The sequence below is a fragment of the Lytechinus pictus genome, chromosome 7, assembly GCF_037042905.1.
Source record: "Lytechinus pictus isolate F3 Inbred chromosome 7, Lp3.0, whole genome shotgun sequence".
Classification (NCBI taxonomy): domain Eukaryota; kingdom Metazoa; phylum Echinodermata; class Echinoidea; order Temnopleuroida; family Toxopneustidae; genus Lytechinus; species Lytechinus pictus.
The window spans coordinates 19970398-20035315 of record NC_087251.1 but is presented as its reverse complement, the minus strand read 5'-3'; the positions used below and the strand labels follow the sequence as shown (position 1 = coordinate 20035315).

The window sequence follows — 64918 nt, the reverse complement described above, 5'->3', positions numbered from 1 at the left end:
GAATACATTAATGAATTTGCCAAGTTGACCTTTGTCATTGCGCTGATGTGCGTATTGTCTAATACACGTACAAAACCACAGTTGACGAGGGAGCATCGTACGAAATTAATATTAATGAGGGCTTATTTTAGCTTCTAATGGATTAAACAAAATGGCGGTAGCTTCGGGGGCTTGGCCTGGCCGGCCCTGGGCCTGGAGCCAGTGCCGTGGAGGCAGTGGCAGTGGTGAGTGGAGCTGGAACTTGAGGAAAAATAATTTGTTCTAGGGCCTACTTCTTCATTCTCAGCTAGCTAGCTCAACATCCTAAGCTCAATTGGTCGACACTGGCACAAAAAGTAGATCTAGTCTAATGTCGAACTGCTAATCAAATATGATTATGAAATGAGTGAAGTTAAGTTGGAGTTGTTGATTTTTGAAGTCCCGCCGGCTGCGCTGTCGATCGATTGAACAAGCACGATCGTGATCGATCATTTAACTGCGCGTCCATGGCCTATGGGGTTTCGAAAAGCACCGGTCCCTATATTTTCCATGTTCAAGTTGAAAGTGGGGGGGGGGGGGGAGGGGGGGCCACTGGCGTACCTAGGATTTTCCAGAAGGTGGGCACATTTTTAGGAGGATATTTGACAAGCAAAAAACCAGAAAAAAAAATTGACAAGCAAAAAAAAAAAAAAAAAAAAAAAAGTCTTCAGGTTCCCAAGAGGGGGTACACGTCTGTTTTTATTGCATTTGGCTTCTCAAAAGGGGGGGGGGGGCACGTCCCCTGTATCAGTTGTGACTCGTCAGGGGGCCGGGGCAGTCTGCCCCCCCTGCCCCCAACCTTAGGTACGCTATAGTGGGGGGGGGGGCACAGGGAAAAAAGTGCACATTTATTTTCGAAAAGGGAACTATCTTAAAACAAAGAAAAAAGACTTATCTACCCCATTCACATGACTCGTGAAACTAAAGGCACGTATAGGATTATTCTTGTAAACAAGTTTTTATCCTTCATAAGTAATAGTAATATATAAAAATGAGAATATTGTTTTCTTGTTTCTTACAAATGATGCTGTTTCTTTATGGGAATTTGCCAAAGTATTGCAAACGCTGGCTGTAATTTCCTGTCAACAAAATCTTTGGCAGTGGCTGTGTGGAATTCATCAATTTAAAATGTGTTTTTCCCCAAATCATAATAGGAACATTTTTTTGTTTTTGCAAAGGAAAAGGGACGCGATCAGAACATTAACAGACTTAACATTTTGAACAAACTAGAAAAGAAAAAGGGCATTTATCAAAAGTAAATAAGGGCATATTAAAATAGGGCATTTGATTAGAGGTTAAAATGGGTTAATTTCATTATCAAAAGAAAAAAAATAAGGAGCGATATAGGGACAAATCATTTTGAAAGGGATTAATGTGATTAAAGGATGCGCTTAAGGGCGCTTAGCCTAATTGCACAAGGAAGCAGAACGCTCTAAAGAAACCTGGCGCTCATCGGGCACGATTTAGTGGTTGTTAAGGACAACTTATCTGAGCCCATACGAGCCCTTCTCATATGAAAGCGGGGGGCACAGAACACGCCCGTGAAGGGCACTTTTCTTGGGTAAAAAGGGGCAGTGATACGATCGAGAAAGAAGGCAAAGGTGCTCTTGCTATCATAAAGCGGGCCCTTCTTATGTATGAGAGGGGCACAGAACACGTTCGTGAGGGGCACTTGATAAAGGTGCACTGATTTGAGAAAGAGCACTTACAAAAAGGCAAGGGGGACTTGTGACACATAAAATGGTGGAAGGGGCACATAACACGTTTGAGAGGGGGCAGTTTTTGGTAAACATTGACACTTGTACGAGAAAGGGCACTTAACGGGTGTCCTCCTCAGGTGAAAGAGGCACATGCAGTACACGTTCGTGAGGGGGCTTTTTGCGTAAAAAAGGCACTTTTCAGTGCTTCAAAAAGTGTGGGGGAAGCAATGTGCCCCAGGATCGCCGCCTCTGAAGTATAGGCGTGTGAAACCCTATACCCTTGACAAGTACTTGTATTGGAAACAAAACGGTACCCTTGACAATATTCCCTTAATTTGACCCATAAACAAGTTCAGCGATAGATTATCCTTTTTAATCTTTTTGTTATATACCCTTGCAAATTGGACCGTATAAACACGTAGCTTTCCTTGCGAATATATACCTTTTTTCAGTAATTTAGTGCCTTTGACACCATTATTACCAATAGCGTAACTTCGGGGTGCCCCCACCCCCCCATCGGCTGGCAAACAAAAAAACGGGGAAAAGAAGAAAAAAGAGGGAGAAAGAAAAAGAAACTTAGTGGGTGAAGAAGAAATTATTGTATACTAGTATTTCATTATCATATTAAATATGATTTTTTTTCAAAACTTTATGAAACATAATTTGCGTAGGCCATAGGGCCTATGTGTTCATCATTCCTGGTGCTCGTATTTTCAGTTAAATGAGATATATAATCCTGTTGTAGTAAAAACATCCCGTTTTCAAGTCAATATACACCAAATATATTTCCTCGCACTTCCAGTTGTTATTGCTTTATGTAGTGACATTATGCTTCTTTTTCACGACTAGGCCTACTTAAAGTGAATGCCCCCTTTTATAAAGTCTGAATATAAAACATGTCCAGTCCGTGCTTACGTTGGCATTAATGGATTGGTGAGATATGTGATGTCTGTTCTTCATGATTTCCTAAAAAACAGTCAGTGTCCCTTTTTCTGGTCTGACACTGTATCAAAAGTTTTCAGCTGGAGCTTCGCACTCGCATTATTTAGTTAGTGAAATACGCATGGTCTCGGTGAATTCCTGCAAACAAGCCTTGGAATGCCCCTCTTGAGGTCTGAATTTCAAAAATGTATCATGTTCATGATAAAAATGACTACAAAAAGTGCTTTATGTGTTTAGGTGTAATTCTATCAAAATCAGCAAGTGCTTGGCGCTCGCGTTGGATGACTATGGTGCTGTATGTGTGCTCTTCATGAATTCCGAAAAGAAAGTCCTTAAAATGTCCGTTTGAGGTCATATACAAAAAAATTCATCTCGTGCTTCGCGTTCGCATTGTTTGTTTATTGAGACAGGTACATTATCATGATTACAAGAAGTTGCTCACAATGTCCCTTTTTTAGGTCTGAATATAAAAAATGTTCAGCTCACAAGCTCACGCTTCGCGCTCGCGTTATTTGATCAGTGAGATACATATCCGTTACAGTCCTTAAAATCAGCGGCGTAACAGGGGTCGGTGGCCAGGGGGGGGGGGGGGCAAGAGCCAAACATTTCCCGGTCATATCATGGAACAGGCAATGGCGTCATATAGGCAAATATTTTGAGGGGGCGATATGGCGTATCGGGCAAATATATATATATATATATATATATATATAAGCGAGCGAAGCGAGCGAGCAAATTTTTTGACATTTTTATTGCAAAAATCCAATTTTGTGATAGATTTTGACATAATGTTAAAAAGATGATATCATATTTCACCCTCCTCTTTTTCCCTTTTCTCTCTTTTTTGTACGCCACGGTGAACAGGATTTTTGTTATGATTGTGAGCATCAGGGCGAAGCTCTATATGCTCGAGGGGGCCGAGTATGGCGCTTCAGACAAGAGGTAGCTTAATATAGGTCCCGAGCGAGCGAAGCGAGCGAGATAAAAAAAATCACCTTTTCATGAGAATCTAACATGAAGATAGATTTTAACGTGATATTCAGAGAAATATAATACACTTTCCTTTCTTTCCTCATTTTTTTTTGTTTGGTTGTAGAACTTTTGGGGGCCATGGTCCAAACTCATCCATATAACAGTGTTTTATGGGTGGGGTCCAGGGCAGAGCCCCGGAACCTCTTGATATCAAAGCCAGTTTAAACCTTACAGATGGCCACTTATTTTAATCAAATTGCGTGTATATTTATATAGCTTTAACACAACACATAAATTCAATGCAGTTGTGTATTGTAATCATCCAAATATTGTGAGGGGCACACCGTAGCAAGTGTGGGAAAATTTGTAAAAAGTCGCCAGCGAGCGAAGCGAGCCAGAAAAAAAAGGCCTGTTAAAATGAAATTCTAATTATGTGATAGATTTTTACATCATTATAGCAAATATCATGTCATATATTTTATTTCATTCATCTTATTTCGCTGCCTCCTTTATTTTCTTGTATTTCCCCTTGGCTGTGGAACCACCCCCCGGTACGCCAGTGCTTCAACGTAAAGCTTAATACAGGAAGGGTTCATATAGGGGCCCGTTATAGAACCCATTAAAGGTTACAGATGAAGAGCCCCCACTGCACGGGGTCTTGACTCTTGGACAGAGCCTTTGGAGATTTAGCAAGTTTATGATAGACTTTCATACGACATTATGCTATATATACCATCCATTTTTCTTCCCGCTCGTTATCTCAATCCTCGGCAGCCCGGTAGTGTACGTTATCTTGTCCCTATTCTTTATTTTCCAATTCAGATTTTGGCTAATTCCATTCTGCCTTTATTTCCCGCTTTTGTTTGCCTTTTTGTCATCTTTAATTTATTTTCCTGTCTTACTAATCATGCTAATGTATATGTATATCGGGGCGAATTGTTCTTTCTCACTTGTTCTTTTTACTTCCTTTTCCCGTTATCTTTCCGTTTTCCCTTTTTTATGTTTTTTCTTAGTTTTCTTTTCCCTTTCCTTTCCCTTTCCCCTTTTTTTCTTTCTTTTCCCTTTCCCTTTCTTCCCCCTTTTTTTCTTTTTCCCGTTTTTTTAATTTTCCCGGTGAGCTCCGCCAGGGGGGGGGGGGCAGCTTGCCCCCCCCCCCTGCCCCCCGCCTGTTACGCCACTGCTTAAAATGTCTCTATTGGGTCAGTATACCTGGCATTTATGCGCGCTTCGCGCGCCCACTAAGTGAAAATTTTGCTGGTGCCACCCCCCCAGGCCTCAGCTCACGGTACGCCACTTACGTTACGTACGTCCGTGCCCAATCTCGAAAAAGAGACACACGCGGATGATATCCACTCGTAAATGGGAGTGCCCCCCTATAGGTAAAATTACTGTCGGATGAAACAAAACTTGTCGGATAAAACGTCCGACAAGTAGGCCTACTTTCATGAAATAGTGCTCCCCTGGTGGGGGGAGGGTAGATGAGGGGGGGGGGGGGGCTGTCCTCCAGCTTTTTCGAAATGAAAATTGAACTGAAATTTAATGAATATCCTGAAATATTCAATTGGCTAAGAAATGTGAAGTTATTGTCCTGAATTATCGTTCACATTTTCAGACGCTGTTCTATAAGACTGATTTTTTTTAGGGGAAGAGGGAGGGGCTACTGGGGGCTTGAAACTGTGCGACACAGTCACTCCAATAGTAAGGAAAATGGTCTATGGTGGGCAATGCGGGGTCCGTTACATTAGCCTGCCCCCCCCCCCCCTCCGCCCAACCTTTGCTTGGTGATAAATTGCTTTTAATATAAGTGTAGCAACCGTGCGAATAAAAAAATAACTCGCCTATAAACGAATTCGTTTTAGAACTATGAATGCATTGAACACAGGGCCTGCAATTTCACTTTCATGGTAAAGGGGGGGGGGGGCAAGTATAAAGAAGGAGTTCCGGATTCTTTGTAGTTCTTTTTTGTGACTGTATGTGTTTTAATTAGGCCTGTAAAATAAGTGCTATTTGCATAGCGTTCGAGTAAGATTTCTTATCAAGAGTGAAACTTATATGAAGAACATTGAGCAATAAAATAATATAACGAGGTATAGGTCAATTGCAGGGAATTGAGAAGTCCCACCCCCTAAAGAAAATAAGTCATCGTTTTAATATGTACGAGAGAATGAGGTTTCCCGAGGAGAAAATTTTCATTTGTGAAATTTGCATAGATTAAAGGGTACCCTGTATCCTTTGAATGCAATGAGCGTATACTGATGAAACGGCAGCTCGATCTAAATCCGGGGTAATAATATTCGCGCTGTGTAGTCTGGAAAAAACGAGACTATACCAGCAATCATTTTTTTACCTCTAAACGAGGGATTTTATGCGGCATAATTAGCTTAATATCACAATATTTTCTCCAGTAATCTCTCATCTCGTAAGATATATTGTTTGAGCAAGATACTAATAATAATCATCATCATCATTATTATTATATTCATTATTGTGTTTATTATTTATATATATATATATTAGCATCATTTACCCAGGGAAGACAGGAGGAGGAGGAGGAGGGGAAGGAGGAGGAAGAGGAGGAGGGCCGGAGGAGGAAAAGGAGGAGGGGGAGGGGAGGAGGAGGAGGCATGGGCGGAAAACCCATGCAGGGGGGACAGGGGGGACGCGTCCCCCCTACCATTTTGGAAAGGGGGGACATACTATCAAATGTCCTCCCTACTATTTGTGGTCTTTCATTATGGGAAAAAAATACATAATTCAAAATTGAAATTATACACATGTATCCTCGAATTTCGAAATATATATAAACAGATAGTTTTTGTTAAGAACTTGGGTAGGAAAAGAAAAGGCATACCGGCCCGACTATTCTCGAACTCGCATCTAGCCCTATATGCCAGCCAAAGAGTGATGACATTGATGACATCGATGGCCATTGTCAATTTCATAACTAATAAAAATGACGAAAAAAAGATAATCGCCTCTGGATACTTATAAGTAAATTTAGTGCATAGATGGTAGACGACAATGTTCCATACCTCGTAAAAACATACCTTTGTTAAACCAATTCATTTTCCCTTTATTCCAAATTTACTTGGAATATAAGAATATTTTCATTGTTCGCGTACTCAGTAAAAATAATAGTTTTCATGAGTTATGATTAATCCTTCGCAGTGAATTTTAACTATGTTTAATCCCCCAAAATTTGTTTTAAATACTCTATTAACGAGACTTTTATATTCAATTTTTACACAAAATTCCTGCCGTGGGAGGGGTCATCATAGGTAGATCAAGGGGCGAAGCGGCGGCCCGCCCCCTATTGGGGCGGCGCAAAATAGGAAGGTGAGGAGAAAAATAAGAAGAAAGATAGGACGAGGAAGAAAATTAAATGGTGGAAGGGGAGGGGAATAATTGAAAAAAAAAAGCTTTCAGGTCATAGTATAAAGATTAAAAAATCGCTCGCGCTTTGCATTAATACACAGCCATCTCATTATTTCAAAACGTGCTTAAATTTTTTCACTTTTTAGATCGAAATATATAAAATCAAATCATTTATTTACTAGGAAGATATCCATCTTTTTCATAATTTGTAGGCTTAAATCTTTAAAAAAAAATAGCTCACACTTTGCGCTCGCATTGCTTATTGAGATAAGCTGCTTGTTCTTAATTTCAAAAGTGCTTGAAAGATCCAGTTTTCAGATCTGAATATTAAAAAAAATTTCGCGCTTCACGCTCGCATCAGTAATATTATGGTTGAGTCAGATACTATCCTGTTTATTGCTATAAGGTGAAAAGAAGATGACTTTTTGGTCGGAAAATTAAAAAAGATCAGGATACGCTTCGCGCTCACATTAATTAAAATTTAGTTAGATAGCTACCCTGTCCTTGATTTTAAAATATGCTAATGTACCAATTTTTAGGCCGGAAATGACATCTTCAGCACACACTTCGCGCTCGAATCTATATTTTTAGTAAAATTCATAACCTGTTCATGATTTGAAAATGTGTTATGATTGTCCAGTTTTTAGGTTGGAAAATACAAACTTTCAGCTCGCGCTACGCGCCTGCATTAATTATTTAGATTCCTATCCTGTTCATAATTGAAAAAAAGTACTAAGAATGTCCAGTATTTAGGTTGGAAAATCAAAAACTTTCACCTCTTGCTTCACGCTCGCATTAATTGTTTAGATACCTATCCTGTTCATTAATTTTTTTTTTAAGTACTAAGAATGTCTATAGTATTTAGGTTGGAAAATCAAAAACTTTCAGCTCGCGCTCGCGTTAATATTATTGATTAGATTCCTATCCTGTTCATATTCTTTTTAAGGTGCTATATGAATGTCCAGTTTTTAGGTTGGAAAAAAAACTTTCAGCTCGCGCTTCGCGCTCGCATTCATTGTTTAGATTCCTATTCCGTTCATTATTAAGTGCTAAGAATGTCAAGTTTTTATGTTGGAAAATAAAAAACGATTAGCTCGCGTTTAACGCTCGCATTAATTGTTTGCATTCATATCCTGTTCATATTCTTTTTAAAGTGCTATGAATGTCCAGTTTTTAGGTTGGAAAATCAAAAACTGTCAGCTCGCGCTTCACGCTCACATTAATTGTTTAGATTCCTATCCTGTTCATGATTTTTATAAAACTGTTAAGAATGTCCAGTTTTTAGGTTGGAAAATAAAAAACTTTCAGCTCGCGCTCGCATCTATTATTTAGTTGAATTCCTATTCTGTTAATGATTTGCAAAAGTGTTACGAATGTCTAGTTTTTAGGTTGGAAAATCAAAAACTTTCAGCTCGCGCTTCGCGCTCACATTAATGGTTTAGCTTCTAGGTTCTAGTTCATGATCACAAAAATGTTCAGAATGTTCAATTTCCAGGTCACAATTTATGAAATATCAACATATTTGGACTCGCGCTCGCATAATTTTATTGAGGCCTTTCATCTTTAGTTAGGAATACCTCCCCTCTTCGAAATATGTATAGTCACGTATTGTATTACCGGACACCATTGTGATTCCGGACGCGCATATAAATGCGTTCGAAAACAATTTCGTACCGTAAGACTTTCACAATTCATTTTCACAGATCAATATACATAGAACAAGATTGCAAAAACAAGGCGAAAAAATCAAACTTTTACCTTATTTATCTCTAAAATGACAGAAAATGCTTAAAATATCATATAACATAGTTTTACATTAACAATTTATATATTTTCTAACGGAAATATGGGCCTGATTCAGTGCCGAATGTCAATCTCGTCGGCTCCTTCGATCGAATGATGAGGTGAGGTGTATTGTGGGTGATCGTCGACGGCTAGTTCTCAAGGTACCGTGCGCGAGGTTTACCGTGAGTAGAGCCGTCGACGATCGGCAGCGCATCGATAGAACTTGATGAGCGTCACGATACGAACGAGCACTGGAAAGTGCCATGAAACATGCAGCTAACCAAAAAATAAAAAATAAATTAAGTTATCAAACACGAATTTATTACCAACATCTGCTCAGATTCGATATAAAAAAAGCAAACAAAAAGTTAGAATTTATTCATGATATGATATAAGAAGAAAAAAAAATCACAGAAATTTGTTCTTACATCATTATAATCAAGGATATCTTCACCCGTCTGGCGCGCGTCCGGAATCATGATGTAATTTGTCGCGCACGAAAATAATTGTTTTTCGTGGAGGGGTATGCGGCAAGTGTGATGCAAAGAAAATGGTTGGTAAATATCAAATAATTTTATCATATTAATAATTTTCATATAATATTTGGAATAGCAAGTGCGATTTTTTCTTGATTGTATTTCCTCTAGTTGTCATTTTTAAAGCACTGAAATAAAGGTGTCCGGCAATAGGATACACTGCCATATATATATATATATATATATATATATATATGTATATATATGTGTGTGTGTATGTGTGTGTGTGTGTTTGAGTTAGTAATTCTGTAGAACATAAAAACAGAAACTGAATTGTGTCTCCCCCCCCCCTACCTTCAAGGAGAGATTTCCGCCCATGGGAGGAGGAGGAGGAGAAGGAAGGCCGGAGAAGAATATACCGGTAAGACTGAGTCAGGTTTGAGTCTAGCGCCATCTCTTGCTCTAGATCTATATACCGCGGCGGTACGTAAAATAAAAAAAACCGAAGTTGGTGAGAAATATGGCGCTTGTTTGCAACATTTAGAATCGTTGAAGTGAACTTTGTTTAGGTTTTTCAGCTTTCCATCAGAAACACATAAACATCAGTATGTGGCACGAAGCAAGGAGGCAAGAACGGTTAATCCGTGGAATGATGGTAGATTACAAGAAAAGAGCAGAGAGGCGTCGAGAATACTACGAAAAAATCGTAAGTAGACTACGGTACCGTACCGGTACCGGTACGTAGATGTAGGACTCTAGGAGTGAGGACTAGCGCCGCGCCCCGACCCGTAAGGCCTTAAGTTAGAGTTAGACTTCACTCGGACTATTGGGAGAATCTCGGCCGGGGGCCGATTGCACGAAAGGGTCTTTCCAAATCCAAGGACCGTCTTTCGTGTCGCCCATCTTTTATGATGCGCTATAAGCGGGGTGTTTCTGAAATTTATGATAAACAAATAAAATTCGTAAGCTTGCTTTTAAATCAAATTTTATACAATTTCATGAGATATCACATCATTTTATAAACAAATATTTTGTTTATTTTAACGAACAAATAAAATATATTTGCAGATAATTTATTTGAAATGCGATTCACATGGCATATCATAAAAGATGGGCGACACGAAAGACGGTCCTTGGAAAGACCCTTTCGTGCAATCGGCCCCTGAGTTCCGGCGTCCAGCATGTCCAGCTAACCCAGGCCAGGGCAGGTTATAGCCTAACCCAGGGAGCGCCGGCCCGCGCGAAGCGGGCCGGCGCCCAGGAGCTCACCGTGTATTTACCCATACTCACGGGACAAGGGTAGGGCCTAGATTATGGTCAAAATATCTAGCAAGATAAATTGTGAAAACAGAAATTATGCACTTACCACAATTATAATATGGATGAAGGTCTATCGAGTGGTAGAATCCTGACATCGAGACACAGACTGGGCGAACCTCAAAAAACGAAAAGTTCTCTCCTACCCCAGTCTCGATCGGCCATTTTTGTTATGAATATGATTATGAATCATAACAAAATGGCCGATCCAGACTGGGGTAAAAGGAGAGAACTTTTCTTTTTTTGAGGTTCCAGTCTGTGCCTCGATGTCAGGATTCTACCACTCGATAGACCTTCATCCATATAATCGTGGTAAGTGCATAATTTCTGTTTTTACAATTTATCTTGTTAGATATTTTGACCATAATCTACCCTTGTCCCGTGAGTATGGGTAAATATACCTCATCGCTGATCGATCGCGATCGCATGCGATGTTTTGAAATAGGCTGTGAATAATATGTGTGAGGAAAAAGATACTGGCCCAAAATCACCAATTTTGAGGATAACCGTAGGATGGACACGGAGTAAAATACGGGTGCAGAGTAAGATATTAAGTCATTCATATCCCTCGTTATAATTTTTTTCTTTAATTTTTACGATACCCATAATTGCCATCCCACCTTTTATGACTCGGAATATCCGATCTAGTTCACTGTCCCGATGTTCGGGTAGGTGGAGGGTAGTGTAGCGGTAGTGAAGTGGAGTGGAGCCTGCACGAACATCGCCTGAGGTAGGGTAAATACACGGTGAGCTCCTGGGCGCCGGCCCGCTTCGTGGGCTGTCGCTCCCTGGGTTAGTTATAGCCTTGTCCTTGAGGACTCCATGATGATGTTTTTTAATATTTTGACATATACTTCTTCATCATGGAGCCTTGACACTCTTCCCATAGACGCAGAAGCGAGACCTGACACCCGGATGGATTTCCCTAGGTAGAAATCCATAGACCATGTAGGCTATTAGTATAAATTAGATTCCTCTACACAATAGAGGAAGTTCTGTAACTAGAACTTGGATTGCAGGTCATGCTGAAATTCATGGAAATGTAATTGCAGACAGACTGGCAAAGGAGGCTGCTTACCATGCACGCAATGCTCCACCTCCCTCTTCATCCACTTCATATGCAAGTATCACCAAGAACATCAAGAAGAACACTGTAAGACTCTGGCAAAGGCGATGGAATATAACCACCAAGGGTAGATGGACCTATCAGCTTCAGCCAAATGTTACTAGAAAGAAAGCCTCCAGTAAATATGAAAGGTCAACAAAGGTCAAGATCATGAGGATGCTAACTGGACAGACTAAGCTCAGAGACCATATGCACAGAGTACTCCCTCGTGTATGCCCTACACCCACATACAACTGTGAACATGACAGGCAGACAATTGAACATGTCCTTCTTCACTGCCCACTCCACAAGTCGCATAGAGAGGAGATGATGCAATCCATTGACGTTGGATATCAAAGGACAAGCACCCCCTCCTATCTTCGAGATATATCCCTCTTTTCCCTCCTTGGGACTAACCCCTAATTGTCACCCCAAATGCAATCTATAATAGCATCTTCTTTGGCTCGCTTCATCAAAAGCACCAATGCCAACTAGCACCAGTATCTAAGCAAATAGTACCTAGCAGCTCATCAACCTTGTGACAGACACACTGAGAGTATACCGAGGAGATCATTTGGGTGTGGAAACGACCCACAACAAACAACAACAACAACAACATAAATTAGACATAACGTTAGAGGGTGAAATCGTTTTGTACAGGGGAATTTTATTGATATTTGAACCTTCAAACTCCTAATGCATATGAAGGTTCCAAAATTTGGTTAATAAAAAAGAGAAACTTTTAAGGTTTATTACCAGACCGATCTCGTGTAGATCCCTCGATCCGTTTGTCAACAAAGCAAATACAATACTAGGTCTGACCCTTGAATCGCTTCGTTATGACGTGCACTCGTTTAGCGATGTTACAAAATGCCGTTTTGAAGAACAATTTATAGATACAAATTATTATTTAACAAATACTTAAATTTAATACGTGATTATAAACAATTTATAGATACAAATTATTATTTAACAAATACTAAAATTTAATACGTGATTATAAATTATTATTTATAATCACGTATCAAATTTTAGTATTTGATTAATAATAATTTGTATCTATAAATTGTTCTTCAAAACGGCATTTTGTAACATCGCTAATCGAATGTACGTCATAACAAAGCGGTTCAAGGGTCAGACCTACTGTATTTGCTTTGTTGACAAACGGATTGAGGGATCTACACGAGATCGGTCTGGTAAGAAACCTTAAAATTTTCACTTTTTTATTAATCAATTTTTGGAACCTTCTTACGCATTAGGCGTTTGAAGGTTCAAATATAAATAAAATTCACCCGTACCAACCGATTTCACCCTCTAACTAACGTTATGTCTAACTTTAATTAGTCTATGGATTTCCTAGGGAAATCCATCCGGGTGTCCAGGTCTCGATTCTGCGTCTATGGGAAGAGTGTCAAGGCTCCATGATGAAGAAGTATATGTCAAAATATTAAAAAAACATCATCATGGGAGTCCTCAAGGCTAGGCAGGTTAGGTGGTTGGCGCTAATGCACAGTGGCGTAACAGGCGGGGGGTGGGTAGATGGGGTAAGCTGCCCCCCTGGCGGATTTCACCTGGAAAATAAAAAAAAAGGGAGAAAGAGAGAAAGAAAGAAAAAGAGGAAAGGAAAAGGGAATGATGAAAAGTAAGGGAAAGAAAACATAATTTTTTTATAGGGAAAAAGGAAGTTAAGCAGGAAAAGGAAGGAAAGAAGAACATGTGAGGAAGTACAAAATATCCTGAAATAATAACATGAGCCACTCATTCAATGAACAAGGTCATGATATAACCTTGTTCTCTGTTACTACTCCCTGTGTGGTGAAATAAGGTTGGCAATGTTTGGCTCATTTTCTCTTTTTCTTTGGGACAAATGCCTGATTTTTTGACACTGTCAGTTTCCATTACAGCCATTCATCATATAACTTGGTTTTTAAGTAAATTTGATTCTTTGAATTATTTTTTCTTAATTAAAAATAGAGATTGAAAAAAATGACAATTGTCTTGCCATATTAGATCTACTTTCCACCAATAGAGGGTGTACACAATAATATGCCAAAAATTCAAGTTTTCGAGTGCTCTGGTGAATACAAAAGTTACCCCCAAGTTTCTAATGAAAAATAAATTGCAACTGTATGGAAATTAGTATTTTGGTCACAAAAGTGATATTTTAATGATGTCTTAAAGTGTGTGCTGTGTACAGCATTGGCATACCATAGTCCTACCTGTAGATTCCGGTATACCATAGATTCCCCACAGACAGGATGGTAATGAACCCTTGAGTGAACATGAGCATGATTAGCAAGAGAGGGATATATGACTCGAGGGCAACAATGGCGGGAAAATTTGAGAAAGAGGCAAAAAGAAACAGGAAGTGAAGGTAGAGCCAAAAGGTAGGCCTATAGAGTAAAGATCCAAAACATCAGACGGTTCCAAATATCAGACGAAAATGACTTCAACTCCCTCCCCATAACTACAGGGACCCGCACTGTCAGGGGCCTTGCATGCATAAGATACATGAACATACATGTACCTGCTATTGAACTGCATACACAGTAGATCCAAGTTGCTGCTAAAAAAAATCTTTCAGGGGGTAAATCCAGGGGTAAAATCCATGATTTTGACTTCCAGAGATTCATATGACCCTCGCTAATTATGGACTCCAAAAGATCGATGACCAAAAAAAATCTTGTAAGGGGAAGAGATTTCCGCCGGAAATATCGCTGCCGAGATTGCACTTGTTCGATCTATCGCAAAAAAAAATCTGCAATGGCCTCCGCGGGGGTTCCTTACGGCGGGAAATTCAACACGCTTCCAAATATGGCACGATCCCAAACATCGGACATATCGGCTGATTGAATTGGAAATGCATGCTGTTGACGCGCGCGCACGCTCGTTTTCAGAACGAAGTCGCGAGCAAATAAGCGAAGTCGTCCGATGTTCGGAGTCGAAAGAGGTCCGTTTGGTAAGTAAATTATCAATATTTTTATACCAAAATTATTGATAGTAATGATTAAAATCGGCATTTACGCAGCTAAAATAAAATATTTGATCAACAATTAAGTAAAAATTTTGGGGTCTAGAGCGCGATTTAAATCGCCGAAATTGATCGTGGCACACAACTCTACGCGTCCCATATTTGAAAACTGCATCCAATTTTTGGCAAAAAACAAGCTTCTGCTAGTAAGTAAATAATTTCCATTTACCATAATTTTTTCAATTCTGTTTTTATGACATTAATATTCAACATTTGTACTACAGAAATAAACATGATTTTTACTTGATTCAATGATTGTATTTTTGTTTTGGTCCAATTATGCTTAAGTGTCCAATATTTGGGCACTTATCTCTATTGGAAAATCAGAATATCGGAAGAAAAGGACAAGAAGAAAAGAGAAAAACTTAATAATACGACTGGGCTGCTGAGGATTGAAAAATATAAAGAACGGGAAGAAAGGTAGATGGCATCTATTAAGCTTGCTAAATTTTATGCAATAATGGTCGCAATCAGGACAAAAAAATCCTAGCCAAAGGCTAGTTATATCCCCATATCGACCCTATTACTAGTATGTCATAACCGATGTAAAGATTTACGCTGGCTAGATTTACTGTAAAAAGCCTCTTAATGTTTACTTCAAATGGCTAAATTTCCGAAGTTACTATCACATGTAAAGTAGAATTTAATTTCAAAATCATTTTACAAGGCCAAATTTTTCAGGCTTGCTTCGCTTGCTGGCGACTTTTACATATTTTTTTACATTTGCTATGTTGTGCTACCTCAAAATATTTTGTATATTATCCCCAGTTACTGAAGTTACAGTAGGCTAATATGTGTTGTGTATGTACCCGCGATTTGATAAAACAGTGGCCATCTGCAATGTTTAAAGATATCACAAGGTTGTGGGGGCTCCGCCCTAGACCAGTGGCTGCACCAAGGGGGAGGCACAGGGAGCATTTGCCCCCAGTGAGCTGCCCGCACCCCTGAAATTTTGAAAAATAAGGAAAATGTATAGTAAATGTCATAAGCATCCTGCTAAAGCTGCAAAGTGCTCCAAAATAGCTTTTTCGTTCTTCAAATTTTGAAAATTTTGTCATCCATTCACTGTTAACTCCTTACAATTTTTGTCACTAACATAAATCTTTGAGGTCATTATATAAAATTAAAAGTGTCGCTCGCGCTCGCAGTAACTGTTGACTGAGATAAGAGTAAACTATCTGTTCACATGGGGCTAAAAAATCCAATGTGCAAGTCAATAGGCCTATGCTTCTGGCGATTAAAGTTTTCATTATTTGTTTTAGCGAGATACAAATCCTGTGTAAATAAAAAATTTGCAGCTCGCGCTACGTGCTCGCATCAATTGTTTATACATGTAGATAGCCATCCAGTTCATGATTACAAAAAGTGCTTAGAATGTTCAGTTATCCTCAGGATATCAAAAATTCTTGGATCCAAGATCTTGCCATCAGCTCGTCTCTTCTAAAAGATGCAGACATGACGAGATCCAAGATCTTGTCATCTGATCTTCTATTCTAATAGATGTAGATCTAGACATGACGAGATCCAAGATCTTGCCATCTGATCATCTCTTCTAAAAGATGTAGACATGACGTTTTTGCAACCAAAATACGGCAGTACGTTTTTTGTTTTTTTTAAACTAAATCGTAATTTATTTAGAAAATAATCTCTATATGTCTCTATTTCATAAAACGTGCACAAATATGGTTATTAGATCAATGTAATTTCAGGTAACTTTTTTTTTTCAATCATTTTGTTCAAACCAGGGTGAAGATATACACATGTTTTAATGTTTTTTTTTTCATCTGCAAGAGCAGTGCGCATTTTAGCTTGCATGCAGCTTGAGCGCCGCGATGAGCGAGTGCGCCAAGCATTTTTTTATGAAATACACTTTTTTGGGGAAAAAATACAGTTTTTTTTATCACAGAATACAGTTTTTCATTCCCAGAGGTTGGCAGGTCTGGATGTAGACGTGACGAGATCTTGGATCTCGTCATCTTATCCTTTTCCCTAAGAGATGTAGACATGACGAGATGATTATATGAACATCTGGGTGGCACTTTTAAGCTTCTATAAGAAATGGCAATCTCAACGCACACAAAAATAAGGGTCTGCAATTTCCCTCTTAATCCTCATTTCTAATGATCCTATAAACTTGTCCTGAGCATCAGAAGTAGCTTCTGCATTTTCTCTTTCCATACGTTCTAAATATGAGTTGAAAATCAAATCAGATCACATTTTTTTTGCAGGCTGAATCTGCCCCCAAAATTGTGCTTTTTCCCCCCTAAATCAGCTTGCTTTATGCTGACCTTTTTCAGTGTGGCGATGCGTCTTGAACTCGCCCCACAAAAAGGTGGTTTTGTTACGTTTTTTTCAATTTTCATTTGGTTTACGATACAATATCTCAGTTGAACGAAGAGATATTGCCATGAAATTTGTATCATTTTAAAGCTGAATATATGGTCATGCATCTTGAACTTGCACCATTTGATTTGTGTTACGTCGCCCTAATAAGATAAGATGAGATATTTATTTGTCTTTCTTTCTGCACATACATTTTGTCTTACAAGTGTGATTTAACATTCTACAAATGCAAATCAATTAATCATAAACCATTGTTACAGTAGAAAAAAGAAACACAGCAAATAGCGAATAATATATTGAACGAAAGACCAGGAGAACCCCTGAAAAAGCAGGGCTTGTAAGGCTAGAGTCTCCTTTGTTTCAAGTACTTGACTAAATAGTATTCAGTGCATACATGTAATATCTTTAAAACTAAAAAAACAAAACAACTAAAAAGAAAAAAAAAACTGAAACTAATCAATGACAAAAAACACACACAAAATAATAGAATACATTGCTTGAATGTACAATTATCAAGTCTAATAAACTAACAACAATATAATTAAGTGATATATGATGGAAGAAGAATAAAACATGACAAAGGTAAAAGAAACACAAGAAAAGAATACAAAAGGAAAAAAGATGGGCTGACCCTCTGCAGAAGAAACCAGTTAGACAAGATACAAGAAAAATAGATATTGATATATCATAACATTCTCCAGTCTTCTATACACTTTTTTATCTAATGATAGTGAACCTATCAGTATAAATATGGTCATAACTTTGAAAATATTCAGCCTATCCATACAAAACTATATTTTTCTGAAAGGAAATTTCATGAGGATTCCATAAAATAGCATTAAGAAATGAGTTAGGTTGAACTGCTCACATTTTATAGATTATGTAAATGTTCAAATCTTAAGGACCCCAGTGTACTTTATTTTAGACATCCATATTTGTATTCTCTTTGTCCATATCATTAATTAGTATTGCTAAAGAAATTCCCTTTCAAAATATAACTAAAGGGGATTCAATAATTTCATTAAGGTAATTTTGATATGCAAATTTATGCTAATTTCAAATATCGAAAACCAACATTCTTAAACAGTTTTTACCTTAAATTTCTAATAAATCATAATAAATTAATAAATTGTATTTTGTGTACTATAGAGGTGTATTATCATACCTCTAATATTTAGCTGTAAAATTAGACCAAAGTCAAAGGTCCAGCCCCCTGGAAACCAAAGTTATGCATGTTTGATACTGGCAATTAATCCCATAGAGTTGCTTGTAATGTGTACCGCTTCCAACACCCCTCAATAACCCTTGTTTCATTTATTTTATTGAGCAAAATTACTCAAGTTGATATGCATAAAGCTTATACTATCACCCCTAATACAGCTTATATTCAGCTTTCATATGACACCAATTTCATACATACCTTGAAGCTCCAGACTTCCATGTTCATGAAGATAGATATTGGAGTGGCAGGGTTTGGGGGCTTTGTAGCCCATTAACTCTTTGTGCGCTGGGCCACGAACCCCTCTGTGCTGAATTCTTTTCAGGGAGGGAAACAATGCATTGTTTGCTTGAGCGTGAAATGCGAAGTTCGCACGGCACCAAGTGTGCATACGTGCGAAGTACGCATGGAAAGGGTTAATAACCCAAGTTTGATAGTCTCTGTTTAAAGGAGTGTGGACGATTTGATGGCTTCTTCAGGGAGTTTATTCCAGCTATCAATAACTCTTGCTAAAGAAATGTTTCCTGATTTCCAGTCTGGAATGAGTTTTTTTGAGCTTTTGAGAATGACCTCTGGTACTCTGATGCGTTGCTTTCTTGAACATGAAGTCTGGATTGATGTTATTGATCTGTGACATTATAGGCTTCAATATAAGATCACCCCTCTTCCGCCTATGTTCCAATGTTGTGAGGTTTACTCTTTTCAATCTTGATTCATAGGGTAGATCTCTTCAGTTGGGTATGAGTTTGGTACATGTAGCCCTAGCCTGCACCTTTTCAAGAACTTGAATATCTTTAGATAGATATGGACACCAAGCTTGCGTACAGTAGTCCAAATGTAGCTTGACAAGGGATTTGTAGTTTTAGAATCACATCTCTACTGTGAAGTTCCTTTTTATCATTCCCAAAACTATTAGCTTTCTTGGCAGCCGCGGCACATCGGGTTGAGACCTTGAGAGAATTATGTATCCATACACCAAGAACCTTTTCTTCAGTGGTTTCTCGAAGACTCATTTCCCCATACAATTTGTGGGCTATTCCACGGTTACTCACGTTACATTTGGAGACACCTTGACTCATACTTGGAGCTGTAACTCCATTATTATTGATAGGAACTAAACATCTCCTTATCACAACAAAGTACACAGTCTGACTATCCTTTGTATAAAAACAAAACTTGGGAAATTTTATTATGCTCCTGGCAAATCTTTGGAATGTGTCGGTTACTCACGTTACATGATTTGGACATGCATAAAATGAAAAGTCGACATAAGTGAAAAGTCTCCTCATACAAGGCTTTTATGAAAGTTGATTATATCCATTTCAAAGAAGTATATTAGGGAGACAAACTTTGTACATAATTAAAAAAATAAAGAACACATGGTTTTTACTTGGGGTGCAGATAATATGGTTACTCACGTTACGGTTACTCACGTTACATTTTGTCCATGTATAGTTAACAACACAAATGTCATTAAAAATTCAATGTGTGTAAAATTCATTGCTAGGAACATCAAAAAGAGAGATTTTATACAAAAAATTGGAACAATTGGAGCTTTATTAGGAAGTAAGAGGGAAAAGTATGATTCTGCTTACTTATTATGCATAAATTAGCATAATTGCTTAATACCAATTTGAATGAAATAAATTACTGTATAGTATTGTAGATTATGTCCAAGACAACCTGCGTGCAAATTTTCGGCGTGATCGTGCAGCCAATGGCCGAGATCTCAAGGGGGGCCTGGGAGGCCCCACCCCCCCCCCCCCCCCCGGGCCATATTAACTCCCAAAATACCCCAGCCTAGATAGGGTTACAGGTAAGGACATTCAATGTGTTGTACGAACACTCTTTAAAGTTTGGTTAATCGAAACCAAGTCTTACTAATGCACTCTCGCATTGTGAATACTTCTACTAATATTCAATTTTTGTGTGATTGTATGACCACTGATATTTTGATGAACAAAGAGTCACATCAAAGAGGTGTACCCTCATTTTGCTTTTAATTAATCAAAAATAACTTCACAACTCACCATGAGACTTAAAACTTGACATCCCACAGAAAATGTTACCTAACTGCATCATTTTTACTGGTTACTCACATTACATGATGGTTACTCACGTTACAAAGTTACTCACGTTACAGTTTTTCTTCATCATTTTTATAAAAAATTGTACTTTTTAATGATTTTGATAGTCATCACTGTGTCAAAGATTGTTTGAAGGAAGAGAATTTAAAATCCCACCAATTAACTGTGAAGAATTTTTCTCTCAGAAAACAAAGTCAGTTTTTTTCGGTTACTCACGTTACATCACCTGACCAGGTTGCAATATTCATTTTTGAATGAGTACTACAAATTTACTTGAAAAGCTGTTGTGTATTTTAGGTAATTTGACTCTTCTAAACTTCAGAAATATATAAAGTGGTATATTTCATTTTTCACTATTTTTCTTGTATTTTGGTACAGAATGGAAGACACAACTTTTGACCATTTTTTTCCAAAGTATAGATATGAAAATAAACTTTTTATTTTTTGTTCCTGAAACTATCATGTATGAAGGACTTAAAGTATTAAAAAATTCAAGAAAATATTGAATTTGAATTTTTAAGCTCATGTCCACCAACCTGTGGAATTGCCCTTGTGTGATGTGGGTTGTAGAACCCTATATGCATAACACCACACTTATCAGCATTGTACTTCATCTGCCCCCTGTATACCAAAGTTATTCATATGTAGTGCTGTTATGAATAACCTCTTTATCGCTAGTCTTGTCGATAAACACATGTTTTTGTCACTTAGCGATTATCGATAACCTTTCTCTCGTCTATAATACCCACTATTATGTAGGGACAGTGACTTTCCGGGATCACTTAAAACGGACAGAATTCAAGGAAACAGCCTTTTGAAACAGAAAGTGGCTTTTCAAACAGAAAATCACAAAAAATGAATTTTTCCTCAAAATGCACAGAACACCAACAGAAATCACTCCAAAATCTTAACAAAGTATGAATAATTACTGGCCACAATCAATCTCAGTTTATCACAAATGTCCTTCATAATGATTGGCTTGGTCACAAAGAAGGTACATGAAGTTAAATCAAGTATGACTGAACATCCTATGCAAATTTCAGATCCCATGACCAAGGTCAAAGGTCATTTGGGGTCAATGAACTTTGACCATGTTGGGGGTATTTGTTCAATTACCATCTGAACTTTGATTGTTTTAACTTTGATTGTCGTAGGTCACTTGATCAAGGTCAAATGTCATTTAGGGTCCAGGAACGTAGTAGCATATTATATGAATGGCGTTTTTTTGTGAATAACTATTTCATAGTCATTTTTAAATTCAGCACTGCTGCTATATTGAATCACGTAGTGCAGGCGAGACTGCCAGAGGCACTCCACTTGTTTTAATCTCTTGTTTGGGGGAATAATACACAGAGCCTATGGGGATTAGGTACCTCATACTGTCTGCGAGATGGCTAGCCATCTGTCTGTAAGAATTCACTTTGAAATTCTTGCCACAAGAGGCATTTATCTCTGAAACAAAACAACAAGCAAACATAATTCCTTTTAATATACAATAACAGATTAGAAAATTATATTAAGAATTCATTTAAGAAATGATTTTAGATATATACCTTTTTTATTTGTTCTATTTTCTTTATTTTAGAAACAAGACCCAACTCAGTTTTTGCGAATCCATGCCAGATCTTCCAAGATTCACCTGGATCCAGCTGTAGCAGCCGCTGCTGAAGGACCACTTACTATGTATGTATACTCATACAATGATGTCAAGCATTTATAAATTCCTTCAGATTTTACTTTGGTCAAATTATGGCCTGCGAAATTGAGTCATTGATACATGGTGTAGTTGCCAAAGAAAATTTCATTGAATGATTTTTATGTAAAAAATATAAATAAGTTATATTTTGCCAAATAATATAATTTGATATTGATTAAAAGAAATCCCCTTACTGCTTAATGAAAGTTTGCTTTATACATGTAGATAGCACTTTCTATCAATAATTTCCAGCTTAAACTGTTACACTGCATAAGTTATTTTAGAGTAGTCACATTTTCCATTGATTTAAACATTATTTAAAAAATTTATATCTGAAAATAATTATTGAAAATAAGTATTCAGTCTCCATTATAATTCAAAATATGAAATTGTGTACTAATGGTAATTAAGTGCATTAAAATGTCAGAAAACCTAAGTAGCAGAAGCACTTCCTGTCCTGATTCCACAGGAGTGAATTCTGAATGACCGTTGACCTTTCATGTTCTTTACAAACAGGATGCCATGGCAGGGTGATTCCAGTCACATGATTGATCGCTTTGATGTCCGAGCTCACTTGGATTATATCCCCCAGCGTCCAGCGGCTATTCCAACACTGGATGAGATAAGAGAAGACCAGAAATGCAACTATGAGCGGTATCGCACTCTCGTTCACAATGACCATGCTGGAAGTATGTCTCTTGATTTATTACAATCAAACCTGGTTTAGTGACCACCCAATTATAGGAAGACTGCAAATTTTGTTTGCCTTGAGTTGTTTTCCCAATCAGAACATGTAAAACAGGAGCCTGTCCATAACACCACAGTCTCCTTTCGGTGATATTTATACGAGTTTCCACCGTGCCAGCATTGATTAATAACTTCTTACCATTTAAACAGGGACAGTTAATTCATTCAAACTTTAGGGCCCGTATTGATTTAATTGAAACTCTGGCTTAAAGTTGTGGTTTAACTATGGATAGCCAGGTCTTCGAGTGGTAGTATTTCAAGTTCTGCAAGACAATATGCTTATTATTGTTTCCAGTGGCATATGCAGTTCCCGGTGGGGGGGATAGATGCAAGAAATGTTATCTAAACACATTTCAATACAGCATCACAGAAGCTTGTACAAACAATTCTTTGAAAATCCACAGGAACCGTTGGGATCTGAATGCTCTCGCACCATTTTAATTTATTCTGGTCAATTTTATTCTCTGTTCTGCAGTCTCTGAGGAGCAGTGTCTTCATCAAATTTATGTAGAGGAGATGTTTCCAGATATCCAGAAAAGACCAGGGGAAGAGAAAGAAAAGTAAGATGAATGTAGACAGTGTGGCCAAGATTTATTTTGTTTTCTCAACTGCTGTAGGTGGCATGATCTTTTAAAGAATGAGCTTAGACTCACATGCTCAGCTATGCTCAGCTTATACAGTACATGTATTCTATCTCAGCTTAAAAAGGAGACCTTCATGGCATTTCATGACTTTCAGAGTGTATTCATTGTACTGTTCATGGCATATCTTGTTTACATTTGATCTGTATGTCTTATTTCATGTTCTTGATGGAACAACTGGACCTTTAAAAAAAAAATCGTGTACACTAAAGGTTCACGGCCCCATTTCATAATAAGTGGCTGTGATAGCAACTCTTACTGGAATGTCAACTTTTATTGGAAGAGCCAATCAAGTAGCATAATTTCCCCTGTTGTCATGGTAATTGACATTCCAGCAAGAGTTGCTATCATATCAACTTTTTATGAAATTGTCCCAGGAAAGGGGAAGGGGCATTTTGGTAGCCATGACACTACATCTGATGGGAAGTCTTCATTTAAAAAAAATTATTATTATTTTTATCTTATTATTTTTTGGCAATAATCCTTTTTTAGAACGGGAGATTAGATTGCAAATAACATCTCTTGATATATTTTGTAGTCATTAAACAAAAACGAAAAAAAAAAAAAAGATCTCCCATAATTTGAGATACAATATTTTGCTAATGCAGGCCATTGGTTTTGTGGCTTGAATATGCAAATGAGTTTGTTATTCATTCATAATATTTACATACCTAATGAACTTGTTTCTAATCTACATTAATATTCAGTTCAGCAAGTTGCTGGCCAATCAGAATTGATGTAATGTACTGTTTGTTATTTGTATCATCATCTTGCTTGTGTGTTGAGCTTAAGGGATGTGTTACATGGTTGAAATTATTACAACTTTGTGAGAATGACCCAAATAATTGTAAAAAAAATTGCAAGATCCTCAGAGAAACAGTGTTGATGCTGACATGATTAGGATTCCTGTAGATAAACAAGGTTGTACAGTTGTAATCACCATCATCACCACCACTATCATCACCATCATCATCAATTCATCATCATTATCATCATCAACATAATGCCATTGTCATCTTCTTTGTCTTCATTGTCGTCCTTATCATCATAATTTTTCTAATCTGTTATTTCTGATAAAGGTTATCTGCAATGAAAGCTGCTATAGGTTTTACTTACGATGAAGGTGAAAACTCCAATCTGTCTCTGGAAGGCAAAGATGCTTCAGAAGAGCAAGAGCAGGAAGTAATTGACAGTGACAGTGACTCTGATGTCAGCTTCTCAGAGATTGATCTAGGTAAGGAGTCTGGAACTCTTGCATTGAATTCAGGACAGGTTTACATTGGCCCATACATATGATGATTTAACCTGCATTTATGTTCTGATATATACTTATGTGTATGTAATCTTGATGGCTAGAGCCAGGTTAATAATAATATTCAATTTGATTCATTTATTTATTCATCTATCAAAAGGATAAAAACAGTACAATACAAAATATTAACAAAGTATCAGAAAAATGAAACTAAACAAATAGATGGTTCCGAGACCCCAGAGAAGCGATGCTTATAAAAGGGGTCACCACGATACATTAATACATTACAAATAACAAGTGTGAAGAAAAGTATAAGTATATATCCAAACTCTTTTGGAAGCGCATGGAGATATTAGATGATTAAGTGATATGAAATATACAAGTGGAGAATATTGTTATTAGTATGTAAAAGATTGTGATATTGTCAATGATTTTGACAAAAAGTGAAGGCTGTATTTTGAGAATTGACACTTTGTGATTATTTTGACCTTATATTTATTATGTTATCTTTGAACTGCTGAAAATGCAAAGTATGGCAAGATTTTCAAAGTGGATCAAGTGTGCTTGATAGTTAATTAAAGTCCAGTATGCCAGAAGGTAGCCTGTGTTCTCCTGGTTGAGTACACTGGAAAAGTCTATATTTTCATCTTCATTTGCTACATCTTTTGTAGTATACATGAAGATTGAGATGTAAGTATTCGTACATGTACGTATGTTGGACAAATTGTTGTATTTGATCCCCATCAGTGATATTTAATCATAATTTATTCAATCAATTGATATGATTTTAAATATGTTTGTGATAGAGAGAATGAAAATTCAAGAACCACATTTGTGGATTGAGGCTGTTGTATTTAAATATCATACCTGTCAAAGTATTGCTTTATTCCTGACTAATTCTCATTATGTTTTCCTTCAGATGTTGTGATTGATGTAGATGATCTGACAAAGGAAAGTAAGGTTCATCTCAATGTGTATGGAGAAAAGTATGGAATGGCTCCAGAGGCATTCATAAAGTAAGTACTACCATTATATTTCTTCCCATTTTACCCATGCTGGTACTTCTAACTTGACAAAATTCATCTTGAGTCACCCACTGCCAGGTTTTTATCTGTAATGAATTTGAGGATTAGTAGGATAAAGTCAACTACTGTCACTCAATTCTGATGACCAGAGTTGACACTGTATTTGAAATAAACAAAATAAATAGTATCTATTCAGTTGCATTGGTTTCAGTCATGTGAATTATTAACACACACAGGTTTGTTTATTACTCTTTAAACTATTGCTATTTTGTTTTCGTACTAAATTTCTATTTTCATTTTATGGTTAGCCACACCAACTGCAAACATATCCAGGAGTCTTATGTTCACAATACACATTATAAAGAATTAGAGGCATTGACAGTGTATGTTTTGTAAAACAAATATTAAAATTGGCTGTGAACATGTACATACGCAATAGAGATTGAGTATAATACGTTACTCTGTTAAACTTTGCTTTCTCATCAATACTTTACCACTGATTTGGGCAATTTTCTGATTTCAGAATGCTTGAGAAGGAAAAGATAGAAGCTGATGATATGAGGAGAGCAAAGGAAGATGAAGAGGAGAAAGCTATGTTTTCTGTAAGTTTTATCCAATCTAAATATAATTCTTTTTATTTTCTTTCTTAACCATAACTTGGCCAGGTTATTTTGATAGATCCTTTTCACAGAGAATTCATCTAGCACATTCTGAAACATTGCGATTTAGTTATCCTTATTTTCATTTTGTATTAAATTAGGTCTGTGTTTTCATTGGAAAAGTGAGTTGATCTGAATTTCTGCACCAAAACTCTATCTTTTTTCTATTTGTGTTTTCAATGTTTATTTTGCCAACTTTCCAAATCAGCAATTAACATTGTTTGTTGCCCTACCTGAACCTTTCTTTACTTATCAAGTTAATCTTCTAAATTTATATATCTCACTGCAATATTAAGGTTTTGCTCATCCTATCTCACACACTTTTTTCATAGGGAAGGAAATCCCGTAGAGAAAGAAGAGCTATCATTGAAAGAAAACTCAGAGAAAGGAAGGCAGCAGGAAATAGTCCACCGAGGTAACTTGCTATCAATTCAGAGCAAATTTGCAGTTTTCCCTTTTAATGGTACAGTTGATGTACCACTAAAGGGGAAGTTCACCCCCGACAATGACAATGATTTTATTTCTTTGATGGCCCCTCCCGGGGACACAGAAGAAATATAACAATGGCAATAATAGGCATAAGAAAAATAGGTAACAAAAGAAAAAAGAATCAGACATGATGATAATAAACATATGTACAATACAAGAGCAATAATAGTAACTGGCACAGATTGAGCCACCCACCCCAGAGAGTAGCAAAAGCTAAAATACCGTATTTTGATCTCAATCCGGAGACCGGCACAAAGGCACATACCCCACTGAGCACATGTGGGCGCAATCCAACAAAATCTGAAATCATGCCCTAATACGAGATAGTAACCAAGACAGCAAACTACATTTAAGATGACATCAAAATTTGGACATAATGAATTTACAAAACCTTGATAGAATTTTCAATGAGTTGGTTTTAACAAGAGCAGAACAGTGAGAGAAAAAATATTGGGGAAGGTTTGAAGGAAAATCCTTCAAAGGATGACAGAGTTATAAATGTCGAAAGTTGTGATCTTGTGACGTCACAGACAAGTGACTTCTTTAAACGTGGTGTCATAGAAATTCCAATAAATGTTAATTGCCAAAAAAAAATGAGCGATTTTATTTGTGCAGGGGATATATCATCAGATACATTATTTCATACCCCCTTCTATAGGGAAAATATTTATATTACATGATATGTTGTGGAGATGCTTGCATATGTCGTCACAAAATTCAAATATTTGAAAATTCTTAACTCTCTTCTTCTTTGATGGATTTTCATCAAAGCTTCACCAAAAACCTATTTCTTTGCTGTTATTACATCCAACTGGTCATCAGGGTGAACTTCCCCTTTAATAGGAATGACTGTGAACACATGCCTTCAACCATGTTTTTTTCTTCAACAATATTCCTTTGTTAAATCATGAAGAAGTACTTTAGTAATAACAGGAAACTGAATATTAGAGGAAAACGGGGATACACGCAAATATCATATTACAGGGGTGTGTCCAGAGTCTTCCTGATGTCCAACTCCCATGATGGCAGTATATTTTGAAAAAAGTGTACTATTGGATAGTAAGGTAGAGCTGTATATTAAAAGTCAGAGTCGTGTCTTTCCCTCTGGAATATTGCGAATGTCTTTTTTACCGTAATCTTCACATTTCTCAATTGACAAATCAATGGAAATTGCAGGAATGCCACTTTGGAAGATGCTTGTTCATTTATAGTGGGTTCCTGCTTAGTACAGATGTGGTATAGATTTTGGTAAGGTGTCCTTCAGGAGTAAAAACAATGCAAGTCCCCCTTGTTCCTAATGTAGCTCTTATGTTTGAATCTTTATGATAAAGTGTAAAAGTGTCTTGTGTATGATACACATAATAGGACTTACCAGGGCCCTGGGAACGAGTGTTTTACTGGGGGGTGCTGACGTAAATTTGAAACCAAAAAAAGAGAAAGGTTTTCAATACAAAATGGATGTTAAATTGGTCTCGAGAAATGTGATAAGCAAAAAATAAAATAGATAAAGGTTTCACAACAAAATGAAGGTCATTTGGGTTACATTTTTTTCATTCTCACAAATTTTCCAGAATATCTGGGGGTGCTGTCAATGGAGAATAATACACGCAGCACCCTCAAGAATTTTTTTTGGGATGCTTCAGCACCCCATGGGACTTACATATTATGTACCCCTTTGACATCTGTGATTCTATTGTAATGTAAGGAAGAAATCTCAATTCATGTTCATCGTACACATTAACCCTAAATAGACTGAGCTATTTCGATGCCTAAGAAGACTGAAGGGGGGCTGATTCAGCCCCCCCTTATCACGGCCGTCGATCGCGTGATTGCAACGAAAATTGGCACGCGCATTACCCATGATATAATCTACAAAACTACAAGATCAAATTCTGCGAAAAATCTCATTGGTAATCAATTATTCTAATTTATGCGTAAAATAAAATGTTTGCTCTAATTAACTAAATAATGCCCCTGAAATGCTAATTTTTGGTACACAGACACTTTATATGAATCTGATCAAATGTACTTTAAAAAAATTTTGAAAATGAAATTTTTTTGTTTTCTAAATTTCTAATGTATTTCTTTGTTTTTCGACTTTCTATTTTTTGTTTTTTCAATGGAAATTGTCAAGGACATTATTTTGACCATATATAAGATGGAATTAATTGATTTTAATCAGAAAAGGAAAAATAATGATACATTTATGAATTTTGGTTAAAAATACTACTGTATTTGCATTTGATTTGTACACAAATTCATGTTTTTGAGCAATTTTGGGTCTGCAATTGGGTCGCAATTTTGGTCTAAAAAGTTGCGCAAGACTTGTGAGCGACGTGGTAAAAAAATTTCGCGCTGAGGATTTATCACGAAAAATGTCGAGGGGGGGGGGCTGAATCAGCCCCCCCCCCAGTCTTTTTAGGATTAATAATTAGATTGTGCCTCTTCAAATTACCATATGTACATGTAGATAATGTTATCAAACGACCCTAATGTTTCTTTGTAATTCTCTTATCAGCTATGCTGCACGTGGTAGTCCAACATATGACCCATATCCAGGTCGAAGGTCATCAAGGTCATCCTCTAGTAGCCGTGACAACTCCCCAGAGCAAGCAGGCAAGGTCACCTTCATCACCAGCTTCGGAGGCGATGACGAAGAGGACAACGACAGTAGCAAAGCAAACAAAGACGAGAACTCTAGCAAAAGGTCCTCATCTGGTCCGTCCTCCTCTTCCAATAAACGTCTAGGATCCTCATCATCTCTCAATCGTAGCTCTGATTCTCACTCCAAATCATGGTCGGTGTCATTGCATTTGAACTACTCTCCTATTAAGAGAATAAGAGATACTTGAGAAAAAAAATGCAGAGTCATATGAACAAAAGCAACAGCAGATTACATCAGTAGTGCTACTTGCTTCCTTAATAAAAATATGTTGAAACAGAGAGAAACGAGGAAAAGAAGTTTCTCATCCCAAATTAACTTCTGATATTCATTAATTGATTTCGTTCTTGAAGAATGATTAAAAAAAGGAATGTTTGTGCAAAATGAGCAATTGTCTTTATTCATATCTTTGTACAAGGTAATTCAGCATGCTCACATTTGAATTTTTGTTTTGCATATTAATGCAAGTCAAATAATGTATTATTCCTTTGGAACATGTTTGATTATATTAAAATTGTGTTGATATCGAGTGAGAGAAGGTAAGTGGTGCCAAGGAGTATTGCATACTCTACATTTTGGCATTTTAAAATCTATTTTATATCTAAATTTAATGCCGATTGAGACAGATGATGGGAAACCACATAAATATCTCAGTAGATGCTAATGGTAAGACCAACATGAAGCTTTTTTTTCTTCTTTAATATTGTTGAGCATTTTCATTCCAAAGTTAGTGGATTTATACATGTTACCAGTACGACTGAAGTTGGTACCGAAGGGATATCAACTTCTGTTGACATCACTTCCATCTGTCCGAAACTTAAACCTTTTAATGTCCTCATGCATTGTTTCAGGCACAAGAGGGATTCTAGAAGGTCTTCCACAAGATCACGATCACGGTCTCAATCAAGAGACAGAGGAGGTTCTTCCTACAGACGTGATGATCAACGATACAGAGGCAGATCACCTTCCGATTCGCAAGTCTCCTCCAGGTACAGGCGACGGTCACGCTCCAGTAGCTACTCCAGATCACGTTCAAGGTCACGGGACCGGTATCGCAGGTCACGGTCCAGTTCTAGGGACAGGAGGCGCTCTTACAGTTATCAGCGACACTCGCGCTCAAGGTCACCTTCACGCAGTCACCAACACATTTACCGCCGCAGGTCAAGGTCAAGATCAAAGTCAAGAAGCAAATCCCCACCGAAACGATATGGTATGATGTCTACTCTGAACACTTTAAGGTGAGATAGAGTTCTTAATACTTGATGAGGTTATCCCATTGGCCGCTCACACAGGAAGCTATGCTGGGATGACAGGTCAACGTTGAAGCTAATCATGAGGTTGACTGTTTTCTTTGATATAGGATTGGTCATATTACAGATCACCATTCACTGTGTTGTAAACGAGTTGTGTGAATATGAAGAACTGATAGAGCACAGGAAAATAGTTATTTCAGAGAAGCTTTGCATGAAGCAATTTGTCAGTGATTTTCCCTGACAATTTTTAGAGATTACTGAAATCCTTGCATGTGATGGCAGAGAGCACATTATTCAGTGAAAGTCACTGAAACATCACTTTATGAGACATTCCCCCTTTGTCCAACAAAGTCATATATTTGTCCAAGTTGAAGCAGTTGTTTTATGACCACTTTATGGAAAACATCTGTGATACATATCTTCAAAGTCAAACTGATTTCTATGGTCCCAAAAGATTTGACATCAGGTGATTACCTGTATTCCTGACAAATACAGAAATACAGCATTATTCTGAATTAGAATGTGTAATTGTCCCTTGTTCAACTTAAAAAAAATCAAATTATGTTCCAATAAGAATACCCAAGGTCATGTTTATCATTTTTGTAAAACCATTTATCATTATTCTCTCTTTTACTTTTTAAAATTTTCTATTGCAGGAAAGAAACAGAAGAGAAAAGTATTGCTAAACCTGCTGCTACCCCCAACAAAGTCAGTATTAATTTACAAATAGCCTCCATATGTACTCATAAGACTTACACTCACACATTACTGAGATGAAAAGACCTATGAAATACGGGATATTCATATTCCAGATTTATTTCCCATCATTTTTACCATCCTCTGTAGAGGAACAGGATGAATTTTGAATTAGCATTTTGTAATCCAGTCATGCTGGTATATTTTATAGAAGAGTTACAACAATGAAATCAAGATTTATTCTCACTCCAAAAGGACTTCTGCCTTCATGTTATTTATAAAATATATATATCAGAGTCAGAAAAGAAATACTAAGTCATTAAATCAATCAAGTCAGTCAGTCATCCAGGGTTTGAATCGGGTTTATGGGAGTGGCCGGATTCAACTAGGGTTCACCTCAAGGATTATCTACAAATAATACATATCACAATAAGACAGTTACTTCATTTTATTCAATGCATTATGAAGAGGAAGAATTTAAACTATCACTATTACAAGCTGTATTATAATTCCAGGCATCATTTATTAATATAAATTGATTATTTATATCCTTTTTGGAAATATTCATGGGTCAAAACTTTCATATTTCATTCTTTCACAAAATCACTACATACGTTGTTTGCATCCTTGATGAAAAAAAATGTTTTTGATAATCTTGATTGAATCATAGGGCTTGAATAGCTCAGTTGGTAGAGCATTTGGGGCAGTCATCCCTGAAGGTCGCAGGTTCAAATCCTGCTTCAGCCATGTTTGTGTTCTAACGATGTACAAGATTCTGCTTGAAATGATGTATTTGCATCGGATAAAAATCTGATTCCATTTCACTTTATTACAAACATAGCTGAAGGCTGAATTGGTGGTACTGTTTTTCTTCTCTTATTAGGTTTTTTTTTTTATAGAAAATTAACATTAATATCAGTGACAGGGTGTATTAATAATTTCAAAGGTAAGCATTAAATAGTTTGGTATTAACCATTGAAAATAGCAGAAAATTGTTGCATCCATATAGCGAGAACATGACATACGCTCCTGCTACAATTGCTCTGGTCTTAATATCTCATAGGGCATAGGGTTAGAGTTAGGATTGTAATAGAGTTTTTGGTTCAGAATAATGTAAAGATAAGGAATAGGGTTTATTTAGTTTTGGAGGTTAGATTTTCTGTTTGGCTTAATGTGCAGATATTCCATCGGAGCATATGTCATAGAACCCCATATAGCTGGTATTGATTTTATGTTATAATTGACAGTTCAACCGATGTTATTACTGTATTGCTTCCAATCATGTTTTGGGTTTTTCACATTATCTTTGTATAATTTAAAGAAAGGAATGTTCATTCAAACAGTATAATACAAAAGAAAGAAAGAATAATGACATTAAAAGATAGAGCTTTAGGATTCATGTTATATGCTACCTGGAATATGAAATATGATATTTGAGGGAGGGGGGGTAGTTAAGTTTTCAAATAGAGTATGTTGTATTAACCAATATTGGTGCATTCCACAGCCCAAACTGACTCAACGTGAGAAACTGAAACTGAAAATGCAGAAGGCCTTGAACAAACAACGTAAGTAATTAGAATGTTTTTAGTTTAGCCAATCTCCACCAGATCTACCTGTATACACAGAAACAAGCTGCATACTGGTTTGTATGAATGCAGGAATGGGTCCAACCATCTTAAAAGCATGGCTGCTTCATTTTTGTAAGATTAATCTCTTGTGGGTATTGGATGATGGTGTGGTTCATATATTTGAATTCTTGTATTCTTTCTGTCTACATCTGTCTATCGCGATCTCTGTCTCTTTAATCGTATTTGGTATCAGTATCCATGTCCATCTCTCTCTCTATCTTTCAAAATTTATTTTCTTTAATATCCTTTTCTGTCTGTCCTTTCACATTTCCTTCTGTCTCTCACATTGGGCCCGTAACAGAGAACTGCAATCAAACACAACTCAAAAAGCCAATGCACCCTTTTTCAACCAATCAGAGTGATGTATTTGGGAGGAGCTATATAATTTTTTATATTTTAGTTGTGTTTAACACAATTCTTTCTGTAACAGGCCTCTTATCTTTCACATTTTCTTCTTTCTGCTGATATGTTTATTCAGTACATTTTATTGTGTCATTTTTCCTGGTATCTGCACTAACTTTTGCACCTTCGTTGTATCTTTTACGTTAGTTATCAAAATCAAGCTCCTTTCTAGACCCTTTTGGGTTTTACAGAATATATACTGCATTATAATTATATATTTTATAAAATATTAAAGTCATCCTAAAAAAACTTGGCAAGATATTTATTAGAGTGCACATATGTTAACATACTAAGAATGTCTTACAGTCTCACCAAATAAAATACTAGTATGGAAGTGTTTTGTTTTGTTATGGTTTTGTGAAAAAGGGAAAATTCCACCTCATTCACCTTTTATTCAAGAAATCATTTATATTTGGATTGGATATGGTCACATGGTTTTTTAATGCATACGTGTATCATATACATTGATTGGATATTGAACAATAGAGTAAAATTATCAGCTAACAACATTTTTTTAATGCTTGTTATTGGAAGATTTCTGTAGTCAGAGCCTGTAATGATATGAATTCGCATGGTTTGATGATCTTCAATAGTATGATCCTATATCTTATGCTCATTTCATTTGATTAAAAATTCTAGCATGTTCTGCAAAAGAAAACAAGTATTTTTTCAGTGTAGAAAATACCATTAGAAAAGTTATTTGCTATGTAGTCCATAGCTTGTCTTGTAAGCTTGCTTTAGTCTGAGATTGTATGAATAGTTTATGTGGACAAACTTCTGCCACATTTCTCTCAAAGTGAAATATTTTGTGTAAATGTAGTATGTAGTGCAATGCGAGTCTCCCTTTCCCCCAGTGGAATTGTATGCTGAAAGTATGGAGTAATAAATTTTCATAAAATTTAACGTTTTACCCTTTCCCCTCCATTTTTCTTGCTTGGACTTTAGCAGGCATTCAGGAAAATTATTTAATGCATGATCCCATATATTTGTGATAATAATGTACTGTTTCAAGAAAATTGTTAGCAACGAGTAAATTCTTAGCTCTGAAAATATCAGTGAAAAACCTTGCTTTTGATTGGCTGAGAAGCACTAATCTCTATTACTATGGTAACTGTCAGAAAATATCAACTTCAACTGACATGAAATGGTGCCCTGATTGCCTAGCAATTTGCTTACATTGGAATGAAACATGAATGTCAGTTTTGGTAATGATCCTGAAATGAATTTGAACAGAAGAAAATGACTGCCCATGTGTTTCTATGCATGAATGAAAAATATGTGCTCAATGATTCTGGAAGTAAGTGAGTAATTGCTGAACAACAAGCAAAATAATCAAGACAATCATTTTAGGATGATAGGTTCTTCCCCCCCCCCCCCCCCGGAATTACATGTATGATACATATGCCCATGTGTGCTAATCTGTGATTGTGATTTTCAATGTCCTCTTGTTTTCAGTTTGAAATTTCATTGTTTCATAAGTTTTTATTTAATTGTTAGAACCTACTAGATCTGTGTCTACTTAATGGCATGGTAACAATCATGAATTTTAAGCATTTCTCTAAAAATAATTTTATTTTTCTTTAAAGGGCTGGTCTATATCATTTTCAGTATTGTAAGTAATTGAATCATTTGTCCCTTGTCAAACAAAGAAGTTTTCAGCTTGCTTGATAAGATTTGAAACATTTCAGTCTTGTGGATATTTTGAAATACCTTTATCCTATTGTTTTTGCGTTTTTTTTTTTTTTGTATTTTATGTCCAAGTCATATCTTCTTAATAATTTGAGTTCTTGATTTCCATACTTACAGATAAAGCAGATAAGATCAAAGAGTACAAGAAGAAAAATACAAAGATGTTAGAACAAGAGGTAAACTATCTTTATTCTTTAGATTATAAGGTATGGTAGTTGAAAGGGGCATGACTGAAGACCTTTCAAGACTCCTTCATGGACCTTCTGTAACATAAGAAAGGCTTTTGCAAGATCGATCCACACCTTTCCATTATACACAGCATGATATCACAGGACACACCTATGAAGAATAAGCATTGGACAAAACTCACAAAAGGGTTGTTAAGATTTCAATTTTGGTAATATACTGAAATATGAATGACAGACATGCAAAGTCACATGCATTTAGCCTGAGCTTCATGCATCAAGTGGCTCTTGCTCCCTAAAATCTATTCCCATGACTCCTCCACAGTGTATCAGATAGTACGGAGCTTTCTACCCGCACACCGAACGTTAGCTACTACGAGTTAACTGGTGCGTATCGAGGTTGTGCAGACCTCGTTCGTTCTCTCGCAGAAGCGCTTTCGATTTTCACTACGGGGCCCTCGGCGATATCACGTGACTAAGTGTTCAGATCAGGTGACCAAATTTACATCGTATATGCTGAATCCATCCGAAATGGCGAATATCAAGCGCCGGCGCAGGCTGAACTTACACAGAGCTAGAAATATTTCTTAAAAATACTAACTTTTGTTAGGCCTAAGTAAGTTCAAGTAGTTCTTCTTCTTCCTGTTACTGCAGGCAAGGCAAACTCCTCAATCGGGATATAATTGCTGCAGGCTGAGAAAATACTAAGCCTACAGTGCCAAGTATTTTCTTTAAAATACCCATAAACACAAAATTCAATCCTAACAATGTTCATAAACGAAATACCTGAGTTGCACCGATAGCTAAAAGTATATTGGCTATAGGCTACTCAGCCGACAGGCTGCCCGGCAGCCACGGCGGCCAGCCTCGTCGATTTCCGCTGGGAAACATGACTTACGCTATCATGGAAATGAAAACTTTCACTCCAATTTACATGATCTAAGAAACAATTTCATGAAAAATATGATCGCATGGTGATTGATTCATATCTAGTGCCCTCCCAACAAAATATTTTATGATGCAAGAAGTAGAAAAAAACAAAATAAACCATCCTAATCCGATTGTTTGGACAAGTAAAGATCAAAGAAATTGCACTCACGTTGTCGTTTTCACCGCAACGTGGAATCAGGGAAATTTCCCCCAACTCCCGTTGTCAGAATCGGGGGACAGCGTGAGAGTAAGCTTTCGGGCATGCGCAGTGGCAAAATATGACGTCACTCGTAGTAGCTTGACGTTCGGTCTGGCGATAGAAAGCTACCTAATAATAACATAATACACAAAGCATGGTGAAGTTGTTTCTTGTCTGAAATCTCATACATTGCTGGCCTTAGATCTTTCCTTTTCTGTGACGATGCATATGGGTACTTCCATTAATTATGTGCATCAGACCACCTATATGCATGATCTTCCCGAAATGATTCATGTTCATATTCATGGCTTGAACATTTCATGAAGTGATGTTTGATGATTTTATGGAATTGCCCATATGCCTAACGTACCCTTGTCATAAGTCGTTGCTCTGTTTGATTTGTAGGATCGAGACAACGTACTCAGAGAGCAGGCTAGGAAGATGAGGATGAGGGAACAAGAGAAGAAAGAGAAGGAACGACAGGAGTTTGGTTGGAGGCGCTCTAGATCTCGTTCACGATCAAGGAGCCGTTCCTTTTCCCCACCACCAAGACGCAGTAGGGCCATTTGTCTTGTTTCTTTTTTCTGTTCAAAGTTGGACATCAGGACATGGGTCTCTTTGGAAAGAAACATTTGAGAGTAGACAGTGTTGTTTGTTCTTTAGGAAGAAAGAGGGAAATAGAAGAAAAATAAGTGATTTAAATAGGCTAAGTGATATTTCCAGTGACAGAGTACTGTAATTGTAATAGATCTGTAAGTACTTTGGAAAGTACAAACAATAAATAAAGAAAAGTGGAACATTGGAAACGGTACTTATAGGTATTTTCCAGGAATTGGCAAAGGCATACAAGATATCTTGATGTCTGTAGTGCCCTTCAAAAATTTCGAGATGTATTTTTTGGGGGAGGGGGGAGAGGGGGAAGGTGGTACGGGGTTCACAGTAAGGGATTTGTAACAGCATATGGACAGAGACACACATAAACTGGTTAATTCACAATCAGATGTTGCATTAACCTGTCTTTTGGCACTAGGTTGTTTGATTCTTACACCAGTGTAAATGTTTGGGTTGGCTACATTTTAACATAACTGCTTTCATGAAAAATACACAATTTTTGACATTTCAAAATCTATGTAAAGTGAAATCAAGTCAAAGAGAGAGAAAAAAAGTTTTATTGCTGCTCTATGTTTTTGTACATGCAAGGATTTAGGGGTATGTGTTTGGTAGTATAAACCTTTCAAAAACAGATGTCTAATGTATTATGTACATGTACTGTAAACATACTGTAATTCTTCAATTGTCTTCTGGAGCCTCAACGTCACTCGCTCTTCATTTTCAAATCAAATAAGGAAAACAATTGCCAATTTTCTCTCAAGGTACAGATGTTTTTCTTTTGTATCAGTATGTTCATTCTACAAAACTTCGCAAGAGCCTTATTCTAAACTTTTTTTTTCTACAAATCTTTCTTCCATTGTCTTTCTAGGTTACCATCATTCCCCTCCCAGGTCCAAGTATCGAGACTCGAGGAGCAGATCCAGTTCTAGATCTAGATCCAGTTCCGGATCCAGGTCTAGATCCCGGTCACCGCCTGCTCAGTATAGGTATTAGTATTAGCACGGTCCTACTCCAATACATCAAAAGAGCTTCGATTGCTTGAAGGATTCATGATGGTGTAGAATGGGATTAAGAGTAAGGAGGGATGGTAATGAGTGGGAGAAAGAGGGAGAGAGAGATAGAAGGAGAAAACAGATGAGTGTGAGAGAGAGATAAAGAGATAAATGGACACAGACAGATTGGGGGAGGGGTAGGAAAAGTCCCAACTACCAGGCATCACCTCTGGCTGTTGATAGCGCTGTCGATCACCAGTCTTGATAACTTGTACACATCTTAATGCTCCGTTACCAAGGAGCATATAACATGCTACATTTGTCAAGTGGTGTTGGGTCTGAATGACATGATACTGATTGTCTGTTGCAAGCTATTGCAAGTGGCGATAATATCTGATATCACTTAAAGAAGTCGAGACCTATGTATTGGGAAGATGTTAAAATTGGGGAAAAGAGGAAAATATCTGCCAATTATACAGTTCACTTTATTTCCTGTGTAAGTGGGATGCTACCTGCACTGCTTAACTTGAGATATGTTGTAATTTGTATTTTTACAAGGATTTACTTGTCTATTCACAGAGAAAAAACTAACCAGAAGGAGTCGATAGGAATAACTTATTGGCCCGAATTCACAAAGGTGGTTTTGAAAACCCACGGGTGAATCCATGGCATATGCAGATTTCCTGTATAAATTACGCTTATTTTACCGCGTATTGGGCGCTTGTATAAAAAATTCCAATGGTGATGCGCGCTTTTGTCAGAGTGCGCCAAATTGACACCTGTTACCATGGTTAGATACGCTATTTTATTCATGAGTCCACTGTTTCAAGAGTGGACTCATTATTCAAAACAGTAGACTCATGAATAAAATAGCGTGGATAACCACGGCAACAGGCGTCAATTTGGTGCACTCTGACAAAAGCGCGCATCAGCATTGGACATTTTTTTAATATATGCGGTAAAATAAGCATAATTTATACAGGGAATCTTCATAAACCATGGACTCAACCGTGGGTTTTCAAAACCACCTTTGTGAATTTGGGCCATTGAATTCATATAAGTTTATGTGGAAAGTGAATATTGACATTGAACTTGTAGGATAACCTTTTCAGAATTTCATGAAAAAAACTCCATTAATATGCCAGATGTTGGGGCACTCAACTATAATGATAATAATACATAGGATTTATACAGCTTTTCCATTTTGATTGAATGCTCAGGGTGCTTAGACTAGAGCAAACATAAAAAAAAGTGAAGAGAACTTAAAGAAGTACAAGAAAAGGCACACTACAAATGAGGGAAAATGTCTATATTGCTGGGCACACATGATCTCAACTTTTCTGAACTGCCCTTTATTTCGTGGTCATTTTATACTTTATTTGCAAGTAAAATCTTAAAATCTTGCATCTACACTGATTGTGGTATATTAGATGCCCTAAATGCACCACTTATGTTTTGTGGCTTAAAGGGGCACTCCAGGCTTGCAATAATATGATTTGAACAGATAAAGAAACATCAGATAAACAAAACATTGACATTTTTATTAAAGTTGGAAAAGGGATAATAAAATCATGGCATTTTAAAGATTTGCGTTATTTTGGTGAAAACGACCTTGGCATATCTTCATGATTATTCAATGAACAAACTGATGATGTCATATACCCTTTTTTTTCTTTTGTATTGTATTACATGAAATTATCTTTATTTAGTTTTTTTCCCAAAAGAACCACAAAAAATGATTGACAATTGATGTAATGCATCAGATATTCATTGCTGCAACTTATTTCATTACAAGGGAGATATATATCATTTTTCATACATGTGTGAGTGATATCACTCACACATGTATGAAAAAATGAAATAATTATGACTTCATGTAATAACATCAGAGAAAGGAAAGTGGGAATGTGACATCAGCCCACCTAATGAATATTCATGACATGCATTTAATTGTTTTCACTAAATATTTGCTAGTACATTTTTAATGAAATCTTCAGCATTTTGCTTGGAGAGTTTTACTCTATTCATTAAGATATAATAATTTTCAGCCCAGAGTACCCCTTTTATCTGAAATATTGCCATTTTATACCATTTTTGTTGGTCATGCAGTTGAGCAAATTTAAAATAAACATAAATGCTGATTGTAATGAATTTTAGTGTAAAGAGTTATTGTAATACATTTTGCTTGTACCCTTTGCCAATAATTACTAAAAGTACATTACATGCTGAACCTGTCTCAGAATTATTATGAACAGGCATGGTGGGGGGAAGGGGGGGCACATAACCCCCCCTTTCTAGCTTGTCAACAATTTTTTGCAGGGAAATACAGTAAGCATTTTTTTTTTTTCTTAGTCATATTTTTTCAAGCGCCTCTTGTTGATGCTGTACATGTAGTACAATCAAGCTTGGGACAAATTTGGGTATTTTGTTGAATATTCAGATTTTTGTAGGTCTCTACCTGCAATTGTTTTCTCTGTAAAGTGCAAATTATATGGTCTAGTTCATGAGTTGTGGTTCTGGTACATCTAGATATTCATACATGTTGGTACATGAATTGGTACATGAATTTAGAAAAAGCCACTGGTTAAGCATTTGGAGAAGTTTATAAATCCCTCCAAATGTTCCTTATTAAGGTTTAACATTTCAACTTTTGTTTTGGTATTCAGGGATGTCTGTTCATCTTTAAATCTGAAAGCTGTTTTTCATAATTGATAATTGTTAGTGAAAATCATTGATAGAACACTTGATGAAATGGTGTTGTATATGTTAGGCCAAATTAAGAGTGTAATGTTCCAAATCCTTTCTTCCCATCAAAACACACAATGAACTACAAATAAATGAATGATATCCTATATTCAATGACAAATATGCATTATGGATTATATTACAATTTACTTGGTCTCTTTCAGGTTGGTTATTAATGAATGAATCATGACGTTGCTTTCCAATTATATCAACTTTAGATGGATGTGGTAGCCAAAAGTTTTAGAAAACACAACAAAAATTGACTCCTCCCTTCTTCGAATACCATAACTTTTTGTAAAGTAAAGTACATGTATTACCTAACCAATCTCTCCTGCAGGGAACTGTCCAAGTTGTCTAAACACACTATAGAACTATCCAACTGTATATGGTCTTGACTCTACAGTAATACAGAATTTTCCAGAGGTTCATATTTTTATGTAGAATTCAACTTGATTTCTCAATTTCGTTGTATTGTCTGTACTTTGATCGTTAGATTCCATTCAATTTGATTTGGAATTTCATTAAAGTTCAGGCACATGAATTTGTGATAACTTAAACTTTAAACTTAATGCTAATTGAAGAATGATTTGGGGAGAAGGTTTGATTGACAATGAAATATATATTACGAATATAGATATCACACATTATAGAGTATGAAATTTAAATTTCTTTATATTTATTTCCTTCGTATTCACATATTTTGTTGACAGAGTAAGGTGATACATGTGCATATAAATCCAGATGATAGGCTTTTGTTGATTAGTTTAAATTTGAATTACATGTGTAGTCTAAAATTACGTTCATTAAGATGTACATATGTACTTAAGAATTTCTGATGGATTGTGTATAAGTTGACGGACAAAGTGCTTATCCATATAAAAATGTACACTGTACTGTATGCATGTCTTGTGATGAAGCCTGTCTTGTTATTGTTTTAACCAACAGACATCACAGATGTTTGTATCGAGCGTTTCAAGGCATAATACAGGCCTATGGGTGTGAGGTTCAAGTTATTTTTCTCTAACAACATACTTTAACCTCTGTTTTCTTTTCACATGAAAATGTTCCTCTTTCTCATCCTCCTTCACCCCATTTCATTATCATTCTTTTCTCTTTCTCATTTTATTATTATATTATAATTATTATTATTTTTTTTTTTTTGGGGGGGGGTATGAGGTAGATATGGCATCATTGATTATATTGTGAAATGCATTATTTCCCATACAGAAACATAAACATTGAAGAAAGAAATGAAATAAATCAGTATGAAAGATAGAAGAAAGTTTTTCAGGTTTATTTTTTATTTTTGTTGTTTATTAAATTTTGGAAGATGTGTGAAGATTATATAAATAATTGTGAATAGATGTATACAGTTATTTATGTCATCTTAAGATATGAGTAGAGAGTGGTTGTGATTTGTGTGGAAGTGGGGGGGGGGGGGTAGAGAGAGAGTCGGGGTTGTATAATTAGGTATGTGTAAAGTGTCTTGGGTTATTGCAATTTCTGTGTATTGGATGTATGGAAACCTGATTTAACGCAAACATAATAATTTCCTATATGAGGAGAAGCAGGAGAGTTTCATCAACATTTTCATCCGACAAGTTAGATTTGACATCTTTCCCCGTTTTTGATTGGCTTGAGAGGTACTGTTCCTATCGTAAATTTTGGATAAAATATGGGACTTGTTGGATAAAATGTCCGACAAGTCCTTTCATGAAATGCCCCCCCCCCTGAATTTTACCCATATATTCTGTTAATTCAATACATGCTATTGTATACATACTTGTAATATATATATATATATATTCTTGAAAAAAATATGTACTTCATTTATTCTATATCGCTCAACCGATGATATCGAGTGGAATAGAGTTTTTATCAGATTCACAAAGAATCTGCTATGCGTGTGTAAATTGAATTTGTTCCAAGAAAAGTTCTGTAAAGCCGAATGTTCTCTTACCCCCTCCACCGGGTGGAATGAAATGGCTGCCCCACTATTGTTTTTACCAAGTATTGAAAAAAAAAAGAGTGAAGTTAAGAAGCAAGGAAGAAGACTGTTTAAAGAACGAATCTGGTACTTGTCTTTCAAGTGAGAGAGAATATGACATCGCTTTTAGATCGTCTTGTTCCCATCGGAATATCACGGTGCCGCCCCTGCCTTTTTCCATTGGCATTGGAAAGGGTGAAATCGCAGGGGGGGGGGTTCAGCAGTAACCAAAGAGCTCCATGGAAAAGTGGATGTGCCGCTGAATCCCCCAATTCATAGTTTTTATTCGCAATTCGGCCGACAAGAAATCCCATTATCCTTGTTTTTTAAAGGGGAAGTTCACCCTGAAGAAAAGTTTGTTTTTCGTAAAAAAAAGCAGAAAACCTAACGCAAACTAAAATATAGGTGAATGTTTGAGGAAAATCCGTAAAAGATCAAGAAAGTTATTAGAATTTTGGATTTGTGACGTCATGAACGAGCAGCTGTCCCATCTGAATATGAAATGCATGAATTTCAATTTCTTTATTGGTTCTTGATGACTTATTTTTCTTTTCATGATCGGATGTGAAATGATTTGTCTATTGATATATAAAAGGTACAGTAAAATTATTTTCAATTTTCTAAGAAAATGACATTTCATTGATTTTTTTGCAATTCGCTCTGTAGGAATGCTACTCGCATATGACGTCATAAAATTAAATAAATGAAATTCTAATAAATTTATAATTCTTTGATGGATTTTTCTTGAACCTTCGGCAATATCTTTTATTATTTTTCTGCTATTTTTGCAATCAACTTTGTCAGGGTGAACATTCCCTAAAGCCGAAAACACACTTCTAAAAAGGACGACTATATACAAATCAGCTACACACTGGCACAAACTTTCTGCCATTTGACCTATCATGTGTTACATGATGTCGGATGAGCCGAACCATATCAAGGTAGCTCATCAGTTCTGTTCAAACCATCCCTGTTTTTCCTGTAATGCTGCCCGGGTTATGCTGCTCCTCAACTTTATCTTCCACTTTTTTCTTCTGTTGTCACCACGTTTTCATTTTCTAAAAATGATACCGCCCAAAACACACACACACACATGCACATTCTTTTAAACAGGTGTTCTGTCAATGTATTTTAGCTTATTTCCCCTGAATATATTTATGATCATTCTTATCACGTGCTCACATCCTTTCTTTATCATTCTTATCCAAGCGCCCTCTTCCATGAGGGCGGGGTGCAGTTGTTGCCGTAAAGTCGGATATTCTTTAATATTTTTTCACCTGATTTATTTTTGTGTGTTCCTTAAAAGGGTACACATTCTTTATATTGTTTCAATAGGTAAGTGACATCCAGCCTAAAGAGACAGATTGAAACAACAAACGGCGACTTCCTCCTGTTTTCAAAATAACTTTTCAACATAAGTTACCCAAATTAACTTGGCAGGAATGCTTATACATTCAATGACTAACTTTTGTGTGAAGATTTTATTGATCCATTAGGTCATGTATGAATAAGCAGACGTCAAATTCGCTTTCGGTAAACAAGCACTATTAATGTTGAGCAAAATATTGTTCGGCCCATTTACACATCTTTTACCTTCACCATAAGCTATACCACAAGCAGGGGGGGGGGGGTGGGGCTGAGCCAAAAGTGGGGGGGGGGGGGGGCTGACCATGCAAAAATCACAATCATATGGTCATTTTTACGTTTTGTACACGATTTTGGAAAAAAAAAAGTGGGGGGGGGGGCTGAAGCCCAGCCCCCCCCGCTTCCGCGGCCCCTGCTATATGGATCAAGAAGCTCAGTTTAACACACACACACAAAATCAATTTTCGCATTTTGTCCATTATCTTATTAAAATCTAAAAGGGGTGCTCCAGGCTCACATTGATATCATTTGAACAGATAAAGACAAACCAGACAAACACAACGCAGAAAATTTGATCAAAATCTGACAAGAAATAACAAAGTTAAGACATTAATTTCGGTCAAACGGTTCTGTGCATGTCTTCATGAATATTCAATGAGCAAATTGATGTCATATCCCCACTGGTTCTATTGTATCTTATTATATGAAATCATGTTTTATAATTTTTTCCCCAAGAACTAAATAAGATAGGATTGACAACTGATTTAGTTTATTAGATATTAATTGCTGCAACTTATTTCATTGTAAAGGAGACATATCATCCGCAAGAGTATTAGAAAATGAAACAATTATGATTTCATGTAATATAAGAAAAAGGAAAGTGGAAATGTGACATCATCAGCCCACCTAATATTCATGCACAACGTGCATACAACTGTTTTCATAAAATATTGCTAAACTTTAAAATTTAATAACTTCATTATTTGTCATCATGATTATTTTGATGAAATTTTCAGCATTTTGCTTTGTAAATTTTACTCTATTTATTAGATATAAATATTTTCAGCCCGGAGTACCCCTTTAATCGTTTCACTCTTTTCATTTGTCAAAAAGTATTATATACACATGAACAACATGAAAGACGGTCAAATTGTTTTTCAAAAACAAATTTGTACCACAAAATCTCATTTCAGTTTTAATAATGTCAGATTTTATATCATCTCATATTTACGAATAAAAATACATGCAAATACACCATATACATTTATTAGTAGCAGAACAAAATGAAAATAAACAAAAGCGACTAACTGCAAGTAAAATATCTACAAGCAAAAAGTAACACTGCAAACAAGCATTTTATTATGGATTATTCTAATACAAACTTGAATTGAGCTTTTTTCTACTGAGGCTCATAGTCAATACATTTAAAAAATATATTTATTTCCGTATATTTGCCAGGAAACTGTAAGATGTTTTGAAGGAATGTAGAACAAAATATTACTTTTGGTTCTGAACTACTAATTTCATGTTTTACAGAAACAACATGTTTATTTTTTCCACTTCTGTTACTAATCCTGGCTATGTTGGAGGAAGTTGTGTACTTCTAAATAATGTACATTGAATTAAATATCTACCGACAATGCATGCCCGGACGGGATTTTCTCCTTTAAACAAAACAACAATAAATTCGGAATTCCATCACACTGTAAAAAGATGATATTAAATTCAAATGAGGCCCTACATTGAAGTTCAGATTAATATAATGACTCAATAAATAGTCTGCATATTCTTATAATCATTTCTGAAGATATATCTCTACATTCATGTAAAGCGAAAAGCTCATCTAATATCACATTTGTTTGGCAACATTAAGCGTTATTTTGTTCTTTTTGCATATTATTCTGCAATACGATACAATATCGTTTCAAATAAATAAAATGAGTAATTGCATCTTTTGCTTTAGGTGAATTACTCCTTCAATACAAAATACACGTGGCAAGAAATATCTAGCTGCTGTCCTGGCTAGAGTGAAAAAAAAATCACTCGGCCAGCTTACGAATTAACACCATCCTACAAAAGAATCATATGTCTTTGGCATAATTTCAAGTGCTGTTATATTTACATACTACACACAAAATATACACGTTTAAAGACTGCTTTATCACTACATGTACATTACATATCAAGTACAGATCTCAAAGATACACAGCATGTACCTTTATTGTTATACAATATCATGGAAGACACGAAAACAAGATAAGGCACGGCAATTTTAAACAATCTTAACAGACATTCCATGTCTTGATGTGAACATGTTGCTTTTCACCGTGACGTTTTACTGTTTTTCAAGTGCACATACTTTTTACTGAAGCTATACACTCGTTAACATTTTGAATGTACAATTCGTCAATTTGTTATAATTATTACTATTTACTGCATCATCAGTGGATATTATACCTACGTTACCTTTGAATATAAACGACTTTGGGACTCTTAATACGAGGATCAGACGATGAGTGTATACGGAACATGAACAAAAGATTAATAGATCACTAGTTGTGAGATGGATACTGCATGGGGTTGAATACCAATGGAAAATATGCATTTAAGTGCGATTAAATACACATTCATAATTATGGAACAACGAAATATTTTCTCTACATTTTACAGGCATAACAAGGTTTATAAGAAAACATGAAAATGAAAACCCCAAAATCCTGTTTACCATAATTTATAAAATAATGTTTATATTCGTAAAGATTAAAGTACTGCATCACCGTTATAATTCATGTATGGAAATTTGTCAATGTCGCCCATATCACCTTGAGTATACCAAATATAATCTTGAATTTCTCATTAATTAATGAATAATGAATACTAGGCGATTAACTATATACGTATTGGATTAATTCGATTTACATTCAAGGAACATGACAAAGGATGAATCAATAAATAAGAAAATATTAATAAACAGGACTACGTTTGAATGACATATCTGCTTCTTGGCTTTATGCACACCGCTGAGATCTTCAAGCGCCCTGTCGCAATCTGGAACCGTTTACCAACGGGATCCTTTAAGGGTTGGAATTGAAATTGACTTTAAATAGTCGCCAATAAATGTCATTGATTAGGGTCACAGTTATTATGACAAATGATATATGTACACGGTATACTTTGGCCACACACAACACCACTACATCACATGGGGCAATCAACACAAATTTAAGCGATCCACAATCTGTATAAAGTCACACGTCGGCCTACATGTAGGGCCTACACCACTTCAAATCAAAGCACACAATCACATAAGGAGGCATAAGGGTGAAGAATGCGAAGAATAAAGAAATAACATTATATAGGGAGATACAGGCATGAGAGGAGAAAGGGATGTTACAAGAGTACGAGATAGAAAAAGTGATAATGGAGGGGTCGGGAAATTTTGTATTAATATGAAAATCATCGTCTCTATTTAAGCATGCAGTTAAGGCGGAACTTTCATGATTTTCATTTTCATTTCAGCATAATTATTCGTAAAGTAAACAACGTGGGCAGTTTATGTAATATACAAGGAAGGAACTCTCCAACAAACAAGGAAGAAAATACGATTAAAAAAAAGAAATGTACATGGCTTGTGGAAAGAAAATATTATCAATGGAAAATGCAGGAAGGAGGAGAGAGAAACAAGGAGAGTGAGAAAGAGAGAGAGAGGGGGGGGGGGGGCGAGGGGGCTGGGAGTGCTACAGAATGCCACAAAAGGAATTACATATGAAAAGAAGCAGAAGAACCGATAAAATTTTAATGAAAAAATTAAATAAAAAGAGGTGCCTCTGTGGTTGAAGATATTGTACAGGAGAAACAACAGTAAAAGAGAAAAGGGTACTTTAAGAAGGCGGAGTGATAGGAGGGAAGAGAGAAATATATAGGGGAAATCAGGAAGAGTAGAGAGAGAACGAAATAAGAGAGGAATTTGGTAGAGGAGAAAAGGGTGGATAAGAGAATTACAATGTATGGTATCATCATCAACACTCCCCATTTATACATCACTCGGTAGCGTGTATTGACTATCGTCACCACGTATCGCATGGCGACCACTGCTAGTTAAAGGTTGCATCTCTAAGTGGTGGTCTAGATTTACAAAATTACTTCAGTGCCTCACGTGGATGATAGCAAGGAAGTGATGAGAGCAGATGGTCTCTCAAACAGACCACAGAATGATCAAGAGCAATACATAGGCGCCATTAGTTCTATGTACGTGCCCAGTCGCAGTTATCTGGTATGCTTAAACCAGGATATATTGGTTCCCTGGCAGTGTCGAGATGTGGTGGGTCCGTTAGATAAAGTAATGAATGAGGAGCGGGTGGCTAACAAACTTTGAGATCAACAGGATCCAAATAAATGGTGTCAAGTGGGGTTCTGAAGATGGTGACGAATATCCAAGCAAGATAATTCTTTTTTAAACATTGTAAAACAAAATTAAGCAAGAAATAAAGTGAACTGAATGACGAACATTATGTTTTCAACGTGTAATTATGGTAATGAGATATGGGTGATGTGGCGTGCGCCTGTAATCCAAGTTACTCGGGGAAATTACGAATTGATGAACAGCTTCGAGGTTCAAGTCACGCCTTACGGCTGGTGACGTTAAATGTCTGTCCCAGACATAGGCTACATATTCGTATCTGATTGATACACCCTAAAAAAAATATTGGGTAAAAATGCTCCATGAGGGTAATTATGTGTCCAACCAACATTGGGCATTTCTTTGGGGCATTTTTATTTATCCAGTGTGATGAAAATTTTGCCCACTCTTTTACTCGACAATATGCTTCCCGCCTTGGGTAAAATACACCCCAAAATTGGTTGGACACATACTTACCCTCGCGCTGGTTAAAATTTTACCCAATATTTTGTACAGAGTACTCGTCGGTATAAAAACTCAATAACACACACATCATGTGAATATTAGCATGGATAGGTTCATGGTACGACTACCGTAATGGCATGTGGGTCTACGGGATGTCCCTCCGATCGATATCTTGCACACTACAATAGGACATTGGGAAGGGGACTGAGATAATAAGGAGTGATCAAAGATCGTGATTTAAGGGAACAAAATGTACTCCAAGGGTATTCGTCAATAGGCCAATGCGATGCAATAAACCAAGAGAAAACGTGAAAGATTGGAATGATTTGCGAGTATGAATAATCTTCTATTACCAGGGCGCCATGTCGTAGCTGTGAATAAAAGATGATTTACGAGGATCTAGACTATTTAGCCCTACATTATATCGAGGTTAAACGTGATATCCTTTAACTGATATTGGTGATGCGAAACGTTTTTACAATCATTTTATTTCTCCCATATAACATTAACAAATCATTTTCTTTCTCCAGTGACTTACGAGTAGATGAAAGGTTGAGTGTGTTAAGCTAAATGTCGGCAAATGTCTGGTACCTTAACCTGAATTTCCTTTAGAATTAAATTATCGAAATAGAAATGAGTTGAAAATCGAAAGCGAAACTGGGTGTTGGACCATTGACATTAATAATATGGGTTTGAAAAAAACAAACTTTCGCAACAGACACGATCTTAAGTGCAAAGTGGAAAATCATGTTTTGAAATGAGAGATGCGAAGGGTCACTGATCCCGTGAACCCTGACATTATTTAAAAACCCGTGTAATTATTGATGAATAATGTTTCTATTGTTTTGGACTGAGAAATTCGGCGTTGTTCACGAAAATGTGTGAGTAACTAACTATTTTTGGAAGAACCATGGGTAGGAAAAATCAATATGAGCAATGCAAAACTTCTATTTTCATAATGTCGACTATAATGAGGTCAGATGATACTAAAAAATGACTGGATATTTCACAATATATAAAGTCCGACAGTAGCCACAAAAAATGAATTTGTAGTGCCGTTTATCTGTTTCAGAGTCAGAGTATAAGATTGTTCGATTTACGCCTCATACATATATGACGATTTTAATGTATAAAAATATATCGGTTTACTTAAAGGGATGGTCCGGGCTGAAAATATTTATATCTTAATAAATAGAGTAAAATTCAGAGCAAAATGCTGAAAATATCATCAAAATCGGATGACAAATAACGAAGTTATTGAATTTTAAAGTTTATCAATATTTTGTGAAAACAGTTATATGCACATCATCATGAATATTCATCAGGAGGGCTGATGATGGCACATCCCACTTTCCCTTTTGTTATGTTATTACATGAAATTATCAATGCTTCATTTTTCCATACATGTGTAAAATTATGTGTCTCCATTATGATGAAATAAGTTGCGGCAATTAACTAATGCACTTAATCAGTTGTCAATCCAATGTTTTTAGTTCTTGGTAGAACAATTTTGAATAAACCTAATTTCGTATAATAAAATACAAAAGAACAAGTGGGGATATGACATCATCATACCACCTAATGAATGTTCATAAAGACATGCCTAGAACTGTTTAACCTGAATAATGCAAATCTTTAAAATTCAATAACTTCGTTATTTGTGATCCGATTTTGATCAAATTTTCAGCATTTTGCTTTGTGAATTTTACTTTATTTATTGCGATATAAATATTTCCAGCCTGAACCATCCCTTTAACAATTTACAGGGGTAACAATACTGTATGGATACATTATTAGCATAATACTATCAGCAGAGAAATTCATATAATGATCGTAAGAATGAATACTGGAATTGTAAACATTAAGGTGATAGTAATTTATCCATTCATGTACTGTGTGACACTTTAGTACTGTTAAAGCTTCAATGCTTTATTTTACACCATACATATAAATTATAAAATTGACTTCTTTATTTTTAACAATTCTGAACTTTTGATTAATGATAGGTAGTTCGTAGAAACTCACAGGGTGTCTTGATCAGCACAACTGGGGCATCGATGTTAACTCGATGTAAGGCATTAAACCTCATTGTTAAAGTTGTGTTCCCAACCTATTTCTTCCCATTAGATTATAATCCATATGCACCAATGGCTCAGAAACTTGTCTGGATCTTCAAGATGGGATACCATATCAAAGACCACAACAAGGAAACGACATTCGAACAAGGGATGGGTGACGAAAACATGACAAAATGACACAAATTAAGGAGTTATTATAGTGAAATATTGTTTAAACTCTTTTTTTAAAATCGATAAAAGTGTTCACCTTATTCTGTAGCATAATGTCCTGCTCCACCACCATTGGCGTTAGCTGATAATGTAGAAAGGGCCATCGCAGCGCTGTTTAGCATTTCATTGGCGGACGGCAGACGACCAGCGAAATTGGCGGGAAATCCTGTTCCCGCCGTCGCAGCTTGTTGAGAAAGCACAGCGCTTAACGCACTGGATGCCGACACCATCGTAGGAATACTACTTAACGTTGTTGCTATATTGTGCGCCGACACGTCTTGTTGCTCCTGTTGTTGCTGTTGCTGATGGTGTGGCTCTGGAGTGTGGTGGTGATGATGGTGGTGTTGCTGATGTTGTTGAAGGGATGCGATCGATGCCATGCCGGGCATGTTGTTATTATTGTTGTTGGCTGTTGATAGGTTAAGGGCTGGGTTTGAGAGGAGACTTGGATTCATAATCATTGACATGGTTGCTAACTGAGCAGCATGGTTCATGTTGATATCACCTTTACTTGATGCCAAGGCCAAAGGCAGCATCTACAAAAGAAACATAATCATAGGACAACAGTTATGATGCTGATCCGAAGGCTAACAGTCAAGCGCCCAGAGTCTTCGCTCCTGAGACGCTCTGACCAATCAAAGTAGGCCTAAGCATTGAGTTACGATGGATTACAAATTTCGTTCATTCATTACAAACCAAATCGCGAACAAGATAGACCAGTAATTATGGTTCACCACGATCAAATTAAAGGAATCACCCAAATTAAAAGTAAGTATATTTGGGGGCCGAGCTCATATTAATCTCATTATGAGACAGTGAAGAGGCAATGACATTTATTTTCATTTATAAATCAAGACCAATTCAATTTGAATTAATTGAATAACTTCAGACAATGTTCGGATAATACTTTTCATCCTAAACAGACTTCAAAAGCTCGAATCCAGCATCACGTAGGACCCACCTACCTGTGGTAGCAGCATCTCCGGTACAAATTTGAACCCCTGAAGCCCGGTGGCATCGGTGAGATTGGCGAGGTCTGGTGGTTCGTGCATGTTCGGTGGTGCTCCCCTGATATCATCTATGGGTTCTGGAGGTTCTACCTTCACGGCCTGAGGGTGCAGGAGATCGGTGACAGTGTTTGTGGTACCACCGCCCGAGCTTGACGATATCACGGTTATACCAGAACCCGACTGCTGGTGACCCAACATGGTATCTACTTTTGGAAGTGAAAAAGAAGAAAACAATAGCTTGTCATGTTTGTGGACTTGTGGTACAAAATGGCTAGTAAAAGTCATATTGTACACATGCAATCAGTCACTTAGGTTATAATAGAAATTTCACATAGCCACCCAAATAAAATCGTTCGATGTTGGTAATCAACTAACGAATGAATAAAAATTTTCGAAGGGGGTGTTACATATTAACGCTGATTTTTTTCAAATAAAGTACGACATTTGCTCCAATGCTTATCCAACTGCCGACAAAATGGCCAAACAGATGAATTACTCGAAAATAATTAGACCAGTTTTCATAAGTTATAGATGAAGGTGGATTATTATTGACAATGTAGCTCGAATATACTTTAGACAGAACATATAGAATGGGGATGAGGGGGTTGGGGGGGGGGGCTTTAATTCATCAGTCAGATTCAATACTTACCTCCATTAGATGGCCTCAGATCCCTACTGACCCCATGATGACCGACATCTGGTCCAATCCGAGACCCATCATTCTCACCATCAAGAGAAAAATCTCCGTTTGGAGAATCCTTGCCGTTGTTATATTCACCATCACCATTCCTGAAATATTAACAGAAAGAAAATATTGAAGCTTGTGGTAAAAGAAATTTTGTATCAGGTATATAATAACGTTGCCGATTAGACCGATGTCAATTGATTATATTACTTTTGTCACGACTTGTAAGGTCTTACCTACTTTTATATGGATATTACAATTCATATATTCTTGATTGGCGCTGAAAGGCCAATGGCCCCATATATTTACCCACATCCATAATATTTCTCTCTTAAGTAATCATAAATTATGTATAGTTTTGTTATGTTTTCTGACTATAATATTGTGCTTTCATACCTTCAAGAGAAGTGAAGTAGGCTTGAAATAAAACTTGTTAATCATTATTTAGCATTTTGGTATTAAGATGTTATATACATAATTATGTGATTTATAAATTGCATTCATGACACAATTGAGAAATGATTACATCAATTTTCAAGTTATCAAAGGCTACCATTGTGGTTCAAATGCGAAACAGACGTTGGCCTAGACTGTATAGGATATTAAACTTTGGAACGTCGAGTTTCCCCGAATTGCCAAGGAAATTAAAAATTAATGTTGGCTCTATCATAGTATGAAATTGTTTATCACTGTTATAGATATAATTGATAATACAAGTAATACTCTTAGAGTAATATATACACGATATGAATCGATTATGAAATTTATGAATAAAATAATGACACAATATATCATTTTCTGCCAAATGATTAAATTCTGCCTTTAAGTGTGTGTCGAAGTGACTACCCCTGGATTTCCCCAGTTCGCAATCGTAGAATAGTTGTGATTCAATTAGAAATCATTTGAAATACTTTTGACAAACATTTGTTTAGAATCACTTTATTCGCGATATCTATGCTTCACAATCTGGTTAGCAAGTGTTTTTCGGAAGTGTTTCACTTTCTGTTCATTACAGTGCATCTCGAAGTTGACTGTGGTTTCTCTTTCGATAATGACAGTAAAATTCGAGTCGGTTGGAAAGGAGAAAGGGAAGAACTAAGGAGAAATATATACAGAAAGAGAAAAGGAAAGAGAAAGGGGAGGAGTGAGTGATGAATGGAGAGACAAAAGGGAGAGAGATGGAGAGACGAAAGAGGAAAGAAAGCGAGAGACAGATACAATGATTTAAATAATGTTAATTAATCCACTTAACCCAGGAGTGATCGCTCGTTAACATATTGGACTACTTCGAAACAACATGACTTCAATATGATTCCGAATTTTGTACATCAGCCCATGAAAGAATGTCGTCTCTCCCCCCCCCCCCCCTGAAGTTACAAGAAATGTCCAGAAATCGTGCGATTGTTTAATCATAGATCCATGTTTAGATTTACCATGTTATTTTTTATCCACGGAAATTTCACAGCGGTGAAAAAGACTGATATTCAGCTAGCATTATGTTACAAAATACACAACAAAATCATAGAAATAGCATACTGAATGCATGTTCGTTCTCTTATAAAAATGTTTTGATAAAGTGTTATTGCTGACTTTACTTGTTATTTGAAGTGCATGTCAAGAGAAAGCCGATCGTGTCTCAAGTTAATCAAATCTATACCAAATAACTTAATCAAATGGACAATGAAACAGGGTAGAAAATAATTTCAAGTGTACCCAAATCAATACTTCCATTCATGATATTACCATAATCGTGATAATTGCTCTCATTAAAACCCGAAACATTTCTCTTAATGACTCAAATGTCGTCATTAAAAATGTTCGATTTGTCATAAATCGTATTAAATTGCTTTACAATAAATGTTACTGAATTTTCCCCGGGTAATGACACCAGAAACATCCCCGGATCGCAACCCCTGGAATATACACTTGAAAGGTCAAGGGTCAAGAATAAATATAGCTTTGCCAATGATGAAGCTCTATCATTGAATCGCCATAGGTTGTTGCAACGATCATGACAATAGCGATGAAACAGTTGCAACGGTTGCAGCTGCAACGGGGACGGATTCGGCAACGTGGTAAATCTATTGAAAATGCACGTCAAATCACAATGGACAGCTGAGAGGCTATTGTCGAAACTTGGTCTATCCTGAGATTCAGACCGGACGAAAAACTGCAAAATTTGACGTTTGTCCAGAGTCCAGGAGAACACTGCTGTTTTGATTCATCGATTTTCGACAAAGACTGCTTTGTCATGAAGGGATTTTGACAATCCAGAAGGCGTCTGCGTATACTTCCTTAATGACATGTCCTCGCGTTCATAGAGCTATAGGAATCAAAACTTCTTGTTTCATATTGCAATGAGGGTAAAGGTAATGCCAAATGTCATCTCATCAGATTAAAAAAAATAGTAAGTGGGTAACACCATCGGTTCTCTCATTTCAAAATGCATAAGGATTTTTTTTGATTCAGCATTTTTCTCATTTCACATCTTATCTTGATGAAATTTTCAAATTGAGGTCTGCTCAATAATTTGTTTTGACTTTCCTATTATGTTGAATTTTGATTCCTCCCTGAACGCATGGAATTGTAATTTCCATGATTTTTCGATAAGCTATCCGTAATTCAATGGCGATTTTCCTTTTTGTCAATTCTGCAGTAATAAAACGCTGTCTTAAAAGTTCGAAAGCGATATTATTTATTGTGAAAATGCACATTCTGATACTACTATTCCACGATACTCTTTCTAAACAATGGTAAACATAAGTAGCAAAAGGGAAATGTAAAAATCATATTTTTTACCTTCAAAATATTACTCTGATGTGACACTGATCAGGGGAAATAAAAAATATCTGTATATAAAACAATCGTGTACGCAGTGGGTGATTACAGTTCTGCTTTACATTCAAAGAGTTGAAACTTTTAAGAGCAAATGACGATCCTTACTATATCATAAGGTACAAGGAAATGTTAATAAAATTTTAAAAGCACTTGACTTTTGTACTCAAATGAGCAGGAACTTGTGAAAAATTAACATTTTTGCACATAATGGGCATTATCTTGCGAGACTTAGAGTAAACGTACGATTCAAAGTAACACATACACTTTTAGATTATCTTTTCCCCCGCTGCTCATAAGGGGAAGTGTACTACAAACAAATCTCTTAAAATTGTCGAAATTGATTGAGGAAGGAATTGAAAGAAAAAAAATCAACACTGATTTGGGTTCCTCAAAGTTTGAAATTCATTTTCATAATTTAATGATTGTTACATTATGTTCTTGTTATGCCTTCAGTCCCAGGATTGCCAGCCGACTATTGGGGTTGACGAGATATGACAAGATATAGATGAAGTACGTCAGATAACTAAAATGCGCTCGTTAACTTCACTTTGATGGCCAATATTACACAGTAAATTCAACATTATTTCTATGACAATTTATTATTTTGTTACTCGCTCAGATACCATTCAGTCAGTCTTGGTGCAAGTTTGAACTCTGAAATACACGTATTTGGTTTCGGTGCTGACAAATGACATGAACCACATGATTTCAGACCTGCATAATGGTGCACAACACCAGATCAACATCATGTGCTAGTATTTTTTTAAACCTCATTTCATTTCAATTTCTATTCGTTATTTAACGAATGGAAAAGTAGACAAAACAAACGAAGAGAGGAATGAAGAGAATTACATTCGACGTTGTGCAATCCATGGAGAAAAAAAAATCATTTTACTTCAAATTGAAAAACTATATGCTTTGAATAACCCCATCACTTTCTTTATGTTCTTGTATATCTGTTTGCTTATATTCATGTTTCTAGCATCTACTTGTCACATTGTGTATGCTAATTCTAGCCAATACATTTTTTAGAACTTATTTTCTACGGGCATCTGTTTTATTACATTTGTGTACGCAACAAACTCAATACAAATGTAATTTTTATGAAAAAGAAATAATATGAAGGCTATATTATGATTTTCTGTGAATGCAACTGGGGAATTGTGTCAATTTTGCTTCTTATCTATACCTTTCCCCATTGATTCGAAGCAACGACGTTTGTCTTGTGTTTATGAAGCTCTTCACATGCCACATAAGGAAATATCTAGAGAGAAAATACTTCCTTCCGCAGTTTCACATAGAAATGCAGATATACAAAATGTCGGCCTATGAGGCTCTTCAACTTGCACGTAGCAACGACTTTTTATATAGTTGTATTTATCATTAAATGGTTTTATCGAAAGTGTTCCATGATCAAGCTATCATGTCTTAGAATGTAGGCCTTTTAATCAAACAAGATCATTGTGAATTTCCGAGAGAAAAAAATAATCACGAATATATTCATTGGTCTAGTGTACCTTCATTTCTATCAACATTGTACCCCCAAAATAGACACACCTCTCACGATAGGCCTTCATAATTATTTTAGGACTGTAGAATGACATGAAAGTCATTGTCATAAGGATACGAAACATAATAGTTACAAACAGATCAGGCAGTATGCAACTAAATAATGGTACTTCCAATCAACCGAATCAAATAAAATTGGGTCTTCACCTCCATGCAGAACCCCATTATTAACTGTAAAACTCGATTTGAATCATCATACCACCTTATCGGGGAGGGGGGGGGGGGTTGACGACACAATTCCCGTTTCAACTCTTTCAGGTGTTTGTCCTGTATTAATATTACATGTGGTAAACCAAAGTGATGTAAGTATATGAATTTCAGAATTCCCATTACATTAAATAAGATACAGATCTGCAGTGGCGTACAGAGGGAGGGGGGGGGGGGGCTTGGGGCCACTTGTCCCCCCCTAATTTTTCACGACCAAGGAAGAAAAAGGAAAGAGATAAGGGTGATGTATGATATTATTTCCTGAATAATATGCCAAAATATATAACAGAATTTGATATTTGTAATAGAAATGTTGAAATTATTGCTCACTCGCTCGAAACTTTTTGATACATTTTGGCTGATACGCCATAATCTAGCCCCCTCAAAATGTTTGGCTCATTACGCCACTGTAGGTCTCTACTGTATAGAGCGTCGAGCATTAAGTACATAAACTAGCTCCTTGGATATATACCACGGAGATATTAACACAGATGTCTCCAGAGGTATACCATTCATAATTATATCAGAGGGACCTAACTGTCATCAATAACGCTGATTATTATCACGTTTTTACATTATGTACATACTGACTCCGAGCAGCCGAACGGCCGAGTGACGTTGAACTACGCAGAAGATGTCGGCTACTCTCGGCACCTGGAACGAGAACCGATCAATCAGTTTTATTCGCCCCAAGACAAGGTCAGGCGAGCCTCTCAAATATTTAGGGGTGGGTGTAACTACCCTGTAATGTGTCACATCACATACCCCTGCTCTGTATTAACCTCCCATAATCTGTCAAGATAGGAGAGTTAAAAAAAAACTCACCGAGCCCAATTCGCGACCCATTTAAAGGTATAGTGCTGAGTGCTGATGACACTTAAAAGTTTTCAACATCGCTTTTTGTACCTTTAAGAAAGGGGAAAGATATGTACATCCTTAAGATGAAATTTGAACCCGTTAAGTTGCCATTCTTATAAGCCCTCGATGAAAATACAATGCCGGATGTATCACCAAAAGATGTTGATGCTTTAAAGTTTTCTTAACAAATTTGATATCTTGGTTTGTATGAGGAAGTAGGCCTATATATATCGAAATTCATAGTAGCTAAGACTTACTAATCAATTCGGTTAAAGAGAAAAAAGTATTTGCTGTAAGGATGGATATCAATAATGTGTTTCATATAACAATAGAAGACAATACATTCACATGCAACACCAGTGCTAAAACAGTTTGAACGCCTAGAGGAGCATAACATGCCATTTTCTTTTGTTTCTAATTCATCTTACCTTTAATAGAAGAGTGAAATACAGTAACGAAATGAAATGAAACATACTAAGGTGTGACTCCTGTCGTTAATGTTAAGACAAAGGTTGCATGTTTCCAAGACATGTATGTGCAATTTAAGAAATATATTAAAATGAATGATTTTTCTAAAGCTACTACACGGAATTCAAATATGATGAAAATGATGGTTTGGGGGAGCTGAGAGGGCAAACTTTAGTATAAAATGGCAATCTTAACCTTTATGCAAAAAACATTATACTCATATATTGAGTTACAATATCGGATAACCGAATTTTCTGGAAACTACTTGGACTGGGTGTTGTACAAAATACGGTAAAAAAATAGGACATACTGCAAATATTGCATCTCTGGGATCGTTTGTTATTGTCTTTATCTAAACCAATAACACAAATGACCGATAAATCATGATAACAAAGTGATTTCAACAACAGCAGCACATAAAGCTTGGATTGTCCTCATCGAATCGAAGTATTTAGAATCATAAGTTGATTGACATAATCAGGTTATGACTAATTGACACATCGTTTTCCGACAAAATATTTCACAATACATATAGAACGAAAAAAATGAAGCAAAAAATAATATCTTCTCCGAATCTACAAATGAGTAGGGCTAAAAAAATTGGAATAAGGCAACTAATAGTAATAGAAACACTATTAAACTTATTGTGGTACCAAGAAAACTATGAATATAAACTATAAGACATTCACTGTAATGTGTGCGAGTCTGCTGTCATGCTAATGACTACTTCATTGAATTATTCATTTATTTTAATCTTTCTTCCTTTCTTTAGTCTTTACTTCTTAATCATTATTTTATTCAAGTTCAAAGTGACGGGTATTCTCGAAACGTTATAGGGGGCCGTCTCCTTCTCAAAGACAAAACGGGGAAATCATTGCAGGCAAACTTTGATTTCGTAAAAGTCCGTGGAACGCTATTAGAAAATATGATTAATTATTTCACTAAAATTATATTGAAAATATAGGCCTACATGCATAATCAGTAAGACGTCAAACAACAATGGACCGGAGACTTTAGAAACTCAATATAATGCGATTTGAATAATGATCACACGTAGTTTTCAAATACACATAAGGCAGTACATAAAGCTCGGATTGTCCTTACCGAATCAAAAGTATTTAGAATCATAAGTTTTTTTTCATATTAATCAGACTGTGACTAATTGACACATCGCTTTCCACCAAAATATTTTACAATACATATAGAACGAAAATATAAAGCCAAAAAATGATATCTTTTACGAATCTACAAAGAAAAGAAATGAGTAAGGCTAAGAAGTAAAAATTGGAATAAGGCATATAATAGAAACATTATTAAACACATTGTGGTACCAAGAAAACTATGAATATAAACTACAAGACATTCACTGTAATGTGTGCGAGTCTGCTGTCATGTTAATGACTGCTTCATTGAATTATTTCTTTATTTCCTTCTTAATTTCTTTCTTTACGTCTTTACTTCTTAATTATTATTTTCATCACTATTTATCATAATCTAGTATAATTTAATTTAATTTTTCCAGGGAGGGGGAATTCTTCGCAAAAGTAGTACATCCTTGCTCAATAATTATATTGTATTTTTAACATAAGGATTTTCATACATTTCCTTTGACATCTGCCTGAATTGACTTGCTAGATGGCAAATTTATTTATCTATTTTAACAAAAGTGATTATCAATCTACGAATTATCATCGACTGACAGAAATTGTCGATTTAATGTGACCCGTTTCCTCCGCCCACTCACAAATAGTGCATCTAAAAAATCACAAGAAAGTTTGATTGCTCACTGAAATCCAATATGTTGGAATTAACACGTTATATGTACAATCATGAAATGACGTGTACTTGTATAAAGTCATCTTTACACTTTCTATTTAAGTGATATCATGATCTATTTTTATTTTCTTACGTTTATTCCGTCTATTCTATTAACAAAAAATGTTTTTAATTGGATGTCACACACACTCCACAACCTTGGGTTTTTAGCAGCCTCCTCCATCGCCAACCTGTATTATAGTCTATATCGTACGTAATACTTTTTAAATATGCTTATTGTTTACTTATTATGTGAAGATGTACAACAGAAAACGATCTTTGTAATTGATAGAACTGGAAATGAATGAAATAAAATTAAAATAAAATTATATGATATGGGCATAAATAAGTAGCCAAAATCCAGTGAGCAACACAATAATTTACATAAAAATAATACTTATCGAGTGTGTATAATGTGTAATTATCTCATTCGCTTATGGTTGTCACAATTTGATAAAATGGGGAAAACTTACAAATTGCCCAAATATTTTTAAATGTTTTTTTTAAGCTGTCATTATTATGTTGATTTGATTTTTCTCAATTGAACAAAAAATGAATTATGTTTGGGTGGACCTAGCCTTTAAATAAAATCATCCCTTTTTTCTATACCCCTCGCTTTCCACGATTTCCCTTTTCATGAGTAGCTTTTTGACAAAGTTGTGTAACGTGAATGTTGTGGATGTGTGCGTGTGTGTGTGTGTGTGGGGGGGGGGGTGCTCCAATACTAGCACCCTTGAGCATTAACGGTTGCATTTCACGTATAAACGTATCTCATATCACTTTAAAAATATGGCAATGATAATATCAACATAACAAAAAATCAATCTTTGTATCAGATGGGGGTGGTTGTATGTTGAAATAAAAAGAGGAGAAATCACACCTTCATGTTGCCATATCCAATATCATTTTCGTATTTTCGTCATCCTTATCTGGGTTGAAACATCATCCATCTCCAAAACAAAAAACGAGGTTGTAATTCGAGTGACCCCGCGAGGTCAAATAGTTCGACTCTTCCCACGGGCTGACCTTTGACCTGGGAGGATCGTAGCAACAAGAAACAGACGGTTACTCCGGTGACTGTTTGGGGATTTAGTCAAAACAAAGGCACTTATTCAAGTTCAAAATGACGGGTACTCTTGAAATGGTAGGGGGACCGTCTCCTTTTCCAAGATAAAAAGGGGAAATCATTGCAGGCAAATTTTGATTTCGTGGAAGTCCGTGAAATGCTATTAGAAAATATGATTACTTATTATATTGAAATTATATTGAAAATATTGGCTTACACGTATAATCAGTAAAACGTCAAAATAACAATGAATTGGAGACGTTAGAAACTCAATAATAATGCAATTTAGATGATGATCACAGGCATTTTTCAAATATACAGTACATGCAAATTCCAAACTCAGTGGCGAATTCCTGAGAAATTATCATTTTAACATTCAAAATATTATCAGTGTCATAATCGCACATACAGGCTACATACTTACTCATATTTTTCTGTAAGATACGAATCATTTTTCTAATTTGCCAACAAACCATCATAAATCCATTGTTTAAAAAAAAAGAGGAAGATTATGAATAATCAAAATCTATGAAATTAAATTATCATACACCATCAGTAGGCCTACACCTTCCGTAATTGTTCAAGATATAAAAACAATCATTAGTTTACTATTGTATATTCGTTCTTATCTGGCGATGAAGATCACAATGACAAGGGTAGGAATCATGTGGACAATCATATTACATTTATGAAATATATACTAATCAACGGAAGGAAATGGATAGAGTGGTGTAAAAGTAAAATGGTAATATGATAGAGAGAACAAACTTGGAGAGGAAAATGTAAAAACATCCATTGAGATTATAATTTGTTTTAAGTCACTTGGCAGTATTATCAAGGTTACGCCCAAGTTATAGGTTGTAGCTCATTGTAAAGCTACACTAACACTTCCACTGCAAATAATTCATAGTTGAGTACAGTCATATAACGCATAAAGTATAAACAGTTAAATACTCTATAAGTCTATATTTTATTTAGATAAAATGTGAAATCTTCAAGATGTTATAAGACTTAAACAATTAATTTGTACGTAATTAATATATATAGGAATATCTGAAGAAAGATGAAAGGGGAATACACACTAACGGTTGCATTTATCCCTGTGACAGAATATGATGTAAAAAAAAAACACTTAGAGGGGGCTTTAGCTTGGTTGGGTTTTCACAATGCATCTTTAATAGTAAACGAAGGATTATGGCCGGTGTCTGGATTCTCAACTATCTGATCCATATAGAAATTGGAATAACATATCTTGTTAGAAAATCTTTTCAAGTTGAAGGCTAATCGAGCTGACCTTACATGACGTGTAGGAATTCTAGCATATCAAATCCTATGGCAGTCAATCATCCTCACTTACTTCTTCAGCCCCATTTAGTGTCATTGCACTATAATTATTATTCGTTTAAAGGTATATGCCACAGCCAAATCAAATAACATCACCTCGAGTTCCGGGATACCCAAACTGTTCCTTGTTCTTTACCAGCATGCAACATTATGATAATGTAGTCTCATAATCTAAACCCGAAAGAGGATAAAAACACATTTGTTAAGTTTACAATTCACAACATTTATACCACAAATTCGATGCTAGGAATACAAAATTTGTTTATTTACCGATAATTTTCTATTGGTATTGATAGTTAATCATAATCTCTATCATACTCAAAACGTTTATATTATATTATGTAAAAAAAGTTTATGTATCAAGACTTGTTTACAGTACAAGGGTCTACAAGACGATCTTCTCTGCGCAACTATTGAACTCTTTGGAAAACATCCCTTGAAATCATAACGTTTTATCTTCCACAGATGCAATTTACAGAACCATTATATTATTCAGCCCATTGGACACTGGTCCTAGGTAGGTGCTCAGAAGAATATTACAGAATTAGAAAATATGTGCAGTAATAACCCGGTATTATACAGTACGACATTTTCTGTCTCAAATGGAATCATTCCCTTTATGGAGGCCCAAGTGAATACTTCTTTTTAATCATCTTAGTCAACATCGTTTTTTATATCTAAATTATATCGACAGATACATGCAGAGACTACAACAACCACTCTGTAAAAGTTTGGTAGTTAATTTTCAACTTCAGATGTAAAGTCTATACGTGAAGGTTCACTTTTAAATTAAATTTGTCACTTTTTTTACGTTTGAACTTTGAAATACAAGTCCGTTTCATCTCATGTTTTATGGATGATTGATGTCGTTTATACTGTGGCGGAAGACGTTATAGCTGGTAGCTTGACAGTGCGTATCATTACGATTGTATCCAGGCTTGCGATTACTAAATTTCTACATTTTTCTTCTATATTCGTATTTTCTAGATATTATGGCTCTTCTGTAATTTTGAATATTGATCGACATTCCTGAAAATTCACATTCGGTAATTAATGTCTTGAATTTATAAACAACCTCTGGTCTGAGAAAAATTAACAATGAGTATCAATGAGAGTCGATGTGAAAGATGGGATCATGTAACATGTGTCAAGCAACTCCTGAATTTTACAGGGTCTTACACTTAAAAACTCGAAGACAACTCCGAATGCGATCGTCACACAAAAATTGACAAAAAGACAATGAATTTATTGAACGGACTAAAACACGTGTTACTTCAGCTTATCCTAAAAAAGTTACTTAAAATAACATGAATGAATCAATATGATATGCAAAAACAAAATGTGCTATTATGAATAATAATTTACCAATGTATCTCACAAAAGCAATATTCGCTTCAGCATTTGAAATTTGCTGTATTATAAAGCAAACAAAAGTATAGAAGAGTTGGTTACACAATTCTTTCAATAATGGTATAGATGTGAAAATGGGTTGAGTGCTCCAAACCTCATTGACATGTCATTGGATACAGTTAACATTATTCTATCACCGTATCAACAATCACCCGTCAGCTTTGTAGTAACGTGAGATGATCAAAACAGGGTCTTCTTTCAGAATTACCTTTAAGGTATGTCGGCCGCCATTAACTTGGTCTGGTTTGCTATACACCGCAAATGTCCTCTCT

The 64918-nt window shown here is 36.0% G+C and overlaps 2 protein-coding genes across 2 annotated transcripts; one reads left to right on the top strand and one right to left on the bottom strand.

Annotated features, from left to right (window-relative positions):
* Positions 1-9713: 9713 nt before the first annotated feature.
* Positions 9714-41309, top strand: LOC129265422 (CLK4-associating serine/arginine rich protein-like). The gene is made up of 15 exons (XM_064102168.1): positions 9714-9974; positions 21956-22053; positions 22583-22755; positions 23289-23373; positions 24534-24688; positions 25626-25722; positions 26255-26333; positions 26723-26805; positions 29398-29676; positions 30393-30779; positions 31451-31502; positions 32995-33055; positions 35327-35385; positions 36929-37079; positions 38004-41309. Exons 1-15 carry the CDS (start codon positions 9876-9878, stop codon positions 38126-38128), a joined length of 1983 nt encoding a protein of 660 aa, XP_063958238.1. The 5' UTR covers positions 9714-9875; the 3' UTR covers positions 38129-41309.
* Positions 41310-51082: 9773 nt separating this feature from the next.
* Positions 51083-63263, bottom strand: LOC129265423 (uncharacterized). The gene is made up of 4 exons (XM_064101385.1): positions 63250-63263; positions 53036-53175; positions 52342-52592; positions 51083-51912 (listed from the first exon to the last, which is right to left on the bottom strand). The coding sequence occupies exons 1-4, from the start codon at positions 63261-63263 to the stop codon at positions 51415-51417; spliced, it is 903 nt and encodes a 300-aa protein (XP_063957455.1). The 3' UTR covers positions 51083-51414.
* Positions 63264-64918: the final 1655 nt, after the last annotated feature.

Bases quoted from the DNA above. Each gene is read 5' to 3' on its own strand.
- LOC129265422 (XM_064102168.1), top strand. From the start codon at position 9,876: ATGTGGCACGAAGCAAGGAGGCAAGAACGGTTAATCCGTGGAATGATG. The intron at 23,374-24,533 runs GTAAGATGAATG...TTTCTGATAAAG, and splicing joins CCAGGGGAAGAGAAAGAAAA to GTTATCTGCAATGAAAGCTG. The intron at 37,080-38,003 runs GTAGGGCCATTT...TTGTCTTTCTAG, and splicing joins TTCCCCACCACCAAGACGCA to GTTACCATCATTCCCCTCCC.
- LOC129265423 (XM_064101385.1), bottom strand. The intron at 52,593-53,035 runs GTAAGTATTGAA...CACTTCCAAAAG, and splicing joins TCTGAGGCCATCTAATGGAG to TAGATACCATGTTGGGTCAC. The intron at 51,913-52,341 runs GTAGGTGGGTCC...TTTCTTTTGTAG, and splicing joins CGGAGATGCTGCTACCACAG to ATGCTGCCTTTGGCCTTGGC.